Source organism: Panthera pardus, unplaced genomic scaffold (genome assembly GCF_024362965.1).
Source record: "Panthera pardus isolate Hobbes unplaced genomic scaffold, ASM2436296v1 HiC_scaffold_18, whole genome shotgun sequence".
In the NCBI taxonomy this organism is placed as follows: Eukaryota; Metazoa; Chordata; class Mammalia; order Carnivora; family Felidae; genus Panthera; species Panthera pardus.
In genome coordinates, this window is record NW_026526743.1 from 17,744 (window position 1) to 79,178 (window position 61,435).

The 61,435-nt window shown below is 40.5% G+C and overlaps 2 protein-coding genes and 4 pseudogenes across 17 annotated transcripts; 3 read left to right on the plus strand and 3 right to left on the minus strand.

Annotated features, from left to right (window-relative positions):
* Positions 1-1,959: 1,959 nt before the first annotated feature.
* On the minus strand, positions 1,960-5,084 carry LOC109257923 (elongation factor 1-alpha 1-like; annotated as a pseudogene).
* Positions 5,085-26,897: 21,813 nt separating this feature from the next.
* LOC109257968 (vomeronasal type-1 receptor 1-like) lies at positions 26,898-27,803 on the plus strand. Its single transcript, XM_019434452.1, is given in 1 exon segment — positions 26,898-27,803. A coding segment is annotated over 1 exon segment (906 nt).
* A 3,118-nt stretch (positions 27,804-30,921) lies between these two features.
* LOC109257922 (centrosomal protein of 19 kDa-like) lies at positions 30,922-40,870 on the plus strand (annotated as a pseudogene).
* On the minus strand, positions 40,711-41,240 carry LOC109257929 (prothymosin alpha-like; annotated as a pseudogene).
* A 2,654-nt stretch (positions 41,241-43,894) lies between these two features.
* Positions 43,895-59,080, plus strand: ZNF283 (zinc finger protein 283). Of its 16 annotated transcripts, none has more exons than XM_053905441.1 (6): positions 43,900-44,120; positions 44,826-44,880; positions 48,215-48,312; positions 49,337-49,424; positions 51,240-51,366; positions 57,283-59,080. In XM_053905441.1, the coding sequence occupies exons 4-6, from the start codon at positions 49,416-49,418 to the stop codon at positions 58,947-58,949; spliced, it is 1,803 nt and encodes a 600-aa protein (XP_053761416.1). In that variant the 5' UTR covers positions 43,900-44,120; positions 44,826-44,880; positions 48,215-48,312; positions 49,337-49,415; the 3' UTR covers positions 58,950-59,080. The 16 variants fall into 16 exon arrangements, with proteins under 16 accessions (XP_019289929.2, XP_053761409.1, XP_053761406.1 ...); XM_053905440.1 differs by having other exon boundaries at positions 44,829-44,880; XM_053905443.1 differs by lacking the exons at positions 48,215-48,312; positions 51,240-51,366 and adding an exon at positions 49,888-50,034 and having other exon boundaries at positions 43,899-44,120; positions 44,829-44,880.
* On the minus strand, positions 53,823-53,980 carry LOC128778107 (U2 spliceosomal RNA; annotated as a pseudogene).
* Positions 59,081-61,435: the final 2,355 nt, after the last annotated feature.

Genomic DNA, 61,435 nt, shown 5'->3' on the forward strand with positions numbered 1-61,435 from the left:
GACAAGACACCGAGACAGAGGTCAGTGCTCAGGACCTTGGGACCAACAATCGTGGAAGGGAGGTGAAGGAGCAAGACTGGACAGAGGGAGAAGTTGAGCTGTAATTCATTCTCAACAAAGTCTAGGTCCACTTCAGGGGAAGTAGCTGAGGTAATCCCCGTGGGAACAGCCACTGAGAGAGGCAAGGCCTTCATTCCTGAACAGGTCTTAGAAATCATGTTTCTGTCTACCACTATGTCCTTCAAAAGTTAAAATTTTTTACTTAAAGTGAATAATTTAAAATTTTTTTATTTTTTATGCTTATTTATTTATTTTAAGAGAGAGAGAGAGAGAGAGAGAGAGGTGGAGAGAGGGAAAGAGAAAATCCCAAGCAGGCTCTGCCCTGTCAGCGCAGAGCCCCATTCAGGGCTCAAACTCAAAAACCGTGAGATCATAGCTTGAGCCGAGATCAAGAATCAGATGCCGAACCGACTGAGCCACCCAGGCACCCTTTAAGGTGAATAATTTTTAAGAGCTTAAGTGTTTAATATTCAAACATATTAAAATTATTAAATTTTATTTAATATTTTGAGACCAATATTAAAATTGACATTTTAAGAACTTAAACTTAGGAGTCTAATATCTGAATTAGATGGTTGGATTGGCAAAAAGCATACTAATGAAAGGATTTTTCATTTTCCCCCTTCCACTCATTTCTTGAAATTTTTCCTTCACGGTTTGTATAAGGGTAGGAGATAAATTCATGTCAATCATTAATAACTTTGCATTTAGCTACATTTTGCTGAAATAGCTGCTGTGGAAAATTTTTTTCTCCCTGCCACCTTATTTTTTTTTTTGCAAAAATGTATTCTGTGATCCAATTAGTTTTATGATAGCTTTCCATTTTCCAGTCGTGATTATTTTTTCCTTCTTGATAGATGTCAAATAGGGTTGATATTTTACCATAGAATCTTAACATCATAAAATAATATGTAGATGACAAGTCAGTAAACTTAATAATAGTTAATTTCTATACTGATGAAATTGTTAAAGCAATAATAAACAACTGCTATAATAATATAATTAACAGACTGTTGAGCAATACTCTTCAATTTCCACCCACAAACATTCTTTGTGGATTACTAAGGGTAAATTGGGTATTAATTATTATATAGTGATTCATGCCAAGTGAAAGGATGTGTGGACTTAAATTTGGAACTCAATAATTCTAGTCTGGTATGGCAAATAATTAGAAAACATGAACTGCAGTATGAAATGCTGAACGCGGCCAAAGCTCAGCCACCAAGCGGGATTTTTTTTTTTCTCATTAAACTTTTGTTTTAATGGCTCTCAAAATTCTGTGACAGATTTTTGGTTCAATTGCTTCCACTAAAAAGTACTGATTTTAAAAACAAATAACTTGGGGAGACTGGGTGGCTCAGTTGGGTTAAGCATCTGACTTCAGCTCAGGTCATGATCTCACAGTTCATGGGTTCGAGATCTGCATCGGGCTCTGTGCTGATAGCTTGGAGCCTGGAGCCTCCTTCGGATTCTGTGTCTCCCTGTCTCTCTGCCCCTCCCCCGTTCACTCTCTGTCTCTCAAAAATAAATAAACGTTAAAAAAATTTAAAAAAACCTAGTAACTTAAAACTGCCACACACACACAAACCCACGCACGCATAAATGACCCACAAAACATTCTCCTTTCCTTCTGAAGGTTTTACGATGTATTGTTATCATTAACCAGTCTTTTTTCCCTAAGTTTCTTTACTTATTTTGAGAGAGAGAGAGAGAGAGAGAGAGAGAGAGAGAGAGAGAGAGAGACCCAAATAGGCTCTGCACTGCCAGCACAGGGCCTGATTCGGGGCTCGAACTCAGAAACTGAGATCATGACCTGAGCCGAAACCAAGAGTTGGACGCTTACCCACCTGAGCCACCCAGGTGCCCCTCATTAGCCAACGTCTTACTATCAAGCTTAAAAGACCAACTGACACAAACAGTTTTGAGACCATGTTTCCACCACTGATTAAGACTGGGGTGGCAGTTATTGGGGATTCCATTCATTTAGCCTTCTGAGCCTTCTGGCCAGGCTCGGTGACCTTGCCAGCCCCAGCTGCCTTCTTGTCCACTGCTTTGATGACCTCCACAGCAACCATCTGTCTCACGTCACTAACAGCAAAAACCGCCCGCCGGGAGGACAGTCAGAGACGCTCTCAACACACACAGGTTTGCCAGGAGCCGTATCAACGAAGGCAGCATCACCAGATTTCAAGAACTCGGGGCCATCTTCCAACTTTTTTCCAGAATGACGATCAATCTCTTTCAGCTCAGCAAACTTGTGAGCAACGTGGGCCGTGTGACCGACCATTCAGCACAGGTGCATATCCGGCACTGATGTGGCCCGGATGGTTCAGGATAATCACCTGAGCTGTGAAGCCAGCTGCTGCCGTCGGTGGGTCACTTCTGCTGTCACCAGCCACACTGCCGTGACGAACATCTTTAACAGATTTGTTCTTGACCCTGAAGCCCACGCTGTCCTCAGGAAGAGCCTCGCTCAAAGCTTCATGGTGCATTTCAACAGACTTTACTTCAGTTGTAACCTTGACTGGAGCAAAGGTGACCACCATGCTGGGTTTAAGAGCACCGGTCTCCGCTCGGCCCACAGGGACAGTACCAATACCATCAGTTATGTGGACATCCTGGAGGGGCAGACGCAAGGGCTTGTCAGTTGGACGAGTAGGTGGCAGAATGCAATCCAGAGCCTCAAGCAGTGTGGTTCCCCTGGCATTGCCATCTTTGCGGGTGACTTTCCATCTCTTGAACCAAGGCCTGTGAGCGACTGGGCTCCAGCTCGTTGTCACCATTCCAACCCCAAACTGGCAAACATGCAACTGTGCTGGGGTTGTAGCCAATTTTCTTAATATAGGTGCTGACTTCCTCCACAATTTCCTCGTATCTCTTCTGGCTGTAGGCTGGCTCAGTGGAACCCATGTTGTCAACACCAACAATTAGTTGTTTCACGCCCAGTGTGTAAGCCAGAAGAAGGGCATGCTCATGGACGGGTCTGCCCATTCTTGGAGATGCCTGCTTCAAATTCGCCACCAGCAGCAGCAGTCGGGACAGCACAGCCAGCCCTAGAAGTGCCTGTAATTACTTTTTTGATAAGGTCTCTGTGTCCTGGGGCATCAGTGATGATCACATGATACTTGCTGGTCTCAAATTTCCACAGGGAACGATCAATGGTGATAACCACGTTCGTGTTCAGCTTTCAGTTTATCCAAGACCCAGGCATACGTCAAGGAACCTTTCCCATCTCAGCAGCCTCCTTCTCAAAATTTTCAATAGTTATTTTGTCAGTCCCATCACATTTGTAGATCAGATGCCCAGTAGTGGTAGGCTTGCCCAAATCTACGTGTCCAATGATATGATATGAGCCTTTTCCTTTCCTGTTTCGGTTTAGGTTTAGTGGTGGTTTTCATACCTGGGTTCTGGTGGCAAAACCACTATGGAAAAAAGGGGATTAAAAAAAAATGCTCTGCACGTCAGGTGAAAAGCAAATCCTTGTTCAGAAGCACAGGCTATTTTAGATTACATGAGATCAACAATGTCTTTCCATTTTCTTTCTTTTTTTGTGAGTATTTAAAAAATTTTTGTTTTTATTAATTTAGTTTTATTCCTTTTTATTGAGGTGTAATTGACATACATTGTATTAGTTGCAGGTGTAAAACATAATGATTCAATATTTTTATATATTGCGGGGCACCTGGGTGGGTCGTATGGTTAAGCATCTGACTCTTGACTTCGGCTCAGGTCATGATCTCATGGTTCTTGAGTTCAAGCCCCACATCAGGCTCCGCACTGACAACTTGGAGCCTGCTTGGGATTCTCTCTCTCCCTCTTTCTTTGCCCCTCCCCTGCTGTCTCTCTCAAAATAAATAAATAAACTTAAAAAATATTTGTATGTATTGCAAAATGATCACCAGAAATCCAGTTTACATGTGTCACCGTACAAGGTCTTTCCTTTTTTTTTTTTTTTGAGAGAGAGACAGAGAGAGAGAACGAATTGGGGAAAGGGGCGGAGGGAGAGGAAGAGAGAATCTTAAGCAGGCTCCATGCCCATTGTGGAGCCTGACACAGGGCTTGATTTCATGACCCTGAGATCATGACCTGAGCCACCCAGGTGCTCCAAGGTCCTTCCATTTTCAAGCTGATTTCTCCTAAGTGGTAGCTACCAACCATGTTGGACCAAGACACTTTGCTGCCATCTGCTGGAGTATGATTGCAATAAATTATAATTTACTTTGCAATCAGCAAAAGAATAACAAAATACACAAATATTTACCAAAAAATGGTTTCAAAATAATTAAGATGTCTGTGATGTGAATGGCACCTCTTGAAGTATAAGGCTCTTTCTTGTACAGTGTCCAACATGAACAGCTGTACATGGTGACTGTGGAAAGCCACACACAAGTGGGACAGGTGTTGGGGGAGAATCGACTAATAACAAAGTGGAAGACAGTCAGAAGGCTTCTAGGAAGAGATCCATAGCTAGGAGTAGCAGGACTTGGAAATTAGATAAGAGTGAATTTTAGGACCATCTAAAGGTGTGTTTGGGGTTAGGGGTAGGCAATCAAAGTGGAAGGAATTATTGGAAGGTGATCAGGTGTGTGACAAGAGATGCAGGCTCTACTCTGCGTTTACTGTGTCCTTAAGAGAATCCTTCCTCTTCCCTGAGTTCTTTTTCTCCCTTTGGATGTGGGAGGGGGCAGGAGTTGCTGAATTCTAGGAGGACTGCCTTCTTTGACCTTCCAGGATCTCCAGGAATGGGTCAGGATGAGGGGTGGAGTCACAGGTTCTCCTTGTAGGAGCAGAGATGGCTGAACTTTAGGGGGGACTTGGCCATATTCTGGCCACACCAGTGTATACACCCACCCCCAGTCTGCACTGGTGTGTGGAGGGACCAGAGGATCTCAGGTGATTGCTAGGAGGAACCCTCAGAAGAGTCTCCCTTACCCCTGGATTCCTCCGTTTGTATCCACAACCTTCTGGATATGCCAAGCTCCCTCTATATTCCAAACTTCTCTGCCTTTTCCAAGGATCTCCATTGCTTACCCTTTCTCGGCCCTTCCACCTCTCCCCCATCATAGATTCCCTTACTCCCCTTGTGCCCCTTCCCCCTACCACAGCTTTCTTCCCCCTACCTCTGTCTCAGTTCTAGAACTATTTCCCCAGCCTTGCTTCCACTCCCACCCCTTTTTTCCCCACCTCTTTCTTTTTGCTTTTCCCAAGCTTACCACTCTCTCCAAGCTGACCTTCCGCCCCCCTCTTCCCCTGCCTGTCATTTCCTGGCCCTTCTTTCCTGGGTCCATTCCACTGCCCCCACCTGAGATTGCCAGATGAAATATAGGATGCTAATTTAAATCTGAGTTTCTGGTAAACAGCAGATAATTTATAGTATAAGTATGTCCCAAATATTTTACAGTGCATACTTATACTATTTATCTGAAGCTCAAATTTTATTAGGTGTCCTGTATTTTTATTTGCTCTATCTTACAAATCTACTCTTGTCTCTCCCCAACTTCCATGGCCATGTTCACGCCACCCAGACTGGTCTCCTTGAAGACCCTGCAGCTCTCAGGCAGGCAGTCCAGTGCTCCTCCCCAAACCCTCCAACTCCATCCAGCTTATTAGCTCCTCACCAGCCACTCTGGGCGTCCTCACAACCCAGCAACGAAAGGGTTATCACCAGACAATGCAGGGGACCTGCAGGACATTGCACAGCTCTGTGGCCGGTATTGGTTCTGTTTGGTTGTACTAGGGCATATTCATTGTTGTGTGGTTTATTCCACTGATACATTTGTTTATCGTTAGGTCTTTACCATACTGACTTAATTAGCATAGCTTTAGAATAAGTCTTGAAATAAAGCGGTATAAGTTCTCCTTTTTCTTCAAGACTGTCAGGGCTGGGGTGCCTCAACAGTTGGTTGAGCGTTCCACTTCAGCTCAGGTCACGATCTCATGGTTCATGTGTCCGAGCCCCTCGTCAGTCTCTGTGCTGACAACTCAGAGCCTGGAGCCTGCTTTGGAGTCTGTGTCTCCCTCTCTCTCTCCCCCTCCCCTGCTCACACTCTGTGCCTCTCTCTCTCTCTCTCAAAAATAAATAAACACTAAAAAAAAAAAAAAAGACTGTCAGAGTTATTCTGAGACTTTCCATATATATTTTAGAATATCAACTTATATTTTTAAAAGCTAGCTGGGATTTTTATTGGAATTGTGTTGAATCTATAGATTCATTTGGAGAGAGTTGACGGGCTAACAGTGCAGAGTCTCCAGTCCATGAGTATGATATATCTCTCTATTTATTTGTCTTCGATTTTTCCAAGCCAGCATTTTATAGCATTTACTGTAGGCCTTGCCTATCTCCCTTTATATTGATTTCTAGATAATTTAGTTTTAATGTTTTTCAATTGAATTATAATTGACATACAATATTATATTCGTTTCAGGTGTGCAAGACAGCGATTCCATAGTTTTATATATTCTGAAATGATTTACTTACCCTCTGTCACCAAAGTTATTATTATCAACTGTATTTTCTGTGCCATATATTACATTCCCCTCATTTATTTTGTAACTGGAAGTTAAAAAAATTTTTTTTAATGTTTATTTTTGAGAGAGAGAGAGAGACAGAGCATGAGCAGGGGAGGGGCAGAGAGAGAGAGAGGGAAGGAGACACAGAATCTGAAGCAGGCTCCAGGCTCTGAGCTGCCAGCACAGAGCCCAATACGGGGCTCGAACTCACAGACCTGAGCCAAAGTCAGATGCTCCACTGATTGAGCCACCCAGGTGTCCCTATAACTGGGAGTTTTTACCTCTTCACCTCTTTTATGTATTTCCCTTGTTCCCCCGCCCTCTGGAAACCCCCAGTTTGTTCTCTGTATCTATGAGTCTGTTTCTGTTTTGTTTGTTTTGTTTTTAGATTCCACATGTAAGTGAAATCATATGGTATTTGTCTTTCTCTGTCTTACTTATTTCACTTACCCTACTACCCTTTCGTTCCATCCATGTTGTCGCAAATGGCAAGATTTCATTCATTTTTTTTTTACAGTTGAGTAATATTGTATTGTATATACACACCACATCTTCTTTATCTGTTCATCTATAAATGGCCACTTAAATGCTTCCATATCTTCACTACTGTAAATAGTGCTGCAGTTAACTTAGTGTTGCAATTTAGTGTCTTTGTTTTCTTCAGGTAAATACCCAGAAATGGAATCGCTGGATTATGTGGCAATTTTTTTTTTTTTATTGTATGCATGGTAATTCTATTTTTAATTTTTTGAGGAAGCTTCATACTGTTTTCCATAGTGGCTGCACCAACTTACATTAATTTACTATCACTACCAATAGTGCACGTGGGTTCCCTTTTTTCCACATCCTTGCCACCACTTGCTACTTCTTGTAATAGCCATCCTGACAGGGGTGAGGTCGTATCTTATTGTGGTTTTGATTTGCATTTCCCTGATGGTGAGTGATGTTGAGCATCTTTGGATGTATCTGTTGGCCATCTGTATGTCTTCTCTGGAACAATGTCTATTCAGGTCCTTCACCCATTTTTAACCAGGTTGTTTGGTTTTTGTTATTGAGTTATATAAATTATTTATATGTTTTGAGTATCAGCTCCTTATTGGGTATATCATTTGCCAGTATCTTCTCCCATTTCGTAGGTTGCTTTTTCATTTTGTCGATGGTTTCCTTCATATGCAAAAGCATTTTAGTTTGATGCAGTCCCATTTGTTTATTTTTGCTTTTGTTGCGCTTCCATGAGGAAACATATCCCAAAAAATATTGCTTAGACTGATGTTAAAGAGCTTACTGTGTATGTTTTCTTCTACGAGTTTTATGGTTTCAGGTCTTAAATTTAAGTGTTTAATCCATTTTCAATTTATTTTGGTATATAGTATTAGCGGTCTGGTTTCATTCTTTTTGGATGTAGTGGTCCAGGTTTCCCCAACACCATTTATTGAAGAGACCATTCCCCTGTGCCCCCCACATTGTATGTTCTCGCTCAATTTGTCATAGATTAATTGACCAGATGAGTGTGGATTTATTTCTGGGCTCTCTATTCTGAGCCATTGATCTATGTGTCTGTTTTTGTGCCAGCACCACACTGTTTGAATTACTATAGCTTTGTAGTATAGTTTGAAATCAGGGCATGGGATATCTCCATCTTTGTTCTTTCTCAAGATCGCTTTGGCCGTTCAGGGTCTTTTGTGGTTCCATACAGATTTTAAGATTATTTGTTCTAGTTCTGTGAAAAATGCCATTGGTATTTTGATAGAAATTGCATTGAATCTGTAGGTTGCTTTGAATAGTATGGACATTTTAACAATATCAATTCTTCTCGTCTATGAACATGGTATATCTTCTCATTTATTTGTGTTGTTTTCAATTTCTTTCATCAATGTCTTATATTTTCAAGGTACAGGTCTTCCACCTCCTTGGTTAAATTTATTCCTAGGTATTTTTTGGGGGGGATACAATTGTAAATGGCATTGTATATATGCCATTTTGATAGTTCATTATTAGTATACAGAAATGAAGCATATTTTTTATCCTGCAACTTTACTGAATTCATTTGTGATTTTTCTTTTTTTTAAAGTTTAGTTATTTATTTTGAGAGAGAGAGGGAGAGAGAGCATGAGAGAAGGAGGGGCAGAGAGAGAGAGAGAGAATCTCAAACTGATAGTGCAGAGCCTGAAGTGGATTTGATCTCATGAACAATGAGATCACGACCTGAGTTGAAATCAAGAGTTGGATGGTTAAGCCACTCAGATACCCCTTCATTTATTATTTGTAATAGGGTTTTATTTTGTGGAGTCTTTTGGGTTTTCTATACATAGTATCATGTCATCTGCAAATAGTGATAATTTTACTTCTTCCTTTCCAATCCGAATGCCTTTTGTGTCTTTTTCTTGCCTAATTGTGGCTAGGACTTCCAATACTGTGTTGAATTAAAGTGGTGAGAGGGTCATCCTTATCTTGTTTTTCTTAGAAAAAAAACTTTCAGCTCTTCACCACTGAGTATAATGTTAGTTGTGGGTTTGTCATCTATGGCCTTTATTATGGTGAGGTATGTTTATTCTAAACCCACTTTTTTTGAGAATTTTTAGTATAAATGGATGTTGAATTTTGTCACATGGTTTTTCTGTACCTATGGAGATGTTCATATGATTTTTTTCTTTCATTTTGTTAACGTGGTGTAGCATATCAATTGATTTGTGGATATTAAACCATTCTTGCATCCCTGGAATAAATCCCACCTGGTCATGGTGTATGATCCTTTTAATGTATTGTTGAATTCAGGTTGCTAATATTTTGCTGAAGATTTTTACATGTTCATCAGGGATATTGGCCTTTAATTTTTTTTGTATTTTTTTTTTTTTTGGCTTTGGTATCAAGATAATGCTGGCTTTGTAAAATGAGTTTGGAAGTATTTCATCTTATTCAACTTTTTTTGGAATAATTTGAGAAGAATGGGTATTAATTTTTCTTTCTTTCTTTCTTTCTTTCTTTCTTTCTTTCTTTCTTTCTTTCTTTCTTTCTTCTTCCTTCCTTCCTTCCTTCCTTCCTTCCTTCCTTCCTTCCTTCCTTCCTTCCTTCCTTAAATGAAATTTATTGTTAAATTGGTTTCCATACAACACCCAGTGCTCATCCCAACAGGTGCCCTCTTCAGTACCCATCACCCAGTCTCCCCTCCCTCCCACCCCCCATCAACCCTCAGATTGTTCTCAGTTTTTTTTTTAATTTTTTTTCTTTTTTAACGTTTTATTTATTTTTGAGACAGAGAGAGACAGAGCATGAACGGGGGAGGGGCAGAGAGAGAGGGAGACACAGAATCGGAAGCAGGCTCCAGACTCTGAGTCATCAGCCCAGAGCCCGACGCGGGGCTCGAACTCACAGACCGCGAGATCGTGACCTGAGCCGAAGTCGGACGCTTAACCGACTAAGCCACCCAGGTGCCCCGTGTTCTCAGTTTTTAAGAGTCATTATGGTTTGGCTCCCTCCCTCTCTAACTTTTTTTTTTCCTTCCCCTCCTCCATGGTCTTCTGTTAAGTTTCTCAGGATCCACATAAGAGTGAAAACATATTGTATCTGTCTTTCTCTGTATGACTTATTTCACTTAACATAACACTTTCCAGTTCCATCCACGTTGCTACAAAAGGCCATATTTCATTCTTTCTCATTGCCACGTAGTATTCCATTGTGTATATAAACCACAACTTCTTTATCCATTCATCAGTTGATGGACAACTAAAAGGCAACCAACGGAATGGGAAAAGATATTTGCAAATGACATATTGGACAAAGGGCTAGTATCCAAAATTTATAAAGAACTCACCAAACTCCACACCTGAAAAACAAATAATCCAGTGAAGAAATGGGCAGAAAACATGAATAGACACTTCTCTAAAGAAGACATCCAGATGGCCAACAGGCCCATGAAAAGAGGCTCAACGTCGCTCCTCATCAGGGAAATACAAATCAAAACCACACTCAGATACCACCTCACACCAGTCAGAGTGGCCAAAATGAACAAATCAAGAGACTATAGATGCTGGAGAGGATGTGGAGAAATGGGAACCCTCTTGCACTGTTGGTGGGAATGCAAATTGGTGCAGCCACTCTGGAAAACAGTGTGGAGGCTCCTCAAAAAATTAAAAATAGACCTACCCTATGACCCAGGAATAGCACTTCTAAGAATTTATCCAAGGGATACGGGAGTGCTGATGCATAGGGGCACTTGTACCCCAATGTTTATAGCAGCTCTCTCTCTTTTTTTAATGTTTATTTACTTTTGAGAGACAGAGAGACAGAGGCGTGAGTGGGGGAGGGGCAGAGAGAGGGAGACAGAATCTGAAGCAGGCTTCAGGCTCTGAGCTGACAACACAGAGCCCAACACGGAGCTTGAACTCACAAACCACAAGATCGTGACCTGAGCTGAAGTCAGATGCTTGACCAACTGAGCCACCCAGGCACCCCAGTATTAACTTTCTTTCAAATGTTTGGTAGAATTCACCTGTGAAGCCATCTGGACCTGGACTTTTGTTTGTTGGTTATTTTCACTACTGGTAATTTGTCTATTCATATTTTCTATTTCTTAATGATTCAGTCTTGGAAGATTGTATGTTACTATGGATTTATCCACTTTTTCTGGGTTGTCTAATTTTTTGGCATATAATTGTTCACAGCATTCTCTTGTGATGCTTTATGTTTCCTTGATATTGGTTGTAATTTCTCCTCTTTCATTTCTGATTTTATTTATTTGGGCCCTCTTTTTTTCTTGATGAATCTGCTAAAGTTTTTTTGATTTTGTTTATCTTTTCAAAGAACTAGCTCTTAGTTTCACTGATCTTTCTTTCTTTCTTTCTTTCTTTCTTTCTTTCTTTCTTTGTTCATTCCTATTTCACTTATTTCCACTCTGATCTTTATTATTTTCTTACTCCTACTAACTCTGAGTTTTGTTTTTTCTTCTTTACCTAGTTCCTTTAGGTTATGAACTTCCCTCTAAGAACTGCTTTTGTTGGATCACAAAGATTTTGAAACATTGTTTCCATTTTCATTTGTCACAAACTATTTTTTAATTTCCTCTTTGGTTTCTTGATGCCTTGGTTGTTTAGTCTCCATGTGTTTGCATTTTTCCCAGTTTTCTTCTTGAAATTGACTTCTAGTTTCATAGCATTGTGGTTAGAAAAGGTGCTTGGTATGATTTCCATCTTCTTAAATTTATTGAGACTTGTTTTGTGGCCTAACATGTGATCTTTCTGGAGAATATTCCATGTGGACTTGAAAACAATGTGTATTCTTCTGTTTTGGGATGAAATGTCCTGTATATATTTACGAAGTCTCTCTGTTTAATGTATTGTTTAAGGCTAATGTTTCCTTGTTGATTTTTTATCTGGATGATCTATGCATTGATGTAAGTGGGGTTATTAAAATGTCCTACTATTATTGTATTGCTGTCTATTTCTGCATTTATTTCTGTTAACATTTGTTTTATGTATTTAGGTACTTCTGTGTTGGGTGGATAATTGTTACAAATGTTATATCCTTTTGTTGGATTGACCCCTTTATCATTATGTGATGCTCTTCTTTGTCTTTTGTTAGTCTTTGTTGTAGAGTCTGTTTTGTCTGCCACCTGAGCTTTCTTTTCATTTCCATTTTCATGGTATGTTTTTCCCATCCCTTCACTTTCAGTCTGCAGTATCTTTAGGTTTGAAGTGAGTCTCTTGTAGGTAGCATGTAGAAGTGTCTTGGTTTTTTGGTGTGTGTTTTTTTTAATCCATTCAGCCACCCTGTGTGTTTTGATTAGAGAATTTAATCCATTTACATTTAAAATAATTATTAATAGATATATACTTATTGCCATTTTTTTAATTGTTTTCTGTTTTTGTAGTTTCTCTCTGTTCCTTTCTTCTTTCTCTCTATGTTCTTTTGGTTTGACTGGTTTCATTAGTGTTATATTTAGATTCCTTTCTCTTTTTCTTTTGTGTATTTACTATGTTTTTTCTTTGTGGTTACCATGAGGTCCACATATAATATCTTATGTACGGAGCAGTCTCTTTTAAGTTGATGGTAACATAATTTTGAATACATTTCAAAGCTTTGTATTTTTACTTCACACTCTCAACATTTTATGTTTTTGATGACACATTCTGCATCTTTTTATTTTATGTATCCCTTCACTAATTATTGTACTTTAAATTAATTGTGCCACTTTTGTCTTTCACCTTTCATACTTGCTTTGTAAGTATTTTATGCACTACCTTTATTATTTATTTACCTGTTCCAGTGAGATTTTTACTTTAGTATGTTTTATCATTAATTGTGCCTTTTCTTTAGTTTAGGGAAGTCCCTTTAACATTTCTCGTAAGGCAAATTTAGTAATAATGAACTGTTTTAGCTTTTGTTTGTCTGGAAGACTTCTAATCTACTCTTCAATGTTATATAGCCTTGCTGAATAAAGAATTCTTAGTTGGCAATTTTTTTCTTTCAACACTTTGAATATGTCATGCCACTCTCTTCTGGCCTACAAAGCATTTGCTGAAAAATCTGCTGATAGCCTTATGGAGTTTATACATGGTATGTTGCTTTTCCTCCTACTGCTTTTAAGATTCATTCTTTATCCTTAACTTTTACCATTGTAACTATAATGTGTCTCAATGTGTTTCTCTTTGGGTTCATCTTTTTCAGAACTCTCTGGGCCTCCTAGATCTGGATGTCTACGTCCTCCCCCTAATTAGGGAAGTTTTCAGCTGTTAATTCTTCAAATAAGTTTTCTCGTTCTTTCTCTCTCTCTTCTCCTTCTGCGCTTCTGAGACCCCTATAATGTGAATGTTCGTCTGCTTGATATTATCCCTGAAGTCCTTAAGGTATTCTCACTTCTTTTACTTCTTTTTTTTTACTTTGCCGTTCTGGTTGGGTGTTTTCAATTGCTTTGTCTTCCAGATTGCTGATTTGCGCTTCTATTTCATCTGTTCTGCTGTTGAAACCCCCTGTGTATTTTTCAGTTCAGTTATAACGTCTGTTTGGCACTTTCTTATAGTTTTTTTAAATTAAAAAAAAATGTGTTTATTCACTTTTGAGAGAGAGACGGAGACTCTCTTTGTTGAGGTTCTTGCTGTATTCATCCATTCCTTTCCCAAGATAAGTAAGCATATTTATGACCATTACTTTGAACTCTTTATCAGGTAGGTAGGTTATATCCTGTGAGGAAATAGGTTTTATCTACATAAATGAGTTAGAAAAAAGCTTAGGGAGGAAAGCTGCCACCATGGGGCAAAAGCACCCAAGGTTAGCTACCGAGATATTGGAATAGGATCACAAGTAACTTGTTATATCACCTGCCGGAAATTACTCTCCATTTGTTGCCAATGTACCTGATCACAAACACCACTTGCCCCCAGACCCTTTGCTTCTTACTCACGTGAGTTAATGATTGCTATCTGATTGTTTTCTTCACATTCACCATATCTGCAAGATCTTGAGAGCTCAATAAATACGGAGACTAAAGCCCTGTTTGGGGCTCTTGTCCTCCCAAACATTAGCCTCTCTCATATTCCGTTCTGTGTTTGCTCTCCTGTTGGACAATACAGAACCTCAGATTCATAGTCTGCGACAATCTCCATTGCATTAAGTTCTTTTTATGGGGATTTCCTTTTTAATTTGGTTTGGGACATATCACTCTGCCTTCTCCTTTTGCCTGTCTCTCTGTGTTTGTCCATATGTATGAGTGAAGGAGTTACCTCCCTTATTCTTAGAGGAATAGTCTTGTGTAGGAGCTGTTTTGTGTGGCCCCAAAGCACAGTCTCCCTTGGTCATTGGAGCCAGGCACTCTAGCCATCTCTCATGTGGGCTGTGTATTTCCTGGCCATGATAGGGTTGCAGCTCCTGCATGGGGAGGGTGGGCCTCGGGGAACTAGTTGGCCTGGTTGCAGCTTGGCTCCTGGGCAGGGAATGTGGGGCTTGAGCCACTTGCCTGTCCTGGTTATGGCTTGGTCTCTGCAAAGGGAGGACAGATGCATGGAACTTGGCCCATCTGTGGCTTATATGCTATGTAGGAGGTGTAGACTATGGGGTGCTCATCCAGCCAGGTTACTGTGGGGTGGAAAAAACAAAAATCACAGTTGAGAAAGACAGGAATAAATAAGTTGACAACTAGCTCTTCTTACTGAAGGGAAATCAGTAAAAAGGTGCTCCAATTCCTCCTCCAGTGCTAGCTGGCTAGAGGGAGGGCACCAAAAATCTTGCCTGTTGGTTCTGTCACCAAATTAGGATGAGATTGCAAAAACGGTGTCTTCCAGTGCTTCTGCCCCCAGTAAAGTCCCTGCAGGTTCCTGCCTCTCCAGTCACCACTTGGAAGTTAGTAAATGGGTTTCCCTCATTTATGATCTGGGCACCTTTCAGGTTTTTTAAAATTAAAAAAAATTTTTTTTTATTATTTGTTCTTCCAAATTTTTATTTAAATTCTAGTTAACGTACTTAATAAGTAGTAATAGTGGCTTCAGAAGTAAAATTCAGTGATTCATCAACTACACACAATACCCAGTGCTCATCATAATAAGCGCCCTCCTTAATATCTATCACCCATGTAGCCCACCCCCCACCCAAATCTAGGCACTTTTCAATGTGTTGCTTTTGTGCTGGATCTCATGGCGAGTAGGTTTGCGTGCAAGGCCTTTAAGAGCAAGATCTCTATTCCCTATAGTTCAGTGATTCTCTTGGTCTTAATCCCCACTGGTATTCAAAGCCAGATGTTTTGGGGGATTGTTTTTCTGGTACTGGCTCCCAGAACCAGGAAATTACTGGAACCCAGTAAGGTTCCTGGTGTAGAACATTCCCTCCTTCACTCCTTGAGGGAATGTTCCATATTTTTGGGATCCCTCCTGCTTGTGGGGTCACTGTGTCTTGGGTGGGGAGTCCTGGGTTAGGCTGTGTCTCTGCCTCTCTTACCTTTCTTGAAAGTCTCTTTATCTTTTGTTGTGGAAGCACTATTTACCTATTTCTCAGGTTCTTTTCAGAGGAAAATTTTTCCATATGAATCAGTAAATTTGTTGTGTCCAGGAGAGGAGGTGGGTTCAGGTCTTCCTATGCCACCATCTTGAACCTCCCCCCCTCGCCCCACCTTTTTGTTAAATTAAAAAAAAAATTTTTTTAAGTAATATCTACATCTAATGGGGGTTTGAACTCACAACCCCTAGATCAAAAGTTGCATGTTCTACTGGCTGAGCCAGCCAGGTGCTCCAAACCCATTCCTTTTTAATACTATTTTAAATGGTATTACTTTAAAATTTCATTTTATAATTGTTTTCTAGTTTATAGAAATGTAATTGATGTGTAAACATTGACCTCATATCTCCCAACATTTCTAAATTTACTTATTAGTTCTAATTGTAGATTCCTTTGGCTTTTCTATGTACAGTTGTGTCATCTGTAAATACAGCTTTACTTCTTTTCCAATCTTTGTGCTTTTTCTTTTTCTTGTATTATTGCACAGTATGAGATTGAATAGAGTATGCATTCTTGTCTGTTCCTGATGTTGCTGTATAGTTTGAATATCACCTCTGTTCACACTTCTCAGAGTCTATATCATCCCCCTAAACCCTTCAATTTATCACCTTCACAACAGCAAAACATCAAGGTCATGGGCAGTGGGCCCTCTGTCCAACCATGTAGCCTCCAGGATTCAAGGCCAGCATCTAGGCAGGGATCTAACTGAATTTCTCAGGGCCTAACTGCTCATCAGGGTTAACTCCACATCCTGGGGGCCTGGGTGTATGGGGGAGAGACAAGGAGGTCAAGAAGCCATGAGATACCTCTCAAATCCTCTGACCAGAGTCAGTTTCCTTGCACATCTGTCTGGGAGTCTACTCTAGAAATGCTTCATCAGTATCTTGTTCCTGATGATATCTTTTAAATCATTAAGTTTGATATTGGGTAAAGTTGTACATGACTACTTAGAGTTCTTCTGGTTGTGTTAACATGTTAGACAATAGGAGGGAAAAGAACCAATTTGTTGGATAAACACATGAAAAAATAGTGGGATAGCCATGGGGGTAGACTGAGTCTTTTTTATTTTTTAATATTTATTTATTTTGAGAGAGAGAGAGAGCGAGCAGTGGAGAGGCAGAGAGAGGGGGAGAGAGAGAATCCCAAGCAAGCTCCATGCTCAAAATGGAGCCAGACAGGGGGCTTGATCCCACAAACTGTGAGATCATGACCCGAGCTGACATCAAGAGTCGGATCCTCACCCAATTGAGCCACCCAGGCACCTGAATAGGGAGTCTTATTGAGTTTTAGCACTTTCAAGATAGCTGGTAATTAAAACAAAGTTTGGTGGTTTCTCCTTTTTCCTTTTTGCATTTGATGATCTGAGGAAAAAAATACGAGGGTGCTTTGGAAATTGCAAATAATGGATTTTTCATTAATTAGGAATGATCTTAGTGGCATGGAGGAAATCTTAAATACAATTCCAAGATTCCCAGACCCTTAGTGGACAAATACAGGATAAGATTGTGGACCTAGAAACTGGTCCAAGAAGAAAGATACCAGAATTTTAACAGGAAAAGTCACAACAAACACATAAAAGGCTATTAGACCCGAAGGCATGATCAAACCCCTTTCTTTGGCAGCATTTGTATAGTTCTGACACTGGTCTAAAATATGGTAATAAGATTTATTAAGTATTCTCCTTTTTGCTTAACAAAGCTGTAAATAAAATCAAGAAGTGAATATTTTGAATTAACATAGTACAAGCAATGCTTCAGAGATTAGCTTTGAAACGAAGGATAATATGGAATGGTAGAGAATCATGATATCATGAAAATAAAGGCCATTTTCTTAAACTGTATTGTGGAAAAATTTAAAGGTGCAAAGGTGTTGAAATATTGGTTCAGTGATCATTTAAATTCCTACAATCTAGATCAAAATTATTAACAGCTGTCATACTTGTTTATTCTATCTGTATTTCTGCACGAGTTATCTTCTGATGCATAAGAAATTGCAAAGAAAACCTACTGGCTTAAAACAACAAGCATTTTATCTTCTGGTAAGGATTGACTTGACCCATCACTGTTAAGACCTATCATGTGTCAATGGTCAGCTGGTGGATTGGATGGTGGCTGCATGATCTCAGATGATCCTATTCACAAGACTGATGGTTGGCTGGCTGTCATCCAAGCCTCAGTTCTCCTCCACATGGCCTCTCATCCTCCAACAGGCTAGACTGGACTTTTTTCATATAGGAGTGGCAAGGTTCTAAAGGGCAGCAAGAAAGGGCAATCAACAAGTACTTCCAATCAACAAGTACTTTTTATGCCTCTCCTCAAGTTATGTTTGCTAACTTGTCTCATTGGCCAGAGCAAGTCACAAGGCTAGCAGAGAATCTGTGTGGAAGGGCAGTAAGCAAAGGTATGGATAGATAGAGGCAAATAACTTGTGGTTGTTTTTTCTATCTCTATCTATCTGTCTATCTATCTATTGTTGTCCAACCACTAAAAGCAAATGGAAGATGTCATTTTGCTTCACTCCTAAATAAAAATCCTGGAGTAGGCAAGGGGTTTCCCTTCCCTCTCTGAGGGTTATTTTTATTACTGTTTCCCCCTGCAGGTTATTTTTAACAAGCTAAATGATTTGAACACACACACACACACACACACACACACACACACACACACCACATTCCACCTGTCATAGGACATCCCTGCCCTCTCGTGTGCCCAGTCATGCAAATACAACATCACCTTTCCCACAGTGTGACACACTCTTGACTCTATCACGCGCCCAATGTTCACATCCAAACCCTCCATCATGTGTGTGCCTCACCATCATGAAAACACACTCGGGCTCTGTCCCACGCCTGTCCCTACATCACGTGAGCCAGGGAGACACCTGACCCTATTTTGCCCACCTTCTCCCTCAAGTCTGTCACACCATCACCTCCCTCAGCTGCTCACGCCTTCCACCTCCTAACCCCACCGTCGGCTGGGGTCAGAGGGCTTTACCTACTCTGTGTTACGTACTCTCTACCTGTGTTGATTTTTCCTTTTCAAAGACTTGCTCACACGCGGAACCCTAGAGCCCGCGGATGCTCTAGGGGACCTCGGAGACCCTCCATCATTCGGGCCCGGTGGCCTATGGGAAATGTAATCCAGTGCAGGAAAAGCAGGAGACTAGGAAAGCCAAGGGCCATTGGACCGCCCCGCCTCGGGGGTTTCTGGTAGTTGTAGTCAGTCTCTCAGTGCGCAGGTGTAAGCTCGAGCCAGCCTTGCACAGGGAAAACTGTCAGCGTGGGGTAGTTTGGCGCACGTCCAGGGCTAGTGGGCCCCTGAGTTCCGCGGTCGGTAAGGCGGAGTATTGTGTATGGTGGCCAGTGAAGGGTTCCAGCCCTTGGAGCAGGGCTCGGAACATGTCAGGTGGCGTGTGTGTGTGTGTACACGTATGTGTGCCTGGTGCGTCAGAGGATTGAGTGGCGGTAGACGGATGCAGCGGTGTGTGGGAGCCAGTTCTTACTGGCAGATTCTCAGAACACTTGACACTTGTTTTGAACACAGCCATTATTTTAAAATTATGTAAACGTATAATAAATACACTAGAAACTACGCTAACAAATAGTCAAACGCATCACTTTCTAATTATTTTATTATCTGTGCTCTTGAGATTATGTCTTTAGTGTGTGTATGGTGAAAATACTTTATCACGATGTACTACTGCGTATCCCTTCCCAGCTCCACCTTCGGCGATACCACTTTGGTGGCTAGAAATTGGCCATGATGGGACTGTTTACACTATGGGAATTGACAGTCACTACAAATTAGGCTTGATTCATTGTTTTTGTTGATTGGGGATGGGGGAGCTCTCCAAAGTCTGATCTCTTGCTCCTAAGTGTCCTTCCGGCGCCCTCTTCTGGTAGAGCGTGCTATTGCGCTCACTTTGAAGGAGAAATACTTAGGACAATCCCTTTGTTTATCCCAGAGCGTATATTGAAGCGTGCATTCGGGGCTGAAGCGATAAAATGATAACAGAAACAAATGTCATACCACGTTTTCAATTATCAAATTTCAAAAACAAATGTAGATAGCATACAATATTTTTCAGAATGTGGGGAAATGAGAACTCTTGTAGGTCGCTGTTGGGAATGACTACAGCCTTTCTAAAATTAAATTGAGTAGTAGCTATCCCGATGTCTGAAGGCAACCCCCTAACAGCCAGTGTTTTTATATATAGGAACATACCCCACAAAACTTCTGACTTGAAGGGAAAAGATGTGGCCACAGTAATGTTTACTAAAGCCATGTTTGTAATACTGAAGAGCTCAAATCAATCTCAATGTTCACTTCCTGAGGAACTGTTAATCTATGCTGACCAATATGGTAGCTATTTGTGGCTATTTAAATTTAAAGTTGTTAAAATCAAATGAACTTTAATATTCAGTTCCTTCGTCACGCTAGTTACAGCTGAAAAGCTCCTTAGCGAATGTAACCAGTGGCGACCGCATTGGACAATATAGATGTAAATAAAACATTCCCAAAGTCACAGAGAGTTATGATGGGCAGAGCTGGCTTAGACAATAATTCAGCAATGAAAAGAATGAGTTAGAGCTCTATAATACTGACCTAAAATAGAGGAGTTGTGTTCAAGCAAAGAGGGCAAAGAGAACAGCATGATCCCATTTCTATATAAAATAGGTGATCTTTATACATATATTCAGTGTACAGAAAAATCTGATAGAAGATCTAAAAATGTTAATTTGGTCAGTTCTGTAGAGAAGGAATGAGTAGAAGAAGATTCCTCTACGTCAGAGTCTTAACTACGGAGTACAAACTTACAAACTGATGGTTGCCAGAGAGGAGGGGTGGAGGGATGGGTTCAATAGGTGATAGGGATTAGGGAGCGCACTTGTGATGGGTACCGAGTGTGGTATGGAAAATTTCGAATGATTATATTGTATACCTGAAACTAATATAACACTGTATGTTAACTGGCTGGAATTAAATAAAAATTAAAAAAAAAAAAGATACCTGTGATTCTTTCCATCAAAGAAGATGGCTGTTGGGTGGGACACCACCAGTGACAGCCACACTGGGAAAAATCTTCACATCCGAGGAACAGAGAAAGACGTCTCAGACCTGGAGGAACTCAGCAGTTATGCCAACCGTCTAAACTGTCTAAGGGAACTCTAAGGAGAGGGCATTCAGCCAAATAACATTTAAATCAGAACTAAGCTTTCAGTGAAGGGGAGAGGAGGTGAACACCAGGCAGTGATACTCCTGCTCTGAGCTTTCAGTTCCTTTCAAAGCCTCCAAGCGCTTTCCCCTCTTGAGGCTTTTGTAACGGCAGGAATTCTCTTCTCCCTGTCTTTGCCTGCGACACGCATCCTCTTTTGAACTGCAGCTTAATTACTGCAGAAAGAAAGATTTCTCTTACTGGCCTTCTTCTACCCCAAGTCACGTCATGATCACCCACCACTGGTTCTCAAAAAAATCTCCTCTTTTTGTTCTTGTAAGTACTTATTACATGGGTAATTTTATGTTTATGATATTGCAACTATTCTATTTCTCTGCCATCTAGTCAAATAAAATGACCATTAGGGCAAGAATTTTGACTCTTTGATTATTCATCAATAGCGGGCATCAAAAAAACTCTGACCCCAGGCCAAATCTGACCCACCACCTGTTTTGCACGGCTAGTGAGCTAAGAATCATGGTTATTCTATTTTTTTTTTAATTTTTTTTTCAACGTTTTTTATTTATTTTTGGGACAGAGAGAGACAGAGCATGAACGGGGGAGGGGCAGAGAGAGAGGGAGAGGTTATTCCATTTTTAAGCGGTTGGAAAAAGAAAGATGAACAATAGTTATGGACAGTTGAAAGTTATAAGGTTCAGATTTTACCGCCCATAAATAAAGTTTTATTGGAACACGGCTACACTGGATTGCTTACATATTGTCCATGGCTGCTGTCCCACTGCTATGGCAGAGTTGAGTAGTTGCAACAGAGACCCCGTCTAAAATTCTTAGCATCTGGCCCTTTCCAGGAGAAGTGTGGCAACGCTGGACTCAGTAGAGAGACAAATGCCTGGCAGATCATGGAATCTATTGGTCCAAATTCAGTGTATCACTTAGACGTCAGGCATTTACCTCAAGAGCTGACTTTTACTTTTTTCAAAGTTTATTAATTTATTTGGGGACACCTGGTTGGCTCAGTCGGTTAAGCCTCTGACTCTTGACTTCAGCTCAGGTCATGAACTCATGGTTTGTGGGATCGAGCCCCGAGTCAGGCTCTGCGCTGACAGTATGGAAACTGCTTGGGTTTCTTCTCCCTCTCTCTCTGCTGCTCCCCTGCTCCCTCTCTCTTTCTCCCCAAATAAATAAACAAGCTTTAAAAAATAAATAAATAAAAGCAATCACTTGTTCAGCAGTGGGATGACAAGAGGCCCCCCTAGAGTTAACAGGCAAAAGGAATCGTTGGCTGCTGAAAGGTCAAGTTTGTGGAGTCAGACAAGGAGACACTGGTAGATGAAAATGTCACCGTGGGGACATGGGAGTTTGCACTCATCCACACAAGGGACCTCTGTACCATTCTCAAGACATGTCTGTTTCCACATATCACAGAAAAGTTTCTCTGCAAGTTATGTTGGTCTCTCTGGGTTTTTCTCACTAAGTGTTGCTCATGTTATTTATTTATCTTGGGCCAACAGTTTCTCCGGGATATTATCAATTCCCCTTGTAGACACTGTCATTGCTACTGGTGACATTATAATTGCTGCACTGGTGGGAAATGAGATCATGGTGTCCCTTATCTATAACTTGGAGTCAGGTGCTTTCTCACACTCTCAGGCATAAACCTCGGCAGTGACAGACTCACTATCCAGGTAGCAGAGATCTGCTTGGTGAGTTTTTTTTCTTTTTCCTCCTTTTAGAAAATATCAGAAAAAGTCACTTTCAGTGTTAGAGCTTTATCTTAGAATCCTAATATACTTCTTACCTGGGAAGCGATGCGTGCGATATTAAATCTGAGGATTAGAGAGAAATACAGTACCTTCAGGAGGGCACTAATATATCTCGTGTTTATACTTTATTTGGAGTTATCCTCTTTCCCTTGATTTCCTTTTTGTTCTTGGCTTCCTGAAACCTCCTGTCCATCCTGTCTCACTATCAGACTTGCCAGAAATCTCCTCCTTTCTCTTCCAACCTTTTAAACCCTCTCTTTAAAGTTGGGGACCACAGACTCTCCACTGTAGGAATATTATGATGAATAAATAAGATACGTGTCTGGCTTTAAGCATGACATTTTTTTCTTGTTTTGTCAGTGGTCAAAACTGGCTTCAGAAGAAAGCCATCCCTTTGGGCAGTGTGAGGAAAAGGCATAAATCATATTCTTCTCAGGTTCTTCTTAGACCAAAGGAGAGAAATGTAATTGTTGACTCTAACTCTCTTAAGGAGAGAGATATTCCTGAATTTATTTCCCAGAATCAATAATGGACATAAAGCCACTCATTGACCACATCCCCAGTGCTGAGCCAGTGTCATAAATGGGCCATGGCATTAAGACAGGAAATCCTGAGTTTGGGGCTCTAATTCAGGGAACTATCCCTAGGTCTGACCCTACCCTGCCCTTGGTGTGACATGGGAAAATGAAACATGCCATCAGGAAAATGTGCCATACAAGGGCAGGGCCCAGCAAAGAGCCCATGGAATATAGGGTTATTTTTAACATTAGTTGTTGGTACCTGCAGGAGCCACGTGAAGGCTTCCACCTGGCTTCTCCCCACCCGGCTAGAGGCCACTGCCTAAAGAAGGGCTTTAGGTCTGCCTTTTCTGTCTGCGTATATGACTTCCTGCTATTTTCCCTTTAACGACTGACTCATTAAAGGGAAAATAGCTAGCAGTCCTTTGTTGCCCTTATATATAGTACTCTTTTTTGACAAAGGAAGCCTGGATCCTAAATATTTGGATGTCCGTGTTCTTTTTTCTTTTCTGGGTGTTTTTTTTTTTTTTAATGTTTATTTGTTATTGAGAGAGAGAGAGAGAGAGCGAGCAGGTGAGGGACAGAGAGAGAGGGCGACACAGAACCTGAAGCAGGCTCCAGGCTCTGAGCTGTCAGCACAGAGCTGGTCGCGGGGCTTGACCTCACGGACTGCGAGATCATGACCTGAGCTGAAGTCGGGCGTTTAACTGACTGAGCCACCCAGGCACCTGTCCTTGGTGGTTTCATATTTTATTTTTGGAAAATGTAGAGCATTAACATGGTCTGAAAACTCAAAAATATATGAAATCTTATTATTAGAGAAATGTCCTTCCCTCTCTTAACTCTCTTTTGAGTCTGGGAGCATGCATTTTCCATCCCTGCCTGGTAATCTCTCTCTTGTGGAAAAGTCACAAGGCTCTTGGTGCCCTTGCTCAGTGTAAGGAGAGGAGAGGGGAAGAGCTGTAGGTCAGAAAGCCCCAGGTTCCACGGAACCACTAATCCTGCACTGAACCCCAGGGGCGCCTGGGTGGCTCAGTCAGTTGAACCTCTAACTTCAGCTCAGGTCACAATCTCGCAGTTCATGGGTTAGAGCCCCGAATCGGGCTCTGTGCTGACAGCTTGGAGCCTGGACCCTGCTTCCGATTCTGTGTCTTCCTCTCTCGCTCTCTCTCCCCCTCCCCCTGCTCACACTCTGTCTTTCTCTCTCTCTCAAAAATAAATAAACATTAAAAAAATTTTTTTAAAAACCCTGCACTGAACCCCAAGTTCGGTTGCCCAGTTGCTTGAAAGGCCAATACTCAAGAGACGGTTTAGATCAGAAAGGAATCTCAGCTTTATTCAGGAGGCCGTACATCTGGGGAGAAGCTGAGCACTTGTCCAAGATTTCTGCTTGGCCCAGGGCTTTGTTTTGTTTTGTTTTTTTAAATTTTTTAAATGTTTATTTTATTTTTGAGACAGAGAGAGACAGAACATGAGTGGGGGAGGGGAAGAGAGAGAGGGAGACACAGAATCCAAAGCAGGCTCCAGGCTCTGAGCTGTCAGCACACAGCCCGATGCAGGGCTCGAACTCTTCAAACATGAGATCATGACCTGAGTTGAAGTCAATGCTCAACCAACTGAGCCACCCAGGCGCCCCTGGCCCAGTGTATTTTAAAGAGGTTTAGGGATGAGTAAAGGCAGTGAAATAGTCTGTAACTTTTCTTTCTTTCTTTCTTTCTTTCTTTCTTTCTTTCTTTCTTTCTTTCTTTCTTTCTTTCTTCTTTCTATTTTATTTTAAAGTAACCTCTACATCCAACATGGGGCTCAAACTCACAACCCTGAGATCAAGAGTCGCATACTCCACTGACTGTGCCAGCCAGGCACCCCTGTAACATTTCTTGATTACATGTGGAGTCATTGGTGCCAGCGACAAATATCACCTCTGTGCTCATGGGTTGTACGAGGGGCTCCAGTTTCTGTTCTGTGATGTGCAGGACTCTGTTCTTTCTGCAAAGGAGGGCAAGATCCACAGCTACACAAAGGGAAGTCAGGAAAATCATTTGTGTGACCTAAAAAAAAGAAGAGCATTTTACTAAAAGAAAAAAAAAATTGCTAGGCTAATTATAAATTGAGGTGGCTTCAAACAGATTTGCTGACCTCTGTAGCACAGGAAAATTCTGGTCCTTCTCTCCTCAAGGCCAGTTATCTGTCTGCTGTGGATCAAAGGACTTAGGTCAGCAAATAAGCTGTGTGTTAACTTGAAGGCAGTTAACCCTTAAGACCAGCTGCAGTGCTGTTTACAACTCCTCTAGAAAACTTCTCTGGCCAGGGACTCCACTTTCAACACTAATAAGAGAGCAGAACTTTATTGGGGAGATTTCTTCCATAATCTGCCTTTCTGGGTCTTGGTGGAGAAAGAAGAGAGCGTCTGGGGAGAGCTGATTATCCTACATCTGATGTCATCATTTTCTCAATTCAGCAAGACTTTTAATCTTCCTGGATAACCCCCTCCAATGTCATGCCACCTGAGATATGGCTATCTAGTGCTACGGATAGGGATCAAGAAATATCCTCTATGATATAAGGGAGAAGCAAGTGCAGAATATCAAAGCTCTCCAAAATTATTTCCTTCTTCTGCATCCATCAACAAAAATGTTTCTAAAGCTTGTGCATGTAATATTCTCTTATGATGTTTAAAGCCTATCTATATCTACTGTAATATTCTTCTACCATTATAAAGTTGTTAGTTTTTTCCCTTTTGTCTTGGCCATATTTACCAATGTTAGACTCATTTATATATCTTTTATATTTTTGTCAATTATAGTTATTTTTATTTCTGTTCATTACATTATCTTTAGTGCTGTCTTCCTTCTAATGTCTTCAGTAAAATTAGGAGAATGCATAGTTTAATTTTAAAATGTTTTTTTTTCAGTTTAAAATTATTCCATAAAATCTGTTAAATCAGGCAGCCTGACGACGTTATTCATATCCTCTATATTTTACCTATTTTTGTGAACTGAGTGGCATTCTCACAGAGAAATCTGTTAAAATCCATCTGTGTCCTTATATTTCCCAAAGCTTTTTATGTATAAAGAGACAACTGTCAGTTTAAACCTTACAGGGTTGAGCCATTAACATGAACGGATAAACCTGGTTTCACGAAGGCTGTTATGAATTAGGGGGTGCCTGCCCTAGTCAATGGAGTTGACATTACCTGGCTCCATAAACCATTTATTATGGGAGAACAGTGGTCACACCATAGAATTTTCTAATTAAAAAAATTTTTTTTAATGTTTATTTATTTTTGAGACAGAGAGAGACAGAGCATGAACGGGGGAGGGTCAGAGAGAGGGAGGCACAGAATCTGAAGCAGGCTACAGGCTCTGAGCTGTCAACACAGAGCTGATGCAGGGCTCGAACTCACGGACTGTGAGATCATGACCTGAGCCAAAGTCGGATGCTTCACCGACTGAGCACCCAGGTGCCCCAGCATTTTCTAATTTTTAAAAAGAAACAAAAACTTTCAGATCATGTAAAAGTTGGCAGAGAATCTAAAATATTTAAACTACAGGGTGGGAAAAGGAAGTGAAATATTGGGACCATAAACTTACCGTTTCCTACCCTTGGGTAGCCTATGTTTAGAAAACTGTCATTCATAAATGTGCATCCACATACCCTAAATGAAATGCTAGCAAATCGTATACTCTTGGAAGAGAACTAGATTCCTCTTTCAGAGTAGTTCGACTCAATATTTGTACATCCAATAATATGAAGTAGGATTTTGCAAAGAGGAGTAAAGGTGAAATTTGTTAATAATGAATTTGCCATGCTAAAGAAAATAATGCACATATTATTTCTCTCTAGATCATCTGGCTTTGAATAAAACAAGCTCCTTCTGGGCATTGACATTATTATGGCTTCTTGTGAGTTTGTAGTGGGGATTCTCTTTCTCTTCCAGACTGGAACTGGGCTAGGGAATTCCTTACTCCTTTATTTCTATGTGTTGACTTTGTTCACTAAACACGCTCAGAGACGTACAGACCTAATTCTCAACCATTTGGCCTTAGCCAACTTTCTGATCCTTTTCTCTAGGGGAATCCCTCAGACACTGGCTGCTTTTTGTTTGGACAATTTCCTGGGAGAAGCTATGTGTAAGATTGTGTTTTATACTCACAGGGTGGCCTGAGGGGTTTCTCTCTGCACCACCTGCCTTTTGAGTGGCTTCCAGGCTATTACTATTAGTCTTAACAATCCCAGGTGGGCAGAACTCAAACTGAGAGCTCCTAAGTTTGTTCAACCCTCCTGTTGCCTCTGTTGGATTCTTCATCTCCTGATAAATATTGTCGTGCCAGTGAAAGTGACTCACCCAGGGAGTACTAGAAACATTACAAAAAGGGATTTTGGATTGTGTTCTGTCAAAGGGTCCAATTCATTCGTAAGCTCACTCTGTGCATTCCTGTTTACCTTCCTTGATATTTTGTGTTTGGGACCCATGGGTTGGGCCAGTGTCTCCATAGTGCTCTTCCTGCAAAGACATAAGCAGAGAGTCCAATACCTTCACCACACCAGTCTCTCTCCCAGAGCCTCCCGAGAGACCACTGCCACTTTTACTGTCCTGCTTCTAGTGAGCTTGTTTCTTTCCTTTTACTTTCTGTCCTCCCTCTTATCACTCTATATTACTTGCTTTGTCAACCCAAGCCTGCAGCTGGTGAACATCGGTACATTCCTTTCTGCTTGTTTTCCAGCTTCCAGCCCCTATGTGCTCATCAGCCATGAAATTAAAGGCTTTGTCAGTTATAAGACAAAAATCTCCAAATAGTCCATTTACAAACAGCTACCCTTCATTCCACAATTTTTTTGAGTACAAAATATTTGGCAACTGTGAGTCTAACTGTGGCCTCATTTAAAATATATCCCGGTTATGTTTCAATGTGAGATTTGTCTCGTGATTTAATTTTCTAAATGCATTTATTTTCTTGTTGAATATTGCCTTCCAATGTAGCAAAATATGTTCTATTCTCTGCAGAAACTGCATAACCCAAGAAAAATGGGCTCACTTATATTGACACTTGGCTTCACCCTAATGACATGGCAGGACCTATATAATAACCTTAATAGGAGACCCACTGGATACTCTTTGTGCCCTACCACACATGATCTGAATTCGCTTTTAAAGGCCTCATCTTTTAATATGAATCAGCCAAAGGCCAGCAGCCATTTGAAGAAACATTCTACCTTGATAGAAAAACACAGGGATGGGGGGGTGCGGGAAGTAACATGGAAAAAACAAAGCATATTAAGGAAGTAGACTAAAGTCCTGCAATTTGTAAGTAATATCATTGATGAGATATGAAATTCCACTGCATGCATGAAGCAAGGATAGGATGCTATTAAAATGAATGATAGAAGACTAAAATGAGCTTTTGGGAATCAGGACCATGACAGAAGAAAGTACTCAGGCAGAGGGGTTGGAAGGTAATATGAAGCAACCTCTAGGAAATTGGAAGAAGGGGAAAGAACACTGGAAACATTAGAAAAACAGCAAAACTTTACTGGATGAATAATAGCGCTGGGAGAAAGAAATGTAAATGTGGAGAGGAGAATAACATCAAAGAAATTCTACAAGATGGTTTGTCACATCCATTAACAGACTAACGAGGCCTATTTGTTTAATGGGAAAAGGATCAAAATAAGCCCATATCTAAATTTTAAAATATTGGAGAGACTAATATTCTATAGTTCCATCCATGGCATTGCAAGTGGCAAGCTTTCATTCTTTTTTATGGCTGAGTAATACTCCGTTGTATGTATTTCACTTATGTGGAATTTAAGAAACAAATGAATATTGGGGGGAAATAAAGAGAGGCAAAGCAAGAAACAGACTTGTAACTATAGAGAACAAATTGATGGTTTGCTTGGGGGGGCAGTGGACTGGGGATGGGTTAAATGGGGGATGGGTATTAAGGAGGGCACTTGTGATGAACACTGGGTATTATATATGAGTGATGAATCACTAGCTTCTACACCTCAAACTAATCTTGCACTGTATGTGAACTCACTGGAATTTGAATAAAACTTGGATGAGAAAAAAGTATTGGAGAGAAATAACAACTTCCTAAAGATTCTGGAGAGCAAACAACTGGTCATATCCAAAGGGAGGAAAATCAAAATGGCCTCAGGTTTCTAAAGAGCAACATTGAAAACTGGGATGTGATGGAACAATGCTGTCAAACTTCTGAGATAATGATTTACAAACTCAAATTGGATACCTGTCAAACTAAATTAAAAAAAAAATTTTTAACGTTTATTTATTATTGAGAGACAGAGAGAGACAGAGCATGAGCGTGGGAGGGGCAGAAAGAGGGGGAGACACAGAATCCAAAGCAGGCTCCAGGCTCTGAGCTGCCAGCACAGAACCAAATACGGGGCTCGGACTCACAAACCGCCAGATCATGGCCTGAGCTGAAGTAGGACGCTTAACCAACTGAGCCACCCAGGTGCCCCTCAAACTAAATTTTTTTAATGTTTATTTTTTAGAGAGAGAGAGAGCACAAGCAGGGGAAGGGCAGAGAGAGAGGGAGACAGAATTCGAACCAGGCTCCAGGCTCTGAGCTGTCAGCACAGAGCCTGACATGGGGCTGCAACCCACAAACCGAGGGATTATGATCTGGGTTGAAGTCCTACACTCAGCCGACTGAGCCACCCAAGCGCCCTGGATGCCTGTCAAACTAAACGCAGGGATGATATAAAAAAAAAAAGGTGTTTTCAGGGGCGCCTGGGTGGCTCAGTCGGTTAAGCGTCCGACTTTGGCTTAGGTCATGATCTCACGGTCCGTGAGTTCGAGCCCCATGTCGGGCTTTGTACGGACAGCTCAGAGCCTGGTCAGATTCTGTGTCTCCCTCTCTCTCTCTGACCCTTCCCCGTTCATGCTCTGTCTCTCTTGGTCTCAAAAATAAACAAATGTTAGAATTTTGTTTTAATTTCTAAAAAAAATAAAGGTATTTTCAGGAAGGCAAGGTCTCAAAATACTCTATTAATGCTTTCCCAGGAATTACTGAAGGCCAAACTCTGTAAAGAAAGTAAGTGAAAAAGGGGGCGCCTGCGTGGCTCAGGGGGTTAAGCGTCTGACCTCGGCTCAGGTCATGATCTCGTGGTGTGTGGGTTCAAGCCTCTCATCGGGCTCTGTGCTGACAGCTCAGAGCCTGGAGCCTGCTTCAGATTCTGTGTCTCCCTCTCTCTCTCTGTCCCTCCCCCACTCGTGCTCTGTGTCTCTGTCTCTCAAAAAGAAATAAACATTAAACAATTAAAAAAAAAAAGAAAGTAAGGGAAAAAAGAAGAAAATATGGATCCCTAGAAACTGGAGATTCAACGATATGAGATAATGAGATCTGTTCAGTGGTAGAGAAAGGAAAGCCTAGGTTGACAGCTGTATAGCCAGTCTAGAGATTACATAGTCCAGTTGGTGGCAGAGGAATGTACTAAAGAAGAAAATTAAACTGATAGAATTCCTGATGGGTTCCACCGAAAATTTGGGAATGAATAAAGAGTTTGTACACGGAGAAGCCAAGTATATTAAAACACATGAATTCTAATTTGGGGAAGTTAAAATTGGTATGAGAATACAAATTTAACATGAAACCTCACATAGCTCAGCGGTTAATAGTTGTAATGTATAAACACTGATGATTTATTTGATCAAAATAGATGTATTTAAGCTAGTGTGGAGGGTTTGTTTGCTTTTCCGTCAAATGAATCTCTAAATGATACACTGGCAAATATTATGGAAATATATTAGGTACGCCCGACTCCCAGGGGCAGTCCTGTGAGCGGGATCGGGAGTTCCCTGTCTCCCTCTCCACTTCCAGCGGGAAGTCACTAAGGACTAACACCTTTTCATCAGATTTCCTCTGATTTACCCTGAAGTGTATGTGAGAAGGATGTGCATTGCCAAGAGATGTGGAATTAGGTTCCAGACTCCAGCTATTTTCTTCCTCTATGAGAATGAGATAAAGGGGGAAAGTTGCCAACGTGCCATGCTAGTCTGAAACTTTTCAAAGTGTTCAGATTGCAACAGAACTGCTGAACAATTACAGAATAATCCATGACACAAGAGTTACCTGGGACAAGTGTCCCTGGGGCAGCTAGAGAAGTTATTCCGTTTTTTCAAGGTCACTTGTGGGGGCAAAGTCTGGCAAAAAAAAAAAAAAAGTGGAACAAATTCAATGGGAAACAACCCTTGATCCTGAGGAAGACTTGAACAAAGTAGATGGCAAGAGACTTGCCAAAGAAAGAGAATCATGGGGCACCTGGGTGGCTCAGTTGGTTAAATATCCGACTTCGGCTCAGGTCATTATCTCGTGGTTCATGAGTCTGAGCCCCACATCTGTGCTGACAGCCCAGAGCCTGGAGCCTGCTTCAGATTCTGTGTCTCCCTCTCTCTCTGCCCCTCCCCTGCTCGTGTTCTGTCTCTCTCTCTCAAAAATAACTAAACATGTGAAAACACACAAACAAAGAAAGAGCATCATATATGAGCTTTCTGAGAAAAGCTAGAAGAAGGATGATTCAAATTTTGTTTATGACATTGAAGTTGAGTTTCCACAGGATGAACAACTGACGTCTTGTGGCTGGGACACAGAGTAAGCTGATGAATTCTGCTATATAAAAACCTCAAAAAAATATATTGGGCTGGCAGAAAATCTATGTGTATACAAAAAAGTGTATGAACGCGGTTCTAGCAAAATCCATTAAAGAACACTAAATGAACGTGTTGGGTCATGTTTGGATTGACCATGTTACTTTTCAAAACTGGGACATGTAGAGTATCTACTATTTAGATGCATGAGGAAAATAAGGAAAACAAAATATAGGAATCTGCATTTAAGGAGCTTACAATCTTGGGATGAGCACTGGGTGTTGTATGGAAACCAATCTGACAATAAATTATATTTAATAAAAAAAAGGAGCTTACAATCTAATTGCAAGATAAGCAAAAAACTTGTGAAAAGCTAATTAACAGTATTAGGCAGAAAAAAATATTACGGCCACATGCTCTTTAAAGATTAAAGAGGGTCACAATATTCAAAGATATAATGTCAGAGAATGACCTAGATTGTAAGGAAGTCATGAAGTAGCAATGGAATGACATTAGCACTTAAATCTAAGTCACAATCTTCCTGACTCACCAATCAGATGTGGACTCCAGAGTCCATTCAAAGATTAGCGTTTCCTTACCTGGTTGTAGATAATGTAATTGGGGCATTCTCTGTCTCCTGCTTGTGTGTTACCCATAGATACTGCATTTTTCCTCTTATCTCACGTTTGATCTGGGTTTTTTAGTTGTGTTGTTGTTACATTTTGCGTTTGTTTGTTGAGGATGTGTTAAGCAATTCAGAATAAAAGAAACCAGGGGTCCTTAAAAAAAAAAAAAGATTAAAGAGGGTCAGATTACCATAGGGTAGGACAGTCAGGGAAGACTTTGTCCTTTAGTGGTGAGATCGGACCTTGCCTGGTCCTTGAAATGGTGGTATTTGGATAGAACTTTATATAGAATTCCAGGTGAAGGAAACTGGGAGGGAAAAAAAAGGCGGGGGGAGGAAGGTAATGGTAAAGAGATAGGGATTAGGGTATTTTATTTGAGGAACAGTAAGCAAATTACGGTTTGATAAGGTTGGAGGGCATATATGGCTACCAGGGGATTATTCTGTATGCATTATGTCTTTATATGTATTTAGCTCTGTTTGTTATGTAGTTTTCTCGTCTATTTGTTATGTATTTAACTCTGGAGTAGAAGAATACCCTGCAGTTGCAAGTGGGTGCCATTTGATGGACAACAGGGGAAATCTGTGCCCCCGGGATCAGGAAATATATGCTAAAGACTTTCTGACACCCTGAAGCTCTTCCCATACATAGAGGTTTGCTTGTAAAATGGGAAATCTACCCATAATAAATGAACATAATAAAGGCCAGTTTAGGCCTGTTCTTGAGTTTGGACCTACAAAGAGAACATCTTTGTTGAACAAGGTTTATGTGTACAAATACATTTTTTGTCATATTAGAATACTGTGTAATTGGCAGGAATTCTGTTTTCTGCAAGGAAATTAATACTCCTTAAATAAATGTTTAAACATTTTTTTTCAACTTTTTTTATTTTTTTTTATTTTTGGGACAGAGAGAGACATAGCATGAACGGGGGAGGGGCAGAGAGAGAGGGAGACACAGAATCGGAAACAGGCTCCAGGCTCCGAGCCATCAGCCCAGAGCCTGACGCGGGGCTCGAACTCACGGACCGCGAGATCGTGACCTGGCTGAAGTCGGACGCTTAACCGACTGCGCCACCCTGGCGCCCCTAAACATTTTTTTTTTAAAGAAATATACTAGGTGATATGGAGAATGGTAAAAGGTAGGATCAGAAAAGTGACGGGGTCAGATCATGAAGGAGATTATAAGCTATACAGGCCATGCTTAAGAGTTTGTCATTTGGCTTTCATTGTGTGAAAGCCTTTTTTTGAATAGTTACTTCATTCTGTTAACTGTTGCACAGCTGGGCTGTGGGAACTGAGTATTTTGTACTGATAACGCGATCCTGACTGCCGTCAAACTCAGCCATCTCTGATTTCCCATCCTGCGGGCCCATTTTTGTCATCCATTAGCTACGATGCTTTCTGGAAGCTGATGCAAAGTTCAAATACCGGAATCTGCGTTTACCCTACCAATTTAAAGTGTAAAGAAATTTAAGAAAATAAACACAGGCTTACAAAATCATCGAATGTGCTAGAGAAAAGAGATCTAGACAGGACTTTCAGGAAGTAAAAGATGGCCAAACTGGAAATTGTATTTCTGCAGTCGATTTCTGTCACAGACAGGAGGGGGGGATGTCATGAGGGTACCACCGGAACCGTCATGTTCAAGACCCAACACCATAGCTAAATCTGGGCATTAGAAGCCTTTGCCACTGACACCTCATCGGACTTTTAACATTTTAGTAGCTAATAATTGGGGATATAACCTTCTGTAAATAAGATCATTATCTCCACAACCTTGCCTGACAGAGCAATCAGCAGGAAAATAGCATCTGTCTCACTTCTATCTTCCAAACATCAGCCAAGTGTTAAGAGAACTTAAATTTTATTTGGATTTAAAGAAAAATTTAAGAGAACTTTTAAAACCTAGTCCACTCCCACTAACCTAGCCAAAAGGAACTGGTGAGTTTATATTTTTTAGCATTACAGCTTCCTCAGTTCAGGAAGGCACACTGAGAACACAGTGGATTGATCCTGAGGGTCAATTTACCACATCCATCAACATAATCGAGAAAAGATTAATCTAGAAACCAAAGCATGAACATTACAAAGTCTGTTAATATAATTCACCGTATCAATTCTGAAAGTAAAAATTCAGATGTTACTCTCTCTAGAGTCTTTTTTTTTAATTCCAGGATAGTTAAACGTACAACGGTATATTAGTTTCATGTGTACAATATAGTGATTCAATAAATCCATACAACTCAGTGCTCATTATGGTAAGTGTACTCTTAATCTCTCTCATTTATGTCACCCAGCCCCCCACCCCCCTCCCCTCTGGCAACCATCAGTTTGTTTTCTATAGCTGAGTCTGTTTTTTGGTTTGCTTTTTTTCTTTGTGTTGTTCCTTAAATTTCCCAGGCGAGGGAGATCATATGGTATCCGTCTTTCTCTGACTGACTTATTTCACTTGACATCCATCCACGTCATTGGAAATGGCAAGGTTCCACGGTTTTGATGGCTGAGTAATATTTCAATGTATATAGATACCACCTCTTCTTTATCCATTTATCTATCCATGGAAACTTGGGCTGCTTCTGTAATTTGGCTATTGTAAGTAATTAATAAACATAGTGGTGCATATGTCTTGTTGAAATGGTGTTTTAATATTCCTTTTTAAATGTTTATTCATTTCTGAGAGAGAGAGAGAGAGAGAGAGAGAGAGAGGGAGAGAGAAAGTGAGCAGGGGAGGCCAGGGAGTGAGGGAGACACAGAACTCAAAGCAGGCTCCAGGCTTTGCGTTGTCAGCACAGAGCCCAACGCGGGGCTCAAACTCACGAACTGAGAGAACATGACCTGAACCGAAGTTGGACGCTTCACTGACTGAGCCACCCAGGTGCCGCAATATCTTTGGATAAATACCCAGTAGTGGAATACTGGATTGTATGACATTTCTATTTTTAATTTTTTGAGGAACCTCCATACTGGTTTCCACAGTGGTTGCACCAGTTTGCATTCCCACCAACATTGCACGAAAGTTCCTTTTTCTCTACATCCTCACCCGCACTTGTTTCTTGTATTTTTTATTTTAGCTATTCTGACAGGTGTGAGGTGATATCTCCTTGTGGTTTTGATTTGCATTCTCTGATGATTAGTGATGTTGAGCATCTTTTCATGTTTCTTTTGACCATCTGTATGTCTGCTTTGGAGAAATGTCTGTTCATGTCTTCTGCCCACATTTTAATTGGATTATTTGTTCTTTTGGTATTGAGTTGTATAAGTTCTTTTTTTCCTTTCACCGATTTTTAAAAAATTTTAAATTTATTTATTTAAATTCAAGTTAGTTAACATACAGTGTAGTATTTTTTTAATGTTTATTTATTATTGAGAGAGAGCGAGAGAGCACAAACAGGGGAGGGGCAGAGAAGGGGGAGACACAGAATCTGAAGCAGGCTCCAGGCTCTGAGCTGTTAGCACAGAGCCTGACGTGGGGCTCGAACTCACAACCTGTGAGATCATGACCTGAGCCAAAGTTGGACATTAACCGACTGAGCCACCCAGGCACCCCAACATACAGTGTAGTATTGATTTCAGGAGTAGAGCCCAGTGATTCGTCACTTACATATAACACCCAGTGCTCATCCCAACAAGTACCCTCCTTAATGCCCATCACCCATTTAGCTCATCCCCCCCCACCTCCCCTCTAGCCACCCTGTTTGTTTTCTGTATTTAAGCATCTCATGGTTTTCCTCCATCTCTGTTTTTATCTTATTTTCCCTTCTCTTCCCCATGTTCATCTGCTGTGTTTTTTAAAATCCATGTGAGTGAAATCATATGATATTTGGCTTTCTCTAACTTATTTTGCTTAGCCTAATACCCTCCAGTTCATCCACATTGTTGCAAATGGCAAGATTTCATTCTTTTTGATCACCAAGTAGTATACCATTGTTATTGTCTAATTATATATTTATTATATATATATAACATAGATATTATTGTATAACATGTTATTGTATAATTATATATTATATAATTATATACTATGTGTGTGTGTGTATATATATATATATATATATATATATATATATATATACACAATTTGAGGCCTCTTATTTGGTAGGGAGGCCTACCACTCATGCATCCTGTGTTCTGACTCTTCAGAGGGCTGCCCATTTCTGTCTAGCTTCATCCACAGCACTTACAGAACCAGCATAGCTTGAATACCTGAGGGCTGCTGAGAACAAAAAAAAAAAACCAAAACAGGTGGGGAACAGCTTGCTGCAGTCAGTATGCTTTGGTTTGATCAGGAGAAAGAGCATAACCTGAGGCTTCTCCCTTGGAAGGGAGGGAGAAGGGTGGAGCATGCACCCAGCTCCATGCCATCCAGAAGGCTGTCTGAGGGACAGGTATCTGTTTTACCTGACTAGGGCACAGATGGGGAGTCAGCATACTTGGGATGCCTCCTGGCCATTGAGAACAAGGGAGAGAGGAAAGCTTGTTGCTATAGAATGAGACAACTTGCAGTCCCACAAACCTATACCAGAGGTAGTAAGAGATTACATACTTCTATAAAAGAAACCGGCAAACCTAACTGAGAAATTGTACACACAGGCCCAGAGAAGTTGCACCCCTCCTAAAAAAGGTCTCAGAGTCTTCCAGAATCTTACCAGGCTTATTGGTAAGGGTCTTCTCCTAAATGAAGCCAGTCCATAAAGACTGGAGAAAGTGGTTGTCTTTTGAAATGCATGGATCTTAACACAAAGTTATGATACATATAAAGAAATAAGCATGGCCTAAACACAGGAGCAAAATAACCCCCCAGAAGTTGGTCCTAAAGAAATGCAGTTATATGACTAACTTAAAAATAATTCAAAATAACCATCATAAAGATGCTTTACATGCTCAAGAAAATGATGCATGAACAAAATAGGAACATCAACAAAGAGACAGAAATTATAAAAAAAAGAATCAAAAAGAAATTTTAGGACAAAAGAATAACTGAGCTGAAAAATTGACTAGAAGGGTTCAACAGCTGACTTGATCAAGCAGAATAATCAATGAATTCAAAGATAGATCAATTAAAATTATACACTCAGAGAAATAAAAAGAAAAATGAAAAAAAAAGTGAAGAAAGCCTAAGGACTTATGGAATGACATAAAGTGGACCAATATATACATTATGGGAGTCCCGGAGAAGAAAGGAAAGAGAAGGGGGCAGAAAGCTTATTTAAAGAAATAATGGCTAAAAACTTCCCAAGTTGGGGAAAAGAAATGGATATTAGAATCAAGAAGCTCTGTAGATTTCAACTAGGATGAATCCAAAGAAATCCACACTGAGACACTTTATAGTTGAGTCTTGAACAATGTGGGAATTGGGGGCACTGACTCCATCTTTTCAACATGGCAGTCAAAAGAAATTCCATGTATAACTTTTGACTTCCTTTAACCTTAATAGCCTACTGTTGACCAGAAGCATTACTGATAACATAAATAGTGACTAACATATATGTTGTATGTTATCTGTATTATATACTGTATTCTTACAATGAAGTAAACTAGAGAAAAGAAAATGTTATTAGGAAAATTATAAGGAAGAGAAAATACATGTACAGTACTGTACTGCATTTGTAAAAAAAAAATCTGTGTGTAAGTTGACCTGTACAGTTCAAGCCCATGTTGTTCAAGAGTCGACTATATAATCAAATTGTCAAAAGTCAAAGACAAAGAGTATTTTGAAAACAGCAAGAGACAAGCAGCTTGTCATGTATATGGGAAACCCCATAAGGCTCTCAGCAGATGCCTTGCAGGCCAGAAGGGAGTGGGATAATATATTCAACATGCTGAAAGAAAAAAAAAATGCCAACCAAGAACTTATATATCTGGCAAAACCATCCTTCACAAATGAAGGAGATGCAGAGACTTTCCCAGAAAAGCAAAAGCTGAGGGAGTTTATCACCACTAGACCTGCCTTACAAGGAATGCTGAAGAGAGTCCTTCAAGTTGAAATGAAAGGATGCTAAATAGTAACATAAAAGCATACGAGGGGTTCCTGGTTTGGCTCAGCTGGTGGAGCGTGCAACTCTCGATTTCTACATCATGAGTTCAAGCCCCACGTTGGGCATAGATTACTTAAAAAAAAAAAAAAAAGCATATGAGGGGTGCCTGGCTGGCTCAGTTGGAAGAACTTGCAACTCTTGATTTCAGGGTCCTGAGTTCGAGCCCCACATTGGGTGTAGAGATTGCTTAATAAATAAAACTTTAAAAAAGCGTATGAAAGTATAAAGCTCACTGGTAAGTACACAGACAAATACAGCATACCATAAAACTGTGATGGTGGTGCAGAAATCACTGTATGGTTTAGAAGTTAAAAGAAGTATAAAAAAGCTGCAACTATTAAAATATGTTAATGGATGCACAATATAAAAAGACACAATGTATGACATCAATAACAAGGTGAGGGGAGAAAGGTGAAAGTGTTGAGTATTTCTTTGCAAGTAAAATTAGGCAGTTGTTAGTTTAATACAGATAGCTATTTAAAACATTTTTTAAGTGTTTATTTATTTTGGGGAGACAGAGAGAGCACAAGCGGGGGAGAGGCAGAGCGAGAGGGAGACACAGAATCTGAAGCAGGCTCCAGGCTCCAAGCTGTCAGCACAGAGGCCGAAGCGGGGCTCGAACCCACGAAGTGCAGGATCTTGACCTGGGCTGAAGTCAGATACTTAACCAACTGAGCTACCCAGGCACCCCCAGATAGTTATAATTACAAGCTGTTTTATGTAAACCTCATAGTAACCACAAAGGAAATACTTGTAGACTATACCCAAAATATAATTTGAAAGGAATCAAATCATGACACTACAAAAAAAAAAAGTCAAGGAAGCACAAAGGAAGAGAGCAAAGGAGGAAAAGAGGGAGAAAAAAAGCCATAAGACAGGGGTGCCTAGGTGACTCAGTCAATTGGGCATCTGACTTTGGCTCAGGTCATGATCTCATGGTTGATGGGTTCGAGCCCCATGCCGGGCTCTGTGCTGACAGCTCAGAGCCTGGAGCCTGCTTGGGATTCTGTGCCTCCGTCTCTCTCTGCCCTTCCTCTGCTCGCGCTCTGTCTCTCTCTCAAAAAATAAATAAAAATGTTTTCAAAAAGCTATAAGACAAACAGAAAATGACTAATAAAATAATAGTCCCTCTCTATCAACAATTATTTTAGATATACATGGATTAAATTCCCCATTCAAAAGACACAGTGTGGCTGAACGTATAAACATAATCCAACTATATGTTGTCTACAAGAGAGTAATTTTAGATTTAAGGACACACATAGGCTGAAAGTGAAGTATGGAAACAGACCTTCCATGCAAATGGTAACCGAAAGAAAGCAGGGGTGGCCATAATTGTATCAGACAAAATAGATTTTTAAAGTTTTTTTTAACTTTATTTATTCTTGAGAGAGAGAGAGAGAGAGAGAGAGAGAGAGAGAGACGGACTGCAAGCAGGGGAGGAACAGAGAGAGAGGGAAACACAGAATCTGAAGCAGGCTCCAGGCTCTGAGCTGTCAGCACAGAGCCCAACGCGGGGCTCGAACTCACAAACCGTGAGATCATGACCTGAGCCAAAGTCAGATGTTCAACCAACTGAGCCACCCAGGCGCCCCAGACAAAATAGATTTTAAGTGAACAAATGAAGGCCATAAAATATAAGGTGAAAAACACCTGAAAGCCTACTACCTTGTGACAATAATTATTATTTTTTAGCTATCTTTTAACACACATATGTAAATAACAGTGGTGTAGGTATGCCTTTTACACTTTTAACTGGAATTTCTTTTTACACCGGTTATCTATTAGTTTCTACTCCGTACATACCTTCACAAGTTCCCACAGTCCCCTTGGGTAGAACATGTTAAAAATTGGGTGTACATATCCCCCTCCCAACACACACAGTTGCATTCAATTCCTATACCAAAAAAGTTTTAAGATTTCATCACGAATAAACAAATATTTATAACTAATGAGGAATACATCAAAATAACAGTATACAATTATGTAATAGAATCCAGTTTAAGAAATACAATACATAAAATAATTGTGCTTTGTTTTCTTGTAAGAACAACTCAGCAAAATAAAATTCCAGTTTATTGTTGGAAAACACTGTTTCACACACACACTTCAAACAGGACAAACAATAAATAAACAGCAACTTCATAGACAAAAAAGGGGGAAAAAGAAATTTTATCTTGGCCCTTTTTCATTAACATTTTTAAAGTTTATTTATTTTGAGAGAGAGAGACAGAGAGTCTGCATGGGGGAGGGGCAGAGAGAGAGAGAGAGAGAGAGAGAGAGAGAGAGACTACCAAGCAGGCGCAGGGAAGCATCTCACCAACTGTAAGATCATGACCTGAACCCAAATCAAGAGCGGGAGGCTGGACGCACTGAGCCTCTCAGGCGCTGCTAAGTTTTGATTCTTTTCTCCTCCCTTGTTGCAGATTCCCGCTGTGGTTCTGGGGGTGGGTGGCAGAGCAAGAGGTCATCTGGGGGTGGCGCTCCCCACGATGGGACTCTCCAAAGATGACCCTCTTTACATTTTCAGACTGGACGTGGGGGCTGAAGAGGTCCTGGTGGCATTTTTTGTCGTTGTTTATCAAGTTTAACTTTCCCTTTTTCACTGTCTAGTCATCGTCATCGATCTTCCGCTTCTTGGTGTCGACATCAGCAACCTCACCATCTTCCGCTGCCCGTGTGTCCGTAGCTGCCTCGGCCTCATCATCTTCCTCTCCATCCTCTTTCCTCACCTCGGCCCTCCACCTCCTTTCCCTCCTCCCCTTCTTTGTCTTCCTCATCTACCTCATTGTCGGCCTCCTGCTCCTGATTTTCCTCATTAGTGTTCCCATCAGCAGGTGCAGCTCTTCCCTTCTCCACCTCCTCCACAACTTCCTTCTTCTTCTGTAAGTCCTTGGTGGTGATATCGGAGCTGGGGTCCACGGCCGTGCCTGAAATGATGGGGCATGCCAGTGGCCCCATGCAGCAGATTCAAAAGCAAGCGAGAGTTGGAGGACCATCAGGGAGCAGGCATGCGCCCGAGGTGGGAGAGCGGGTTACCCGAACAATGCAAAGATGGCTTTTCAGAGCAGCCCATGGGGCCATGAAATAGCTTTGAATCCCTTTAAAAACTACCTTTTCATCTTTCCTCCTCTCTGAACTTACCACATTCCTGAATTTTATTCACCATGCCCTTGTTTTCCATTATCTTCCACTTAAGCACAAAATATCATTGTTTTGCTTCCTTTTTAAAATTTTATGAATGAAACATCCTGCAGGTATATTTCTATGGCTCAATGCTCATGTTATGATAGATTCAGTAACTTTCACTGCTATGTACTATTCCGATGTAAAGATACTCCAGACCTAATTGTTCACCCTACTTTTGATGGGTGTGTTTCATTTCTAGATTTGTTACTTGCAATATTAATGAGAGCAATGCTACTGTGTTTGATGACAGGGAAAGCATTTTTTTTTTAATTTTTTTTTTTAACGTTTATTTATTTTTGAGACAGAGAGAGACAGAGCATGAACGGGGGAGGGGCAGAGAGAGAGGGAGACACAGAACCGGAAGCAGGCTTCAGGCTCTGAGCCATCAGCCCAGAGCCCGACGCGGGGCTCGAACTCACGGACCGTGAGATCGTGACCTGAGCTGAAGTCGGATGCTCAACCGACTGAGCCACCCAGGCGCCCCGACAGGGAAAGCATTTTAAGAATTTGTGGCTATGGGGCGCCTGGGTGGCGCAGTCGGTTAAGCGTCCGACTTCAGCCAGGTCACGATCTCGCGGTCCGTGAGTTCGAGCCCCGCGTCAGGCTCTGGGCTGATGGCTCGGAGCCTGGAGCCTGTTTCCGATTCTGTGTCTCCCTCTCTCTCTGCCCCTCCCCCGTTCATGCTCTGTCTCTCTCTGTCCCAAAAATAAATAAAAAACGTTGAAAAAAAATTAAAAAAAAAAAGAATTTGTGGCTGTGATTAAGGCACTTAGGGGGAAGCAAAAGACGGACTTTTGGAAGAGAAACAACAACAACAAAAAAGGTCAAACAAACAAACATTTTTCTCCCCAGGAACATTGAGGAGTTTCTTCTGAAATTGTGTTAGGAAAGGAATTTTATCTTCTTCCCTAACAGTATAACCATTAGCTCTTTATCTTTGTTTCTATCTACTATTTGATATCTGAAGGAAAAGTGTCAGAAATGTCAAAGAAATACAAATATTTGGGTTCAAAATTGCCAACTGCAACAGAGGAATCAGGCACTGTTTAGGAAGTGGTTTTTGTATACTCAGGATATAACAAAATGTAATTACCACTTTTTGAAATAAGACAAGTAGTGTTCTGATGGACTAATTATGTAGTCTCAAACAGGTTCCTTGCCTCGCATGACCTATAAACTAGTACATCTGATTCCCAAATTCTGGGCTCTGTTCTAATCTACCTGCGTTCACAAGCAGGAAATTATTTCCTTAGTCTAGGGCTTTCAAAGTTATCTGGTTAAGTACCCTTAACATCACAGAAGAATGGAAACCTACAGCAGCCACTCTATGACCGGACATGACTGATTTCTTCTTGCTTTTAAAACATTATGCCAATTTGCATTCTTTCCCATAAAGCATCATTGATTCATTATAAAATATCTAAATTATTTGGCGGATAAATTGTAAATATTTTTCTGCATCTTAAATTTGATGCCCCAAGAAGATGTAATTGTACCACTCTTATAGATAATGAAACTGTGGAAATAATGAAACTCACTATCCTAACAGTTACAATTTTCCAGGTACATATAGTGATTGGCAGTCAGATCATCAAACTAACACATACTAAGCCACACAACACTGCACTGTTTTTCGATCTCAGCTGGACAGTGATCCACTTTCATAATCACCATAGTATGCAAACGAAAAGCCTATTAAAAAAAAACCTCACAAATACTAAATTGTCCTCAGTTACTGACATTAACACACAATGTCCCAGATCTCATCTCTCAGTCCTACAGGGACCTTTGCACATGGTCACAGTATCAATTCACGACCACGTATTGTTGCTTTTCTCTTGAAAAAATATATAATCTCTAACAGAAACCACCTTACACGTAAGGAAACAAGGATTCACACCAGCAGAAACTATCCCATGAATATAAACAACTCCACACGAGGTCCTAGTCACCGAATTGGACCCACAAACTCAGAGCCACACGTATCCATCTGTTCAACCCGCCAGACCCTACTCGAGTCCCTCGTAAACCAGGTAAGCCCGTGGCCTCGCTCAGGGTTATTCCCATGGACCTTACTTGCGATGTTGTTGCCCATTGAAGCCTAAGTCCCTGGTCATATCCCCCCACGCCCCTCTCCGCCGACGCTCCCCTTCCAATCTCTAACACTCTCAGAATGCATTCCTCAGCCTTCCTTGAAAACCATTTAATTCTCCCTCAGTCACATCGAAGATTATTGAGATGTGACGTTCGCCTAGCCGGGACCTACTCGCTGCAGCAAAAACTAGAAGTTCGGGTTGACTTTGGAAAAAGCGCCTTTGCTAGGCGTAGCCGAGTTGCATGCTGGGAGCATTCTAAGGGTCCTGGGTCCCAGCTTCTGAGGATTTGCCCGCCGTGGACTACATTTCCCAAAAGTCTCCGGGCACAGGTCTTCTTCCGGGCGGGGTGAGGCTGCCCGCGGAGAGCTCTTTGGATGGCCCGGTTCTCGCCCTCCGGGGACTTGCCGTCTCTTATTTCCCATAAGCCTGTGGGTCCGTTTCCGGTGTCCTGAAGGTTCTCGGGCTCCGCGCAGTGAGTTGCTCGCGTCGGGGGAAGTAGTCAGCGCCGGGTCAGAAGCCGCAGCCAGTGTGGGGGTGACTTCGGGAAGCGCCCGAGGTGAGGAGGCCCGGTTAGCGGACTGGGTGTGTCGCGTTCGGAGCCTCCAGCCTGTGTGTGCGCTAGCGGCTGAGCAGGATGGTGCGTGGCAGGGCCGGGGTGTGCCTCCGTGATGGTGTATATGCGATTGGGAATGTGTGCCCGGGTGGATGGGGTGCGTGGCCTTGTGGTTTTGCTTTGGCTGTGTGCTCTGGGGTCCCTCTAGACTTTCTTTGGGCCTGCCAAAGTTAAATGCCCGCAAGAAAAGGGGTCCTACCCTAAGCCCTAGAGGGAACGTTTCACGCCAAGAAGGCATAGGGCTAGTCTTGGGATGGGAATCGTACATCCGGAAGTGGCCTCGTGACATGCTTCTAGGAAGACGTGATGGGGGAGGCCCCAGAGGTAAGGTTCGTAGAAGGGGCGCGCGTCTCGGAGCTCCTTGGGAGCCAGCTACATGTTTCAGAGCAGCCAGACCTTCGTGCCCAGCAGTTGCTGTCAACTCAGGGACAGGTTGCAACCTTCCTTCCTTTCAATTCCGTTGGGTTTTGTGTGGCTGAAGGTGAATACGGCTCTAGGCGGTGTTTCGGTTTTCCTTTTTTTTTTTTTTTTTTTTTTGTTTTAGTTAGGTCTGTGCTCCAAGAAATGCTGGTGTCTCATGAGTCTTTCGGTGTCCCCCTCCCGCACCCCCACCCCCACCCCCACTCCCACTGCTGCCGGGTTTCTAAGAAGGATCCTGAGGAGGAGGGAAGAATTGTTGCATATTTTGAAGTCAAGGATCAGGGTGAGTTTGTGTTTCTTTCTTATTCACACAGTTACTTTCGTTTTTAGATCATGAGAGTATTTGCTTTCTTGGCCTGAAATATCACTAGTAGTGACTATCCTGGGTTTTCCTCCTGATGAATGACCTACCCTGCTCATGCATCCCTCTTCTTAGTCGCCCCTTATTGACCTTACTCTCAATTAATAGCCAGCTATTCAAGTTTGAAAAAGTGACCAGATGCTCAAATGATCTAGTAGAGGAAATCTTAACCTGAGGTTTTGTCCCATTTATAATTGCCAGATGATCACAAATCTCTTGGATTTGAGACCAAATTTTTATAAATATTTGTAAATTTCTTCTTTTAGTGGGCAAAAATGTCTATAATTTCATGAGATTGTCGAATGTACGTGACCCAAAAAAGATCCAGCTCCATTGGTCCGGGATTAGGATTTAATAGCTGGGAAGGAGATTTTACAAGATTAGTGTCCAGTGATATGGAAACAGTGAAGTAAATTGCAGTTGTCTCCTGTAATGGAATAATGTGTACTTGATAAAAATTATGTTTATAAAGAATCAGAAGGAAAATGTAAGTAATAAAATATTAAGTAATAGTTATAAACAAAAGTCCACAAGAATATTGTGAGTTCTATATGAATCCCATTCAGTAAGAGTTATGGGAGACATTATTCTCAAAAAATTTTTTTAATGTTTATTTTATTTTTGAGACACAGAGCACGAGTGGGGGAGGGGCAGAGAGAGAGGGAGACACTGATTCCACAGCAGACTGCAGGCTCCGAGCTGACAGCACAGAGCCCTACACGGGGCTCGAACCCACAAACTGCGAGATCAGGACCTGAGCTGAAGTCGGATGCTTAACCAACTGAGCCACCCAGGTGCCCCTGAAAGACATTTTTCAAGGATTGTCTCCAAAATGTTTTAATTGACCACAGTGAACAGGTGGAGGGGTGTAGCCACACTTGTTGAGCATCTGTTCTGTACCAAATATTATTCTATTTATGTGCATATATTTCCTTTCTCAGACTTTGAAGGTGACTTAACGTAATTGGTGTGTTGGTTTCAGGGGAACCTTGATAGTGAAAGTGTCTCAGTGTAGGGGTCAGCTCCAGCTCCAGCACGTTCAACAGCTGGTCAGTGTACTTTGTTTCCGGCCCACTGATCTTCAGGGTTGGCTCTGTTTTTTGCAGTTTTCTTAATGACTGAAATATGCCCCTTCCCTATCATTCAGTTTTTTACATTTGGAAATATCTTTATATTTCTGGTTATGGAATTAATGCAGGTTTATTGCAAAAAAAATTCAACAATCCAGGGAACATAGAGAAGGAGTTAGAATTACATCCTCTAGAGGTAATCATTCTTTAAAAAAATTTTTTTAACGTTTTATTTATTTTTGAGAGAGAGACAGAGTGTAATCAAGGAAAGGACAGAGAGAGAGAGGGAGACACAGAATCCGAAGCAGGCTCCAGGCTCTGAGCTGTCAGCACAGAGCCCGATGCGGGGCTCAAACTCACAAACCGTAAGATCATGCCCTAGCCGATGTCGGACGCTTAACTGACTGAGCCACCCAGGCACCCCTAGAGTTAATCATTCTTAATATTTTGGTGCATTTCTGTTAAAAATTTTTTTTTCCTGTGAGCCTATGTGTCTGGTTTTGTTTCTGCTGAATAAGATAACAGTAATTGGTGATACAACTGAATTGAAGACTCTCTAGCTTTTATTTTGATGGAGAAGTCCAACCCACGTGTGGGTTTTGTTTTACTCTTGAATGTGCAGGAAGAAGAGAGAAGTGTTAGTGATTTCTTCTTTATTTAAAAACCTGAAGTATTCACAGCTTTTAGGAATGTAAACACCATTTAAAAGTTAATTACAAGAGCCTCAAAGACAGACTTTCAGAATTAGACTATTTTAAAGGTTATTTCCACAGAAAATAGTGATAATTTGCAGTGTCTTTGTTCTGTCTTATAAAAACCTATTTTACAAATAATATTTCCAAGGACAGATATTAATAACAGAAGGTAGAATAAGAAGGTTATAGTTATGGACATTTAATAAACCACCAATTTGCACAGAACAAGATCACACCTCTGGTTAATGTTCTCCTCTTGACATCTAATTGGGTTGTATTTTCTGAGCCAGCTTTATGATGTTGAGTCCTGTCTCTATCTGCAGCTTCTGGGAGTGGGGGATATCTCCTCTGTGTCTTTCTGAGAACCTGTTGTGCTTATGTTGTTATTTAGGAAGAATAGTGGGCTTAAGGCTGGACTGTGAAACTTTAGTTTACTTTGTAAGAAAACACACCTGAGAAGCATGGATTTTATTATGAAAATATGGAAAGGGTCATTAACTTTTCTTATTATAACAGAATAAGGGACAGTAATCTCCATTTTCAGTAATAATGGCTAAAACTTAGGTTAAGTAATTACCGTACACTAGTGTTTTTTTTTTGTTTCTTTTTTTAACATTTATTTATTTTTGAGATAGAGAGAGACAGAGCTCGAGTGGGGGAGGGACAAAGAAAGAAGGAGACACAGGATCCGAAGCAGGCTTCAGGCTCTGAGCTGTCAGCACAGAACCCGAGGTGGGGCTCAAACTCATGGACTGTGAGATCATGACCTGAGCTGAAGTCGGACGCTGTATTTATTACCTGAGCCACCTAGGCACCCCACTATTTTTTTTTTTTTTTTTTTTTTTTTTTTTTTTTTGTAATTTAAGAAATCTCTACACTCCACATGGGGCTCAGACTCACGGCCCTGAAATCAAGAGCCTTATGCTCCTCCGAACGAGCCAGCCAGATGCCCCTATCGTACACCAGTATTATATGTGGATTTTCTTACTTAATCTTCAGTGCAGCCCTCTGTAGCAGACAGTGTTCCTATCCTTCTCTTATTCTTTTATTGACGAGGAAATAGAAGTGTTGAGAAATTGGTCACTGTCGAGCCCAGATTCACATCCTCAAAGTCGACACCAGAGCCTTTATCTTAATTTCAGATGGACTTCCCACATTGTGTATCCTTTACAAACCTGCCTGTATCACCAAGGAATTGATTATGTGTGTCTTTCTTCAATTAATATGGTCTAATACCACCAAACTAATGAGGGCACAGCAGGCCACAGTTGAGCAAACCTTTTGCTTACTGTTAGGTAGTTTCTAATTCTTGGTTATCTCATAAATGATTTTTGGTTGAATATTCTTGTGTATACATCTGTACTTCTCTAGCTATTTAAGGACACGTTTCCATAAGGGAATTTTGGGTTAAAATTTGTCCCAAATCTAAGACCCTGAGATAGGACTTGGGTAGTGATACAGTAACTGAAAGACATGGTTGTTGCCTTTAAGACAAGGAAGACTAAATTTACATCGGAATGAAGTTAAGGCTGCCAGCAACAAAGGCCAAGAAACAACTCAGGTAACCTGTCTTGGAAACTCATAGGAAGGTAATTACAGGCAATGCTGTTGGGTCACGACTGGTTTTGCAGAGGCAAATAGAATTTGTCCTGCGTGTTGGATACCCTGTAGTTTGTATCCTACGAATGTTAGTTGCTAAGTGAGACCAGTAGGATCAGTTCAGCAATTATCAGGAAGTATCCTGTCTAAAAAGACAAGTTTAGATATAAAATCAACCCATGTGTCAGAAGACATGAAGAGAAGCAGGATTGAGATCTCATCAATATATCCATGACATTTCTTGGGGGAATTTCAGCCACTTTTTTTCTAGGCAAAACGGGAGTGTATGTAGAAATTATATGGTTAGTATAATGCATGGCCATGGCTACAACAGTTATGCAGAATACTTAAACAAAAAGAACATTATGACCACAATAAAAAGAAAACCCTTATTGTATATAGATGTATAACTTTCTAAACACTTTTTTTTCCTAAACACTTTTTTCATCTGTGGACATGTGATTGTCAGTCTTTTCTATATTGTTATACACATACAATTTATAAATATAATCATACTATACATCCTGCAAGCTGTATTTTCTATTGACAGTATATTTTGATTATTTTCCCCGACTTAGCTTAGTTTCTCGTATTCTGTTGCGTGTATGTTCTGAACGCGTTAAGAGGTCAGCTTTTTGGGCTCAGGCAGTTGTACATCCTGTCCACCCCTGTGTCTTGACCAACCTTCTTGAGCCCCGAGCCCATGAAAGATGTTCTCACTTGGACTGTGTTCCTCTTTGTCAGCTCGGAGAGGCAGAATGGTGGGAGGGAGATCTGGTCTGGGAAGGACCGGTGGTCCAGCCTCAGTCTCATATCAGCATCCCCAGTATCAGGCACTGCCAGAAACCTTCCTACTGAAGGACCTTCGGGTTTGAGGGGAGAGTTTAGATTTCAAAGATGGTGTGGGAGTGTGGGGGGTAGGAGGAGGAATGGCAGAGGTAGAAGTTTATATTAGCTTAAGTCAGGATGGGATCACTTCACATCTGGTCTAAAGCTTTTTTTTCCCCTCCCCAGCTCTGACTTTTCTGGATTCTGTGCTTCACCAATAGAGGAACCCCATGGATTATTAATTAGTTCTTGCAATTCTAGAACCATGACTGATGTAAGTTGGTTATTTCTCTCTCCTTGAAATACTGTGATTTTTAGGTCATATGAATCTTTTCCTTAATTATCCGAATGCTTTCTGCATAACAGAACCCCGCTCCTGAACCTGCCTCTCAGTTCCCCCTATTCCAGTAAAGGATAGGGCCAAGTAGCCCAGTGTCCTTCATATGTGCCTTTCCATTCAGTGTCGTCATGGTCATTGAACACATTCAACATCTGTGTGCTCGGTCTTCTATCAAGAACAGCGAAGGGATGCAATCTTTTGAGGGAAATACTTAAGCTTCTGTCAAAGAATAACTTGAAGAAATGTAGTTAACAGCACACTTTTACTTATATACAAGGAAAACCAGCAGTAGACTGCTATCATCTATTAAAACACCAACGATTTATTTACAAGGGAAGGAAAAACGGGAGAATGAAGACTGTAGACATTTTGAAAACAACAGTTATTCCTTTTTCAGGTTAAGGTGCTGATTGGCTGGCATCTAGGAAAGAAGCCAGTCAGGATACAATGCCCTTAGACAGCTGGATGGTCACCCAAGAGAACAATTTCAGTTGCTTGTGCCTTCTCTGGAAGAGCTTTGGTGTTTACCTAGGACATATCCATGGTAGGCTGTCTTGGGTGGTGCCCTTCGTTATCACTTCTGTCTTTGGTCCACTAGGGCTGTGCCATTTCCCTTATCAGAATTCCTTATTCCCATCTCAGGTCTGTGGTGTGATGAGTCAGTGATGAGGGTCCCATTTGGTCATACAGGCAAACTTGGAACTTCTTCATGGACCTGAGTCTCCCAGAGAGACAAGATTCTTGGGCTCAGCCTCAGTCTCTGTGAGGCTTTGCAAGGCTTTTTGGATTCAGGGGCTTGTGAGTGGGTCTTTCAGGGAAAGTGTGGTTCCCCAATCAATGAACACCAGTGTCAGAGTCCATTTGGTTATTGACCAGGATGCACAGATCTTGGTGACACCTGTGTCATATATGATGTGCTCTATTGGCAGTCTCCTGCTTGGGAATGAGGAGGGTGTCAGGTGAGGTGTGGTTGATGGTAACAAGGAAGAAGGTGACAGATTTCTAAATACTGGATGATAGTAGATTTCTAGAATTGAGACAGTCTTTAGAAGTTTTGTTCAACCTAAATGTATAAATATAATGGAGATATTAATTTCATATACCTATATGATGAACTGAATGCAGCTAATAAAAACATGTATTTGTAAGATGTGTAAGAAAAAAATGCTTACGTTGTAATCTAATGGAATGGTTTACTTGAGGCTTAATGATAATCTGTAATTTAATGGAAGTCATTTTTCTGAAATAGAGATTTTATAGTGCATTTGGGAAAAAAATTTTCTTATTTGTGTTTTCTGTTCCTTAAAGCCTGAAAGGGAAAAGATGGTGTAGCAGTTTACGTTTATAAAGAATTTACGAGACAGGCACATAGCAGGTTGTATGTATGTTTACATACTCATAAACAACCTCCCCCCCAACACCACTTTTATTTAATAGAAGAGAAACTGGGATTATTTTATATATTACCAGACAAGTCTAGGTAGCTTAGTTACCTATCTCACAATATCCAAGAAATTTTTCCTGCTGTAACAGGATTCTTCTAGAATGTGTAACACTCTGCTTTAGTTGTACTAATTTCTTTACTTTTCTCTACCTATATGTATCACAGGCCTCCAGCCTACTTGATTGTTACATTTTCCTCTTCTTGCGGTTTATCCTTCGTAATCCTTTTTCCCCCTCTTAGAAATATTTTCTTAAGTTCTTAAATTTCTTTAATTTCCCAAGTAATGTATGGGTTTTTGGTTTTAGGGCTTGGTGACTTTCAGGGATGTGGCCATCGACTTCTCTCAGGAGGAGTGGGAGTGCCTGGACCCTGCTCAGAGGGACTTGTACGTGGATGTGATGTTGGAGAACTATAGTAACTTGGTCTCATTGGGTAAGGTCATCTGCCTGAAATACTTGAGAATCTTCTCTGCAGCATTGGCTTTCCCTGTGGGAATTATAGGGCTGTCTTTGAAGAAACCAGGTCAATTTCTTCTCCCTGTTCTCAAAGGGACAACTTAATATTTGTTGGACTAGAAATGGGTTCAGCAAGCTCCTTGATCGTCCCATACCTTCACACCTTCCTCTGGCTTTTCCTGTAGTGGCCTCTCTTCTTTACAAGGAGCGGGATTTGCATTATGGGGCATTCAGTTCGTAACCATTGTTTCATACTGTGTTTAACTTGAACGTGTCTAACGATTATCTGTGTGCTTGCTCCTCAGAATGTGATTGTTAATGTTTGAGGAACCATAGGAAGACCAGAACAGAGTTAGTGAAGGAGAGGATACCAAGAAGTTAGTGAAGGAGATAGGCAGGGCCCAGACGGTAGGCGGTTTTGTTGGTTTGGGGGAGGAATGTGGATTGTTTTCTGAGTGATTAGAAGCCTTTATTTGGTTTACTGGGGTTTTAGCTTTTTTTTTTTTTTTTTTTTAAGGTCATTTATTTATTTTTGAAAGAGAGTATGTGAGCAAGCGGGGGAAGGGCAAAGAGAGGGAGGGGAGAGGGAGAATCTCAAGTAGGGGTTTGAGACGTGGGGCTTGATCTCACTGAATGGAAATCAAGAGTTGGATGCTCAACCAACTGAGCTACCCAGGTGCCCCGGGGTTAGGTTTTTTATTGTTAAATATTACACACATACCTAACATCAGCTGCTTCTACCAGCTTGTCTTTTTTTTTTTTTTTTCCCCCAAATTAATATTTAAATTCTAGTTAGTTAACTTATAGTGTCATAGTGGTTTCAGGAATAGAATTTAGTGATTCATCACTTACATATAGAAGTGAATGAATTAATGCATGAAGTATTAAAAAAAGAAATACAGTTGCCAGGTCCTACCCCAGACATGCAGAACAGGGTCTACGTTTACACAAGATCCCTGGGTGATTTTTATACACATCAAAGAAGCACTGCTCTTTGTTAGTTTTTGACCCACATGCAGAGAGTGCAGCTAGAAACAGGGTCCTGATGTACTCCGACTTTCAAAAGAGCCCCTTCACTTTATGTGGTGGAGGATTGAATAAACAATTCATTTCACACTAAGCGAACACATTCCTTTCAACATGTTGGAAGCTGAAAGTTGCGATCTGTGAACCTTGTAGTTTACAAAGTTAAACTCTACACCGAATTCAATCCTAAAAATGTCTCCTGAAACTTCTTTTCCTGTTAGCAAAATAACAATAGTAACTCTGACAATATTAACACTTAACACTGTGCTAACCATACGCCAGGCTGTTGTTTTCTCTTTTTTAAGTTTATTTATTTTGAGAGAGAGAGAGAGCACATGTGCATGTGAGAGCTCGGGAGGGACAGAGAGAGAGGGAGAGAATCCCAAGGAGGCTCCATGCTGTCAGTGCAGAGCCTGACGTGGGGCTCGATCCCACAAACTGTTGAGATCATGACCTGAGCCAAAATCAAGAGTCAGCTGCTTGACCGACTGAGCCACCCAGGCGCCCCAAACCAGGCTGTGTTCTAAGCAGAGCAAGTACATTAGCTTAATTAACTTTCACAACATCCCCATGAGGCAAGTATTGTTTTTATCCCCTTTTAATGGATGAGAATACAGAGACACATATAGCGTAAGTGACTTCCCGGGGTCACACAGCCGGTGGGAGAAGGTTGCAGCAATTGAGCCTGCAAGGAAGTCTGGCTCATGAGCCTATATTCTTGACCCTCGAATATGCATTTAAAAAATATCCTTTGTGGTGAAATGGGAAATATTCATTAAACTCTTCTGCTGTACACCCAAGTGTGGTACGCGCCTTGAGGAAAACCAGTTGTGCAGGTGTTTGAATTGTGAGTTAAACTGGCTGTTCTTTTCATGGGACACCACTTTGTTTTTGAAAGAATGCCTAACAGATGAACTATTATACTATTATTGAGACTTAGGTAGTTAGAAAAATGTTCTCACAAGGGAGCCCGCCACTTCAAAGACAAGTAACAGTATTTTTTGCCAGTGATAGAATTCAGACTTTGAAGTAAAACTTAGAATTGTGTGAAACTTACATCTACCATTTTGAGCTTTTACAACTTCCCAATACATAAACATTTTTCTGATGAGATAGAAGGTAATATTAACACGTGATTTTGTAAATATTATGTAATGAGATATGTGAACATTTCGAAGATCTGCATAACTCCACGAGCCACCATTTTTCACATGACCAGTGCACGATATTACAAAATTATGCCCGGATAAAAGATCATTCAAAGTGCGGTGGATTTTAAGGTAACTTAATATGAAAAGTTCATGGGTATATTTGCATATTTCACCTTGCAACTAACCTTTATGAAACTATCCCTTCTCAAGTTTTACTGTAGCATCAAATAGTAACATACCCACAGTATCAAAGAATAACAGTTGCATATACGTGGGAGGCTCGATTTCCTTCGTATACTTCAGTCACAATAGCATATTGCCATAGAGTGAATGCAGAAGCAGATATGAGAATCCGGTTGACTTCTGTTAAGCCATATATTACACTTGATCTTAGCCAAAAGGCCGAGAAGCGATGTTAAGCCATATATTGAAGAGAGTCACAAAAAATTAAGATAATACTTATTTTTTTGTTTTAGAAAATACAACTTTTATAAATTTATTGTATTGACAGAGAATGATTCGTTATTTTCAAGTGAATTAATATCTTTAATTTTTCCATTTTAATTTCTAATATGGTAAATATTGGAAAATCTAACTTGCACAACAAACAAAAGCTCTTTTGAGCCCTCAGTGATTTTTTTTTTAACATTCATTTATTTTTAAGTGTTTTTATTTTATTTTTTTGAGGTGGGGGGAGCAAATGTGTGAGGCAGAGGGGGAGAGAGAGAGAGAGAGAGAGAGAGAGAAAATCCCATGCAGGCTCTGCACTGTCAGTACGGTGCCAGAAGTGGGGCTCATTCTCACCTGATGCAGAACTCAAACTCACGAACTGTGAGATCATGACCTGAGTGGAAATCGGATGCTTAACCGACTGAGGCATTCAGGTGCCCCGGTTTTTTTTTTTAACATTTAAAAAGTAGTTAAATCTCTTTTCATTTACTAATATTGTTAAGCCTTCCTTACCAAGTCATTGTAATATAAGCTCTTGCATGGCAGTTCAGATTGGTTGAACTAAATTCAAGTTTACTGAACTATCTATTGATGCTAAGCTATACAAAAGTGCATTGCATTTAGTTTATATTTGGCCATCTCAAGGTAGTTGTAAGATTAGATTGGTCAGTTTAAATTCTGTGACTTCCTTTTGGATGTACACACAGTTCTTATACCCAAATGTTCATGGATACAAAGAAATAAAACATCGTTAAGTAAAGCAGCAATAGTTACTACAGTTTATCTATGACCAGTTAAACATCATTAAAATTACTTCCCACAGACATATCCCACAGTACTCCTCTACCCTTTAATAAGTCACCTAAGATGTCATAAAATCACCATTACACAAAAATACTAACCTTGTATATTTTGTATTGCAAATACACTTATGCATGAGCAAGCAAAGAATTCACCAATAATTAAGAGTATAAGGGGTTCTGAGACCAAGTTTGAGGACTACTGCACCAGATGATGAGTCTTTCACTATATGGGCTTTGTGAGGCCTCAGATGAATGCCTCTTTCCACTCAGTCTGGGTTGGTACTCCAAGTACCTTGTGGAGAGTCACTGTATGGGTGCACAAATTAATATTTAGTTACAGATTCATGGCTCCTTTACTTGCTAAACCATGAGCTACAAATTCCAGCTGCCTTAGCAGTCCTGAACTCAGACACCAGTATCCTTTGCCCAGTGAAACCACTGCTGTATATTTGGACTTCATTTTCCTGTACCTTATTTTGGAGGACGCAGCCAGGCAGAAAGGGTGAATATAAAGTTCTCCTAAGAATTGTCTCTAAAAGTTTTTCAGCCCTGTGTCTGGTACACTGTTTTTTAAATTTTTTTAAACGTTTATTTATTTTTGAGAGACAGAGCACGAGGAGGGGGAGGGGCAGAGAGAGAGGGAGACAGGGAATCTGAAGCAGGCTCCAGGCCCTGAGCTGTCAGCACAGAGCCCGACGTGGGGCTCGAACCCACGAACCGTGAGATCGTGACCCGAGCCGAAGTCAGTTGCTTAACCGACGGAGCCACCCAGGCGCCCCATCTAGTATACTGCTTTATAGCTTTAGAGCTGTTTGTAGTGTGAGAGTAAGTCTAATGCCAGATTTTTCTTCATGGCTGGGGCTGGAAATCTCTCATCTTCATTTTGAAGAATACTTTGTGCTTTATATAGAACTTTAGGTTGAAAGCTTTCTTTCTTTCAGCCATTAAAGATATCATTCCATTGTCTTGTAGCTTCCATTGTTACAGATGTGAAGTCAGCCTCAATTCTTATAGTTGTTCTCTAACTTTAATGTCCCCCCTTTGCCTCCTTTTATTATTTTTCCTTTATTTTCAGTTTTCAACTGTTTGATTATGGTGCTCCCAGTTGTTGCTTTTCTTTGTATTTATTCTCCTTGCAGTTTGCTAAAAAGTAGATTGCTTATTTATACATTTCATACATTTTAAGAATATGGCAATAATCTTTTCAAGTACTTATTTGGCTCCTTCTGGAACTGCTGTTGTCTGAAGTTGGATTGTTTAATATTGTTGCACAGGTCTGACTCTATTTTTTTCCCCCCATCCTTTTTCTCTTTGCATTTCAGTTTGGGTTTTTTAGTTGTAGAATTTTCCATTTTATAATTTTAGAGTTTGTGTTTCTTTGCTGAAATTTCCCATCTGTTCTCTATCTTTTCTTCCAGAATCTGTAAAATATAATTCAATGGCCTTGCCTGCTGATTCTAATATCTACGTCAGCTGTTCTTTGTCTCTTTTGTGTTTTTGGGGGGGGCTGGGGGTGTGATTTTAGGTCACACTGTCCCTGTTCCTCACCTACCGCATAAATTTTCATTGTGTGCCAGACATTTTGAAGAACAGTAAAGAATAGATCCCTGCCTGTTTCTCAAATCAGCTATTTAGGGGGAGGGGCTGATAACTCAGATCCCCCCAGGCTTAGAGCTGAGCTGGGACTGGGTCATAGCTTCATTAGTTTCAGTTTATTTCTGGTTTCAAATTAGATTGAAAAATTGTTCTTTGCTCTAAACTTCCTGCATGACCACTGATGTGCTTATCTCTCTGATTGTATCAGGATTTGAGCCAAGTGGAGGTTCTATTACAGTTCTGGTTGGTTTTGTTTCACATGTTTCACCTCCAGTAGAGCCTTGGAACTTAGTAGTTTTGTCTGCTTTTATCCCAACACCAATCCCTCAGAAAAATTCCTGTGGGGTATTATGTAGCTTAGTGTTTTGTTTTTTTAAGTGTAGCTGACATACAATATTAGTTTCCGGTGTGCTTGATTTTCTAGATTCCAGTTGATGATGCCAACCCGCCATAGTTGTGAAAAAGTTCAGCCGAACCACCCCTGTGCACATAAGGGCTTGCTGGATGGAAAGGCATTTTGTGTAAGGGGTCATCCACACAGGAAGATAAGGAACTTGTTAAAATGATCTTTGAGGAATCCTCCAGAAAACTGTCAGATCAGAACATTAAGAACATAAGAGCTGAAAAGTCAAAACTGAGATTGTTGTTCCAACGGGGTAGACACTTGATGCTTAGGAGTGAGCTCAGGAAGTCTTATAATCCAGTTCTTTTATGGGTATTCTTTCTTTCTTTCGTTTTTTTTTTTTTTTTTTTTTTTTTTTTTTTTATGGGTATTATTTCTAATTTGCCTTGTATTTCTATTGAGGGTTTTTTAAATTTTTTTCTGGTAAACGAAATAAAATATGTGGTTTTCTTGTTTTCTTTCAGATTTGGAGTCAACATATGCAACCAAAAATAAAATTTCAGAAAAAGACATTTTTGAAATACATTTTTCCCAATGGGAGAGGACGGAAAGAAGTAAAACTCTTGGCCTTGAGGCATTCATTTTCAAAAATAATTCTAAGTGCAAAAGCAAATTGGAGGGGCTACTGGGACATCAAGAGGCATACTTTAGTCAAATGATAATTAGCTATGAAAAAATGCCCACTTACAGAAAAAGCAAATCTTTTAGTGCACATCAAAGAATTCATAATAGAGAGAAACGCTATATTTGTAAGGAATGTGGGAAGGCTTGTAGTCATGGGTCAAAACTTGTTCAACATGAGAGAACTCATACGACTGAAAAACACTTTGAATGTAGTGAATGTGGGAAGGACTTTTTTAGTGCCTATCAACTTACTGTGCATCAGAGATTTCATACTGGTGAGAAACCCTACGAATGTAAGGAATGTGGGAAGACCTTTAGTTGGGGATCTAGTCTTGTTAAACATGAAAGAATCCATACTGGTGAGAAACCCTATGAATGTAAAGAATGTGGGAAGGCTTTCAGTCGTGGCTACCACCTCACTCAACATCAGAAAATTCATATTGGTGTGAAATCTTACAAATGTAAGGAATGTGGGAAGGCCTTTTTTTGGGGCTCAAGCCTTGCTAAACATGAGATAATTCATACAGGTGAGAAACCTTATAAATGTAAAGAATGTGGGAAGGCCTTCAGTCGTGGTTATCAACTTACTCAGCATCAGAAAATTCATACTGGCAAGAAGCCTTATGAATGTAAAGTATGTGGAAAGGCTTTTTGTTGGGGCTATCAACTTACTCGACATCAGGTATTTCATACTGGCAAGAAACCCTATGAATGTAAGGAATGTGGGAAGACCTTTAATTGTGGCTCAAGTCTTATTCAACATGAGAGAATCCATACTGGTGAGAAACCTTATGGATGTAAAGAATGTGGGAAGGCCTTCAGTCGTGGCTATCACCTCACTCAGCATCAGAAAATCCATACTGGTGAAAAACCTTTTGAATGTAAGGAATGTGGGAAGGCTTTTAGTTGGGGTTCAAGCCTTGTTAAACATGAGAGAATCCATACTGGTGAGAAGTCCTATGAATGTAAAGAATGTGAGAAGGCCTTTGGTAGTAGCTATCAACTTACTCGACATCAGATATTTCATACTGGTGAGAAGCCCTATGAATGTAAGGAATGTGGGAAGACCTTTAATTGCGGCTCAAGTCTTGTTCAACATGAGAGAATCCATACTGGCGAGAAACCTTATGAATGTAAAGAATGTGGGAAGGCTTTCAGTCGTGGCTATCACCTTACGCAACATCAGAAAATCCATACTGGTGAGAAACCTTTTAAGTGTAAGGAATGTGGGAAGGCCTTTAGTTGGGCTTCAAGCCTTGTTAAACATGAGAGAATCCATACTGGTGAGAAGTCCTATGAATGTAAGCAATGTGGGAAGGCCTTTGGTAGTGGCTATCAACTTACTGTTCATCAGAGATTTCATGCTGGTGAGAACCCTTATCAATGTAAGGAATTTGGGAAGACCTTTGTTAATGGCTCAAACCTTGTTCAACATGAGAGAACTCATAGTAATGATAAATCTTATGAATATAAAGAATGTGGGGAAGCCTTTATATGGACAACTTAAATGAGACAATTGATACTGATGAAACTTCATGATTGAAGAGATGTGAACACATTTTTTATGTGTACGAACAATACAAGGAGAATCTTACTCTTGGGAAAACTTATAAATGCAGCGAATGTGTAAAACCTTTACCTGTGTGTGGACAGTTTACTTGATATATCAGAAAATTCATACTAGTGAGAAATGCTTTGAATATAAGGAATATGAAAAGGCCTTTAGGATTTTGTACAATCTTATTGAACATCAATTTATACTGTTGTGAAACCATTCAAATGTAAGGAACGTGTGAAGATCTTTATTCTTGGCACAAAGTCTGGTAAACATTGGAGAATTCATACTCGTTAGAAACACTTTAAGGAATGTAGGAAGAACCTAATCGTAATTCAGTTTTTGCTCTGCACATTAGAGAACTCATACTGCTGTGAAATATTATGAATGTAAGGAATGTGGGGAGACTTAGAGATGTGATAAGTATCTCAGGGTACATCATAGACTTCATCCAACTGAGAAACCCGTTAAATTGGGATGTAGGAAGGCCCTTAGAGAAGTACTACTAAAACTTGTCTAGAGCCTACTGCCAGTCCACAAAATTGTTACCTGTCCATCATGAGATGAATGCAGACAGGGAGAGTAAATGTTTGGAAACTTTTATAGCAATTTGTTACTGCCATAAAATTACATTTTATAAAAGTATCAACCACTTTATGAATGATTAGAAATGAAGAAGTTTGCCCTTTTCCAGAAATGACGTGAGAGACAACATTCACAGTTTCAAGAACATGACACAAGTCACAAGACGATTTAATTAGAGTAAGAAACCCCTCACTGTCACCTCTCTGATTAGAATGGCAGAATATTCACGCTATAGGATGATTTGGCTAATGTGAGACACAACTTCCTTATGCTTATAAAAGCATAGAGAATTTACAATAAACATGTTCGTTTAATGAAGGTATAGAAACGTTCTAACACTACCTGGTCTTTTTTTTTTTTTTTTTTTTTAAGTTTATTTTATTTTTGAGAGAGAGAGCAGAGCACAAGTGGGGGAGGGAGAGAGAGGGAGACACAGAATCCAAAGCAGGCTCCAGGCTCTGAGCTGTCAGCACAGAGCCCGATGTGGGGCTCAAACTCAGGAACTATGAGATCATGACCTGAGCCGAAGTCTGCACTCAAACGACTGAGCCACCCAGGTGCCCCTATCCAATCTTTATAAAACTTAAGTGAATTCCTCCTAGAGAATAACCCTATTAATGTAGCAAATGTAGGAAATCCCTCCCTCATGGCACAAACCATACTCAGTGTCATCACAATTCTACTTCCTTACTACCTTTGGGATGTCAGGCAAAATGCTCCTCCCCTCTGGGCATCATCTTTAAAATGCTGGTGATAGTAACTTTCTGTCCTGTTGCAGAGATTGGGTGGATTTAGTATGCATCTGATCTTTGGAAGAATATCTGGTATGTAGTGTATGCTCAATACAAACTTGCTATTGTTCTTATTATCCTCATCATTAGTATTACTACAGTGAATTCTTAGGAAGAGAATGCTCATTGGTGTAATGAATTTAGAAAAGCTTTCATAACCACTCATCCATCTAAATTTCAGTCCATTATGGATACAATTTATAAAAACAACTCGAAAGGGTTTTTATTCAGTTTATCCCTTAAGCTGCATAAAAAATGAAGGCTGAAAAGAAATGTGGATTTAGAAAGTGTTAAGATGTTGGGAATGTACCTCTTGAAGCGCAGGGGGTGTAAAGCAATTGCCTGTAATGAACCCCAACAGAGAGGTAGCCAGTAGTTAAAATTCTCTGTTCACATTTCAAGATAAATTACAAATTAAGAAACAAAAAGTTGTGCATTTGGGAATTCTTTCCCCAGATACTATTAGGACAAATTTCAGACACTCTGAAAAACTTAAAGAATAGTATAATATCCATATATTCTATTTAGAATCAATAATTGTCAACATTTGGTCATATTTGTTTTCTCTGAATTTATACGTACATATATGTATGTATACTCATGTCATTTGACTTACGATGTAGAAATTATGACACTTCCTTCCTGAACATATTAGCGTGCATCTTTTAAGAATAAGAACAGTCTTGGGGTGCCTGGGTGGCTGGTCAGTTAAGTGTCCAACTCTTGATTTTGGCTCAGGTCATGATCTCATGGTTGTGAGATTGAGCCCCGTGTCATGCTCCATGTTGAGTGTGGAGCTTGTTCGAGATTTTCTCCCTCTTCCTCTGCCCTTCCACTGCTCGTGCTTCCTCTCAAAAAAGATTTTTAAAGACTAAGCACAGCCTTTAAGACCATGGTCATACAGGAAAATTATCAATAATTCTGTAATATTCTTTTATATTAACTTTATATGTCCCAGTACTCCCAAGCTACCCTATTGCTTTGTATTTTCTTTTTATTTTATTTTTTATTTTTATTTTTTAACATTTATTCATTTTTGAGAGACAGAGGGAGACAGAGCAT

Bases quoted from the DNA above. Each gene is read 5' to 3' on its own strand.
- ZNF283 (XM_053905431.1), top strand. From the start codon at position 44,484: ATGGGGGAGGCCCCAGAGGTAAGGTTCGTAGAAGGGGCGCGCGTCTCG. The intron at 44,881-57,282 runs GTGAGTTTGTGT...GTTTTCTTTCAG, and splicing joins TTTTGAAGTCAAGGATCAGG to ATTTGGAGTCAACATATGCA.